The sequence below is a fragment of the Talpa occidentalis genome, unplaced genomic scaffold (genome assembly GCF_014898055.3).
Source record: "Talpa occidentalis isolate TD23 unplaced genomic scaffold, MPIMG_talOcc4v2.1 talOcc4.16, whole genome shotgun sequence".
NCBI classification, from domain to species: Eukaryota; Metazoa; Chordata; class Mammalia; order Eulipotyphla; family Talpidae; genus Talpa; species Talpa occidentalis.
Genome location: NW_023601653.1, coordinates 54,233,840 through 54,305,928, shown reverse-complemented (window position 1 = coordinate 54,305,928; position 72,089 = coordinate 54,233,840). Strand labels below are relative to the sequence as shown.

The following is a 72,089-nucleotide window of genomic DNA, read 5'->3' as shown; positions in this document are numbered from 1 at the left end:
TATGACGTGGCTACAAACTGAGAGGTAAGTCACATAGTTGCATACCAAGGGCGAGTGAAGGGTTAGTAGTCATGGGACCCCCCAGGTCCATCCTGCCTCATGGCAGTATATGGTCTAAGATTCATATCAGGGACTAAGTTACATACCAGGAACTGAGCAAAAGGTTGTTACTAAGGTCCCCTGGCTGCTTATCCCACATCTCCATGCTTTACAACAACAAAAGTCTTCTCTGACACATTTAAAATATACATACTACTACTTTATCCCATAGTAGAGGACTTAAAACACGCTCGTTCCTTTGTTTCTTCTCTTTAGTTACCACCACTCCTGTTGCTTGCCCTGGTTCTTTGAAGATTCTTTTTGATCCAACAGTCTTTTTCTTTTGGAATCCTCCCAAGCTTATTTTCCATCAAGTGAATCAACAAGAGAGCAGTAGTGTGAAGGAGAAAGGAGTTAAAAGGCTAATTCCCAGACTGAGGCACCACAGCAAGAGGATAGAAGGTGGGGAAGAACAAGTTAAGAATTTTCAGAGCAGATTTCCAAGGAGTAGCTGTATTTTTCACTTGTGACAACCAGCGTAAGTTGGGGTTATTTTTAAGTGCAAATGTCAGCACGTATTGAATCTGATATCATATGCATCTGTTTTTTTCATGCTTGAACATTTAGGAAATTTTCAGCTATCAGAAACTCTCCAGACTGTTCTGAGTAAACAAAGGTATAACATAAAAATCTTCATCAGTAGACTATGAAACTTTATTCTCAAAAGCTAAGAGCTTGCAATTACCTTCAATGTAACTACTGATTTTAATCTATGATGAAAAATTTCAAACGTTCACAAAAGTGGAAATACTAGTACAGTGAATAACAACGCCCCAATTTTAAAATTATCAGTATGTTGCCGTACTGTCTTAATCTACCCTGCCCCCTTTTCTTTTCTTTTGTAGTTAAAGTATTTTAAAGCAAATCCAGAGTCTCATGAGACTTCATCCCACTTACTTATAACTCTGCTGATTTTTTAATTGAATTATTAAGTAAGTCATTAACAGAAAACAGGATATGACAGGAAGTACCTAGCAAGGTGCAAAGTGCAGCAATTAATCTTTTCTCATTTAATCAAAGAGAGCAGCGGGGCTCTAGTAATATCAATTATGTTTAGAAATGGAAATTTTTTAAAAATCAAAAACAAGGAAGCAATTTTAAGTATTTTTAAGCTCTTCTGTTTTCCTCCCTCTTGACATATTCTTTATTAATAACTGGCTACTTTTCAACACTCTGGCCTCTCCATGTAACTAGGATATATGCAAATCATTCTTGTTTATCAGAGCAAGGACATGGCAGGATCCCAGCAAATAGTTCCAACAAAAGTTTTCATTTTTAGAGCAAAATCCTGGCCTTTGTGTCTGGAGAAACTTTCTAGACCTTTACATTTTAGCACTTCCATCTATGTTAGTATTATTGTTACTGTGTGTTTATTAGTATTTAAAACAATTTTTCATAATTTCACAAGAAAACAGAAATGAATAAATAAAATACCCAACATTGATGAAGGTGTGGGTGATAGATTTTGGTAGGAGTATGGTTAAGTTAATACATTTAAACAAAAGCCAGTTTGATAATTATACTTAAATACCAACTTTCAGTTTTTGGTATCTTAGATTCCGTGAGCCTGTTCATAATTGCACAGGATAAAAAAAATTTTTTTTAAAGATTTATTTATGCATACAAGAACTGGGGTACAAGCCAGAGGTGTGTGTGGTGGGGGGTGGGGTGAGAGGATTCACCAGAGACAGAGTGGGGAACAGAACAGGCAGATGTACTGAAATACACTGCTGAGGGGAGCAGCAGCCGAGTTAGAAGTGGTCTGCTGCACCGTGTTCATGCTGCAGTGGCTGCAGATAGCTTTGTAGGTTGCATCTTAACCCCTTGCACTACCAGGGAGGTCCCAGGATAAAAAATTCTTAAAGTCGAAATGACCCCTCCCTCTACCAAGAAAGGGAATGTTAACTTTGGTTTTTCTCTGTCCAGCCACCCACCCTTTTCCTATAGAGAAAAGGTCACTCAGCCAGACTGGATTAATGGACTTTTGAGATGCAGAATTCCAGATTGGAAAGGAGTGGGAAAAATTTAATGTATAAAGTAAGTGACAAAAAAGGAGTGAAGAGAAAGGAAAATAATTGAGAAAAGGGGAGATATTATGGCTCTTTGAATTATATGTTTTGAGAGTTATCAACAAATATTTTTCCACATGAATACTTACAACTTGAAACATAACAGCATAAAGTGCTACTCAATGAATGCATTGTGGCCAATGTAGCTCTATTGATATAATTTATCAATATATTATTTCCAACTTTCTGCTATTCAAAAACCACTGTGATGAATGTATTTGTACTCACAGTTTTAATATTATTTTGCTAGGATAGAGAGAGGCACAGAAGTAGAATTATAGGATGAAGTTTTTAAATGTTTTACATTTTCAGATTTATTTTTTGCTTAAAAATTTCTGCCACCAGAAATATATGCAAATACTTCATATGCAATATGTGAGAATAGCTTCATCAAGATATGGGTGGGGGTTTTTTTAGTGTTTTTGTGTGATTATTTTTCTTATTTTTTATATGCTTGACAAATCATAGATTGGACACAGTTTGCTGTTCTCATAAGAAAATACATGACTACTGGAGTAGGAGGTAGAAGTAAAAAAAGGAAAGAAAATAGTGATTTTTTTTTAAGATTTATTTATTTATACAAGAGCTGGGGTACAGGCCAGAGGCGTAGGAAGGTGAGAGGATTCACAAGACACAGAGCAGGGAACAGAACAGGCAGATGGACTGAAAACACTGCTGAGGGGAGCAGCGGGCGAGACAAGGAGAGGTCTGCTGTGCCATGTGGGTATCTCCCGGGCCAACGAGGAATTGAAGCCGTGCTGCAGAAGCTGCGGACAGCTTCACAGCGCTGCCGTTAACCTGCTGCGCCACCACCAGGGAAGCCCGTGATCATTATCTTAAATCACTTTGCATTTACCTCTTAAAGTATCTTGGATAGATCATCCCTCACATCCATCCTTCTTCCTTCCCTTTCTTCAATCTTCCCCTTCTCCCTCCCTCCCTCCCTCCCTCTTTCCTTCTTTTCTTGCCTCTCATTTTTCAGTACAGCTGTTTTTTATTTATTTTGGAATATATCTAAGAAGAACAAAGACCTCTCTACTCTGATAATGTTAATCTTGAGTACTTTTAGTAACAAGAAAGGAAATCACAAAATATCCCTGTACCATTTCATTGACCTTTTCTGTGCTTTGAAGCGATGCAAAAATAAAATCTAATCTGTACTGTATAAAATGCCCTTCATCCCTCCAAAGACAGCTGTCTAAGTATTCTCTTCTGTGTGCTAAGGAGCCTCAGTGCCTTTAGCCTCCCCACAAACAACAGTATTTGGAAATGATTCAGTGCCTGCTCACTATTCTCTGGGCAATTCTTCACTCTTTCCCAGATCATACTGAAGCATGGTAACCTGGGATAAGTAGCCAGGGGACCTTAATAACAACCTTTTTCTCAGTTCCTGGTATGCAACTTAGTCCCTGATATGAATCTTAGATCATGTGCTGCCATGAGGCAGAATGGGGGGCGGGGGGGGTCCCATGACTACTGACCCTTCACTCATCCTTGGTACGCAGCTGCACAACTTACCTCTCAGTTTGTAGCCACGACATATTTGACCATGTATAGGTGCCAAAACAAACCCACCCGGAACCTTGTAGAAACTGACAGTGTATATAAACCCCTGACTTCTTAAAGAAGGGGCTCAGCTTTGGGATATGAATCTGCTGAGTCAGCACTGGTGCATTAAACCTGTTTCTTGTTAGCCTTGGTGTCCATGTTTCCTTTGTGCCATATAATATTTCATCAGATTTTCATATGTGACATTATATTTCATTTGTAACACTCCATTTTAAAATAATAATCCCTTGTGTTGAAAATCTTCAGATTTAGACTCATTTGCTAAAACATATTGCTAAGTTTAGTAAAGTTTTCTTTTCTTTAAAGAGAACTATGTATACCTCATTATGCTTCCCTTTAGTAGTGTTTGTGAAAATGAATGATGTTCATAAAGTGTGCAGTGCACTGGCTAGCATAGAATGGTAGTTGTACATTAGTAACTACAGTAGCACTTTAGGGGGGCCTCCCTGGTGGTGCAAGGGGTTAAGATACAACCTTCCAAGATGTCTGCAGCCACCGTATCACAAGTTCCATCCCCGGCCAGGGAGCTACCCCCATGGCTCAGCAGACCTCTCCTGACTCACCCACTGCTCCCCTCAACAGTGTATTTTAGTCCATCTGCCTGTTCTGTTCCCCACTCTGTCTCTAGTGAATCCTCTCATCCCCCACACCTTTGGCCTGTACCCCGGTTCTTACATGAATAAATAAATCTTTAAAAAAAAAATAAAGTAGCATGTTAGCTCAGCCTAGATTTTCTGGTTATGAGCATTCACATCCACATCAAGAGTATTATTCTTTTGTCTTTATTTTAATGAACTGTGTTGGGTGGAGCTCTTACCTTCCTTGATAGAGATATTCATCTATGTGTGGAAAACATAATTTTGTATCAAAAGGAAAAATTATGTAATTGAAGCTCAGTTTAATTTCTCTTAAAGCATAAAATAATTAGTTCTTTTTGCCAGGAAACAAAAGATGAACAAGGTAGACATAAATTTCTGGGTTTTCATTTAGTACTACTTCTGAAATACATCTTTTTAAAAATTTTGTTTTGTTATTACTTTTCAGCACTCTTGCTGAAGCCCAGGTGATAGAATAGGGTGCCTTGCTTGCCTTTCGCAAGGATGTTAAGCTCAAGTGTAACACCAAAGCTTGCATTCTAGCAAATTTGGGTATTAGTGACATTATCTGTTTTCCTATTTTCAAATATTTGTTTAGTTTTTTTCTTTCAAAGATTCTTATTATGAGGGCAGTGGTGAGAGGATTCACCAGAGACAGAGTGGGGAGCAGAACAAGCCGACAGAATGAAAACACTGCTGAAGGGAGCAGCGGGCGAGACAGGAGAGGTCTGCTGCACCATGTAGGTTAGCATCCTGGCCAGGGCTCAAACTTGTGCTGCAGTGGCTTCAGATAGCTTCATAGTGCTGCAACTTAACCCCTTGCACCACCAGGGAGGCCCCAACAAAAGTAATATTTACCCCACCAAAAATGTATAAGCATGTAAAATAATGCAAGTCAAAATTCAAAAATTTCAAAGAAGTAATTTAAGGCATGTGTTTGGAATTATTGCAGTCACCTAATGATAAATGATATCTTTTTACTGGCTGTAGGGTAAAGAAAATATCAGGCTTTTCTGCCCTTCCGCCATCAGGATAGATGATGGATCCTTGTCCTGAATGCATGCCTGATGGCGGGCACCTGGAATAGGGTGTGGGCATAGGTAGATGGGATTCAGCTGAGCTAAGACTGTGCTTTTAAGGGCGGCGTCACGGGGGGGACGCCAGTAGCAGCAGCAGCAGCACCAGCAGCAGCAGAACCTGAAGGAGAAGCCGAAGCAGAAGCAGAGAACGCCAGAGAGCCCAGATAGAATGAAGACTTGCTGGGGGCTGGGAGGTCTGCCAGCCCCCCAGCCAGCACCCCTGCCTGCCATATACCCGCTGAACCCCAATAAAAGACCTACAAAACCACTGAGGACTCTGACTCCTCCTTTACCTGGTCTGCATGGGATCAGAAAACCTGCACTGTGCCCAGTCCTGCCTTACACTGGCTTAGTGTTGATAAATTTATGGATACATCATTATTGAAAAGAATACTTATTTTTGAAGTAAAAGAGAGCTGAACTAAAAACCTGATTCTGTCAAAAACAAGTCATGTCAATACTATAACTCCCAGTAAGTCACAATCTCCTGATACGCCCTGGTTCCTCCATCTTTAAAAATTGTTCAAAGAACTCTCCCTGGCTACATTATATAAATAAGATGAATTCCATGAAACTGTTAGGTAAATTTTGATACCTTGTATAAAAAGCATGTATCTCTTATCTAATTTAAAGGTAACTTTAAAAATGTTGACAGTCAGTTGACAAATTCAATTTTGTACAAGTGGCATGACACTTGCCACTCTATTTAGTGAACATATTTCTGCATTTGGCAACCATTTTTTCTTAGGTGGTATGTGTCTTCATTCATGTTTAACCCAGAGCCTTTTTTTAAAAAAATAAAATGTTATTTCTTTATAAAGATTAATTCATATTTTACTTTGTTCTAGGAAGGGAATAAAACAAAAGGGGCAAATGGCCCAGCCTTTGTTTACCTTGGTGTAGTGCTCACAGACTGGCGTAAGTCCTACGCTCCAGTGCAGCATCTGTGACCTCAGCAGGTGAGTAAACCCATCAGGTCTCATTAAAGGGAGAACGCTCCCAGCCTGCTGGGGCTGTTGCGAAAAGGTATTAGACACTCCATGGGCCGTTTCGTGCTCAACAAAAACTTGCCTTTCCTCCTACATCCTTTTGGCTTCTTAGAGGATCAACACAGAAACACTAAAATAATACAAATAAGACCTGAAAATATTTAACCTGTAAATGATGCAAACACACATATCGGTGCCCAGATGCCTCCTGGCTACCCCTGCGGGGGCGCCTGCCTCCTTCCTCTCCTGCTCCCTGGCTCCTCTCAAGAAGACCTCCTTCCACCTCTCCCTGCTGGTCACTGCTCTTGTGCCAGACGCCTCAATCATAGCAGGGTCCTTATGGCAACATTCCCTGAAGGCTTAAAGCAGGAGCTTCTCAAGAGCCAGAATCAGTTCTTCTTTGAGTTCTGGGGGCAGCACTGTCAGGTGGTTCCCCTGAATGTGGAGTTCCTTAAGCTGAGTAAGCTCCTCGATTTCCTTAGGCAGTGAGACCAAGTCGTTATTCCTGAGGCTGAGTGTAAAGGCAGGACTGGGCACAGTGCAGGTTTTCTGGGATCCCATGCAGACCGGGTAAAGGAGGAGTCAGAGTCCTCAGTGGATTTTTGCAGGTCTTTTATTGGGGTTCACCAGGCATATGGCAGGCTGGGGGGCTGGCAGGCCTCCCAGCCCCCAGCAAGTCTTCACTCTATCTGGGTTCTCTAGCGTTCGTTCTGCTGCTTCTCGGCTTCTCTTTTGGCTTCTGCTTCGGCTTCTACTGCTGCTGCTGGCGTCCCGCGTGACGCCACCCTTAAAAGCACAGTGTTAGCTCAGCTGAATCCCATCTACCTATGCCCACACCCTATTCCAGGTGCCCGCCATCAGGCATGCATTCAGGACAAGGATCCATCATCTATCCTGATGGCGGAAGGGCAGAAAAGCCTGACATTTTCTTTACCCTACACTGAGTATCGGCAACTTAGTGGGTTAACCAATATCTGGCGATAGGATTTCAAAATCATTGTCACTTAGCATGCACGCAGGGTGGTAAGGTAGAAGTTTCCAGAAAGACAATTTTCATGCAAGTTGTTTTAAGTCAAGGACCTCCAGAGCTGATAGGGAGCCAAATCCACCAGGCAAGGTGTTTGATCTGTTCACGTCAAGGCTCAGGTGTTTGAGTTTCCGAAAACTGTTAAATCTGTGTAGGCAGATCCTCCATCTGTTATTTAAAAAGTTAAGCACTTCCAAATTCTTCAATTCTGTGATGTTTGCTGGCACAGTTGTCAGCTTGTTGTGGCTAAGGACCAGTTGCGTGACGTAGGACAAATAGAACAAGCCGGTGACAATAGCACGTTGGAGCTGCCTTGTCACTCATGTCCATTTCCTGCTGGTTCTTTTCCTGGCTCACCTCCACCAACTTTTTCAGATACTTAGCTATGATAGCGGGGGCAGCACCTAGCAGGTTGGAGTGAGAACGTCAGGCTTCGTCAGAACCCACTTGGGAACCGGATTTGCGCTGGCTCAGGTGCTGGCCCTGGCCTAGCACTCAGCGCAGGCGTACTAGGTGCCACCAGCTGCAGCCCGCCCCACCCACTCCCACCCTTCCCCAAATAGGAAAGCAGCATACTAGATTGAAATACTTCATCTTTATTTTTTTTAAGACTTATTTTTATTTATTTATACATGGAAAAACTGGGGTATAGGTCAGAGGTGCAGGGAGTAAGAGGATTCACCAGAGACAGAGTTGGGGGCAGAACAGGCCGATCTACTGAAATACACTGCTGAGGGGAGCAACTGGTGGGATAGGAGAGGTCTGACTGCTGATAGCTTCATAGTGCTGAGACTTAACCCCTTGCACCACCAGGGACACCCTTCATCTTTATTTGAGGAAATTTTAATCTTCAATGGGACACTTTACATAAGACAACAGATATGAAGGTACCTGTAGCCAGACCTGCAAAACTGAGATATGATACCAATATTACATTAGTGACATTCTAAAAGGTTTTCTGTGGGGGAGCAGAATGTGTCACCCCAAATTATGCCAGTTTGGCTTGTGGATTATTTTGAACTGAGGTCGAGTAGACTGCAGAAGAGGTTTCTGCTGCTGCTCTGTGGTTGTTTCAGAGTCTAGCTTCTTGTTGAATATGTACAAAAGAGATATATTCAGAAAGACCAAAGCCCAAGTCATCATCAGACTCCCCAGATCCTTCTTTCTTCGCTTGCACTGTCTTCTTCTCAGCTAGTGCAGCAGCAGTGCAGGGGGCAGGCCTCCAGCCCCTACATGGTAGCAGAGGCTTGGGATGTTAATATCAGCCTTGGCCTTTGCAAACAAGTTGGTTAAAAAGGGCCGATGTTTACAGTGACTGTTTTAACGATGGCATTGATCTTATCCTCTGGGACTGTGAACTTGTGATCATACAGAATGAGGACTGAGTAGCTGAAGGGGTGCATTGAGTGGAGGCCATGCTGAGCTAGGGCTGGGGGTGTGAGCAGAGTTGCTGGTAGAAGTGAGGGCCTCACCCCAACTCGACCTTAGCTTTTCGGGAAGGAACAAGCACCTTAGCAGCAGCTGAGGAAGGGGGCAGGAGTTGTTTTTTTTTTTTTTTTTTTTCAATCTCTCTCTTAATTGATTAAAATTATTTAGGGAAATGGTCTATACCTATACCAGAAGCAGAGGTATTACCTAGAGGTAACATTTTATTACCAGAAGACTTAAGTGCATGGTAAAGCAAACATTTGTTTACTAAGTATCTGTTCTTCTCATTTTCCTATGATTTGTCTTCCTCCCCTTTGAGACTCCACACCCCTACCCCTTTCTCTTTAGCTCAGGAGGGTATAGAGGCCTTTGCCTGACATGAAAGTGGAAGCCTGTCATGCTTTGTGAGACTTCTGAAGGTAGAACATTAAATGCTTTACTCTTGTTAATATGTTTTATGTCAACTTGATTATTAGACCAGCCAAAGAACTGGGAAAAAAGGAAAAGTTTTCTGCTCCCCACAATGCTGTTCATACTGTTACATGTAAGAATCTGAACAAAACAATAACTGAATTTGTTTTTTTTAATCAACTTTCAAAAATTCATCATGGTTTACTTCCTTGAAGAATATTTCCATGCACATATTTGAGTATGCGCCAAGTTGGAAGTTCCATTGTTAAATGAATCACAAAACAAAGTTCAAATGGAGGTTTTACAACCCTAAACTGCAGTCCATGGGAAGCTGTAATAATTATGCACAACGGAAAAATTTGAGAGACCCTTTCAGTAAATGTAAGACAAATTACCATCAGCAGAGCAGTTTGACAGCATAAAAGCATGAAGAGTCCCCCATTTCCAAAAATGTTTATTAGTTTATCAGTCTACTTAGTTATTTCAGAATCATCATGCACTTTACATTACCAATACAAATAGTTAATGAGTTACTTGAAGAAGTAAAACACTGGTGTAGAATTGCAAGCCTTGGGTCATATTCTACCCTCCTGCTCATGATCATGTTACTGGGAAATGTAGATCTCTCAGAACTGTTCATTGACTTCACAGAAATGAATTCATCCCTGCCTACAGTAAACAGACTGGTCTTTAACAAGCCAACAGGATTTAGATGTTTTTCATAATTTTAACAGTTATGTTAGTGTCAGCAATTTGATGAGCAATAAAGTCAATTATCAGCTCTGTTAGGTAAATCTCCTGTAACCACATGAAAAAAGGTCTTAATACCTAACACATTCAAGGATTTCATGCTCAGGAACATCGATCATTTTTCCAAATGTGCTACTTATCCAAAACTTAACTTTAACTTTTCAATAATGAGAAATACATGTGACTTACTTAATTTGTTCATTAGCTTAGTCATCTCTTAAGTCTTGTTACATTTCAGGTCAGGCATTGTGCTATGAAGGGGATACAAAAACAATTAAGATGAATTTCCTAACCTTAACACACATTCAGTTAGATAAAAAAGAAACATGACCAGATTATAATATATGGAGATTTATTATTTATAACTTCACTAGAGATGACATTTGTACTGGTCTTTTTTTCCCTTCCTTTTTTAGTATCATGAAATTGACAGACATAAAATCATGTAATCATTTTATAGTGAACGATTCAGAGGTATTTAGTACATTCACAGTGTTATGTAACCATCACCTCTATCTACTGATAGTTTCAAAACATTTTCTTTTCATCCTCAGATATAATTGACATATAACATTATTTAAGTTTAAGGTGTACAAAGTGATGATTTGCTATACATATATATTGTGAAATGATTATCACAATAATGTTAGTCAACGCATCTATCATCTCACACAGTTTACCTTTGTGTGTGTGTATCAGTGTTTGACTGTTTTTGTTACAAATTACTAATCACAATTCAGGAATATTTCTAGCATAATACTAACTAAGTGAAACAAATAAGGTAACATTTTAATGTGTTATTTGTTACCTGTGTTAATATCAGGTGATTAATATACATATTTTCTTCTGAAATGTCTTATGGGTTCTTATAAATCTTTAAGGGCTCTAAAAGATTTCCAAAGTCCATTTGCCATAAAAATATACCTAACAAGTTTAATAACTTTTCAGTAGGGTATAAGTATAAAACATATTTTTCAACAGCCCTTCTCTCAAATCCCCAGCTCATCTCTTAATGACATCTCTGTGAGTTCCCAATATTTCCAGTCAGACTGAGGTATTTTAAACTCAGCCTAGTGTAACCCACTTCTGCTCATCCCACTCCCATTGTTAGCTGGTTTGTGGTGTGAGATATTTGATTTGGGAAGGAAGTTCTGGGGTTTTTTTATTAGACATCTTCTCAGATATGTATGGCAGATTTTTTTTTTAGCACAACTCTAATGAAATATAGACCTTGGACTCTACTATTTGCTTACAGGGAGTCAAGGAGCTCATTAACTTTTCATTATCTACTATTATCAATCAAGACTTCTAGTGATATATAACTCATGTGGATTCAAAATCAACTTTCACAATTTGAAGCAAGTGGTGGCCTCTTTATGACTTTACAACAATTTTCATTCCAAGAAACATTTATTATTTGTGTCCAACACCATGTTATATTGGTGAAACCATAGCACAAGAAAAAAATGGAGTTCTTTTGGATTTATTGTGTATTTTTACAGGTATGAACATGGTCTTGGTCTTAGGTAACAACTCTTTTCTTTTTATTCATGCAAAATCTCAGTTGCTTTTAAGTATTTCAAGGTTCCCCATTAGGAATAACTGTCCAGTTTGACTGATGTTATTAACAGTAGCAAACATATAGTTAGCAGGTGTTATGTGTCACTGTGGCAAGTGATTTACATGTTGCCATTAATCTAGCTAGTAATCTGATGAGGTAGTTAAAAATATCATTCTCACTTTACAATGAGATAACTAAGTGTAAGTGGTCATTAAACTTGTCCAGTTTTACCATTAAAGTAAGCCTAAAGCTGATTCAAAAGCTTGCTACACTAGTCCAGCTATTTGATTGGAATCAGGATAATCAGGATAATTGCTGGCTCTGCCTCTTTTTTTGCAAGTTATTTTGCCCACCTTTCTGTGTCAATTTCCTCAGTTGTAAAATGGAAGTAACCAATGTACCTTATATATTTTGTGAGATGAATTAAGTTAAAATAAATAAAACATTTAGAACTTAGTCTGGCACAGAGTACACATTAAAAAATCTTAGTTACCACAATTCCATAGCCACTAAAATTCATATGGAACCATAAAAGACCGTGTAGACCCTGTGTAGTCAAACAGATTTGAAAAAGAATAAAGCTGAAATCCCTATACTTCCTGACTGCCAAATAAATGACAAAGCAACAATAATCAAAAGAGTATGGTGAGGGCATAAAACATGTATATCGAGACCAATGGAATAGAAAAGACATATAGACCAGAAATAACCCCACACATGTATGTTAAAATGATCTTTGGCAGGAGTGCCAAGACTATGCAATGGGGAAAGGATAGACTTATTAACAAGGGGGTTGGGAAAACTGCATAACCACATGAAAAGCATGAAAGTGGACACTTATTTTACACCATACACAAAAATCAACTCAAAATTAATTAAAGACAAACATGAGACCTGAGATGATAAAATTCCTAAAAGAAAGCTTAGAAAGAAAGCTTCAGAACATTAGTCTTAGCAGTCATTTGTCAGGAATTGCACCAAAAACATAGGCAATGAAAACAAAAATATCTAGTGGGACTACATCAAACTAAAAAACCTCTTTTCAGGAGGCAATTAACAGAGTGAAAATACATCCTATGGAAAGGGAGAAAATATTTGCAAACCATATTTCAAAAAAAGGGGTAAATACTCAAAGTATATGAGGAACTCTACAACTCAAAAGCAAAAAAAGCACATAATCTACTTGAAATAGGCAAAATGCTTTCCTATGCTTACAAGCTGATAATCAGAAAAAAAAGACAAGAAAAAAAATGGTTTCTGTTAGAGTAATGATGTCTATTCTACAGATCTCTCTCTCTCTCTCTCCACATTTTTTTTTAAATAAATTTTATTTTTATATTCCCCATACAATTGCAGCCCCCCCATTCTGACCCCAATCCCTCCCCTCCCACCCCCGCCCCCCTAAAAGTGTCTCTGGTTCGTAGTTTTTTGTTGATTTTGATTTTCACTTTCTTATAGTTATTCGTTTTCCTGGTCCCTTATTTAAGTTTTCTAGATTCCTGCTATGAGTGAGACCATCCGGTATTTTTCTTTTTCTTTTTGGCTTATTTCGCTGAGCATGATCCCTTCCAGCGCCATCCATGTTGCTGCAAATTGCATGTGTTTATCTTTTTTGAATGCTGAGTAATATTCCATGGTATATATGTACCACATCTTCTTGATCCAGTCATCTATTTTTGGGCATTTGGGTTGTTTCCAAAGCTTAGCTATTGTAAACAGTGCTGCTATAAACATAGGGGTGCAGGTGTTCTTTGGAATGGATGTTTCTGTGTCCTTGGGGTAAATACCTAGGAGTGGAATTGCTGGATCATATGGAAGCTCTATGTTTAGTAGGTCCAGAAATCTCCACACAGCTCTCCACAGTGGTTGGACCAGTTTGCACTCCCACCAACAATGCAGAAGAGTTCCTTTTTCTCCACACCCTCGCCAACATTTGTTGTTGCTAGTTTTTTTAATATGTGCCATTCTCACTGGTGTAAGATGGTATCTCATGGTAGTTTTGATTTGCATTTCCCTGATGACAAGTGATGTTGAACATTTTTTCATATGCCTATTGGCCATTTGCATTTCCTCTTCAGAGAAGTTTCTTTTTAGCTCTTCTGCCCAATTTTTGACTGGATTCTTTTCTTTGTTGTTGTTAAGTCTCATCAGCTCTTTGCAGATTTTTGTGATCAGTCCTTTATCATTAGTGTTGGGTGCAAAAATGTTCTCCCAGTTGGTGGGGTTTCTCTTTGTTTTTGTTATTGTCTCTTTTGCTGTGCAGAAGCTCTTTAATTTGATGTAGTCCCAGCTGTTTATCTTCGCCTTCACTATCACTGCTTTGGGTGATGTGTCTGTAAAGATGTCTTTGATGTGCAAATCACGTAGTGTTTCGCCTATATTTCCTTCTATATATTTTATGGTTTCAGGTCTTATGTCTAGTTCTTTAATCCATTTTGAGTTGATTTTTGTGTATGGTGTGAGGTAGTGGTCAAGCTTCATTCTTTTGCATGTAGCGACCCAGTTTTCCCAGCACCATTTATTGAACAAACTTTCTTTGCTCCAATGCATAGTCTTTGCTCCTTTGTCAAAGATTAGTTGACCATAAATCTGTGGGTTTATTTCTGGATTTTCTATTCGATTCCATTGGTCTGTATGTCTGTTCTTGTTCCAATACCATGCAGTTTTGATGATTATGGCTTTGTAGTAGAGTTTGAAGTCTGGGAGTGTGATGCCTCCATTCCCTTCTTTTTTTTTCAGGAGAGCTTTGGCTATTCGGGGTTTTTTGTGATTCCATATGAATTTCATCAATAATTGTTCTATTTCTTTGAAGAATGACATTGAAATTTTGATTGGAATAGCATTGAATCTGTATATTGCTTTTGGAAGGATGGCCATTTTAATAATGTTTATTCTTCCAATCCATGAGCAGGGGATGTCTTTCCATTTCTTTGTGTCTTCTTCTATTTCTTTTAACAGTGTTTTATAGTTTTCTTTGTATAGGTCCTTTACCTCTTTTGTTAGATTTATTCCCAAATATTTGATTTTTTTTGTTTCAATAATAAAAGGGGTGGTTTTTTTGATTTCTTCTTCTTCAGATTTATTGTTTGTGTATAGGAAGGCTACTGACTTTTGCGTGTTGATTTTGTATCCTGCCACTTTACTGAACTGATTGATGAGTTGAATTAGTTTTTCTGTGGACTTTTTGGGGTTCTCTATGTATATTATCATATCATCTGCAAATAGTGATAGTTTGACTTCTTCTTTTCCTATTTGGATTCCTTGGATGTCTTTCTCTTGTCTTATTGCTCTGGCTAGGACTTCCAGTATTATATTGAAAAGCAGTGGTGAGAGTGGACATCCTTGTCTTGTTCCAGATCTTAATGGAATTGCTTTCAGCTTTTCACCATTGAGAATGATACTGGCTGTTGGCTTGTCATAGATGGCCTTTATGATGTTGAGGTATGTTCCTTGTATCCCAAGAATTTCAAGGGCTTTTATCATGAATGGGTGTTGCACTTTGTCGAAAGCTTTCTCAGCATCTATTGATATTATCATATGGTTTTTATATTTCTTTTTGTTGATGTGTTGGATAACGTTGATTGATTTTCGGATGTTAAACCATCCTTGTGTCCCTGGAATGAATCCTACTTGGTCGTGGTGAATTATCTTATGGATGCATTGTTGGATTCTGATAGCTAAAATTTTATTGAGGATTTTTGCATCAGTGTTCATTAGGGAGATTGGCCTGTAGTTTTCCTTTTTTGTGTTGTCCTTGTTTGGTTTTGGTATTAGTGTAATGTTGGCTTCATAGAACGTGTTTGGTATTGTCCCTTCCTTCTCAATTTTTTGGAAGAGTTTGTGAAGGATAGGCACTAATTCGTCTCTGAATGTTTGGTAGAATTCATTTGTAAATCCATCAGGTCCTGGGCTTTTGTTTTTGGGGAGGTTTTTGATTACCATTTCAATTTCGCTGCTTGTAATTGGTCTGTTTAGGTGTTCTATTTCTTCTTTATCTAGCTTTGGGTGATTGTAGAGTTGTAGGAATTTGTCCATCTCCTCTAGATTGTTAAACTTGTTTCCATATAACTGTTCATAGTAGTTACTGATTATTCTTTTGATTTCTGCTGTGTCCATTGTGATTTCTCCTCTTTCATTGATGATCCTGTTTATTTGTGCTTTCTCCCTTTTTTCCTTTGTGAGCCTGGCTAGGGGTTTGTCTATTTTATTGATTTTTTCAAAGAACCAGCTCTTGGTTTCATTGATCTTTTGGATTTTTTTTTAGTTTCAATTTCATTTATTTCTGCTTTTGTTTTTATTATTTCTTTTCTTCTACTGGTTTTGGGGTTTTTTTGTTGTTCTTTTTCTAGATCTTTGAGCTTCGAGATTAGGTTGTTTCTTTGAGTTTTTTCTTGTTTCTTGATGTGAGCTTCTATTGCTATATATTTTCCTCTTATTACTGCTTTTGCTGCATCCCATACATTTAGGATATTGGTGTCCTCCTTGTCGTTCAATTCAAAGAATTTTTTAATTTCTTCTTTGATCTCCTCATTAGTCCAGTGGTCTTCCAGTAGTGTGGTTTTTAATCTCCATGAGGTAGGAAAGTTCCTTGCCTTCTTTTTATGGTTTATTTCTAGTTTGATGCCTTCATGGTCAGAAAAGATGGTTGATATGATTTCAATCTTGGTGTATCTGTTGATGTTTGTCTTGTGCCCCAGTATGTGATCGATCCTGGAGAATGATCCGTGTGCGCTTGAGAAAAATGTGTACTCCGTTTTTTTGGGGTTTAATGTTCTATAGATGTCTGTTAAGCCCAATTGCTCTAGGTCCTTATTTAGAGCTTTGGTTTCTTTACTTATTTTTTGTCTTGTTGATCTATCCATTGTTGATAGTGGTGTGTTGAAGTCTCCCACTACGTATGTGTTTTCTCTGATGTCTGTTTTCAGAGAGGATAACAGTAGTCTGATATATTTTGGTGCTCCTTCGTTTGGTGAGTATATGTTAATGAGTGTTATTTCTTCTTGAAGTATTGTCCCCTTGATCATAATGTAGTGACCATTGGGGTCTCTTTTTATCTTTTTGAGTTTGAAATCTGTTTTATCTGATATAAGTATAGCTGTTCCTGCTTTCTTTTTTGGTCCATTTGCTTGTAGGATTGTTTTCCATCCTTTAACTTTGAGCCTATTTTTATCTTTTGTAGCTAAATGTGTTTCCTGGAGACAGCAAAAGGTTGGGTTTTGTTTCTTAATCCAGGCTGCAACTCTGTGTCTTTTTATTGAAGAGTTTAGTCCATTTACATTTAGAGTTAATATTGATATGTTAGCATCTGTATTTGCCATTGTGTTTGTCTTTCCTTTGATTTTATTTATTTATTCTTTTAATAACTTTTTTTTTTTTTGGCCTTCTTTCATTGTTATTCGTCCCTCTGAGGTTCTGGCTTTAGGACTCCTTGTAGTATTTTTTGGAGTGGGGGTTTAGTTGCAATGAAATTCCGGAGTTTCTGTTTGTCTGGGAAGGTCCATATTCTTTCTTCAAAGAGAAAGGAGAGCTTTGCGGGATAGAGAATTCTTGGTTGGCATCTGTTTTCTTGGAGTCTGTTGACTATGTCCCTCCATTCTCTCCTTGCCCGTAGTGTTTCTTCGGAGAAGTCTGATGTCAGCCTGATTGGCTTTCCTTTGAATGTTATCTGTTTCTTCCCTCTTGCCAGCTTCATTATTTTTTCCTTGTCCTGGATTCTTGGGAGCTTTACTATTATGTGTCTTGCTGTATTTTTCCTTTCATCGTGGAAGTTTGGTGTTCTTCTTGCTTCTTGTATATCAATTTTCAGTTCCTTCTTCACATTTGGGAAGTTCTCTTCAATTATCTCTTTGAATATTTTCTCTGTTCCTACATCTCTCTCCTCTCCTTCTGGTATTCCTATAACTCTTATATTTCCTTTCCTCATGGAGTCAGATAGTTCCCGAAGTCTTTCTTCGTTCTTTTTCCTTCGTACTTCTCTTTCCTTTTCTGTTTTGGTTCTTTTTATTTCTGTGTCTTCAAGATTACTTATTCGTTCTTCCATTTCATCTATTCTGCTTTCATTGCTTTTCCCAGAATTCTTTAGTTCTTCCATTAATTCTTTGATCTCCTGCATTTCTTTTACTTCCCTCTTTAGGGACTCAATTTCATTCTTCTGACCATTGTTTTCCCTCTCTAGGGACTCAATTGCATTCATCTGATGGTTGATTATTTTTCCCTTATCATTGTTTTCCTTTATGACTTCTGTCAGTTTTTTAATCACGGCAATTTTAAATTCTCTTTCTGGAAGGCTCAGAAGTTCTTCCAAGTTACTGTCGTTGCAATCTGGGGGCTGCTTTTCTTTTTGTGGTGTGCTTTTTCCCTGGGGAGTTGCTAGGTTGCGTGTGGTTCTTCTCCTCCCTACTGTCTGTTTTCTAATTTGCCGTATGCGTTGGGACACTGTGTAGTTGGGACTGGCCGGCATCTTGGGTGAGCTTCTCTGCTCTCCTCTGGTTCCTCCAGGAGTCATCTGTCAGTTTCAAGCAGTCTTTACTGGAGAAAGGTCCCTGTTCTAAAATGCCGATGTGGGGACACACTCCCCTGTGCACCTGGTCTGCGTTGGCGGTGGGTTCCTGCTCCCCCTCTGGGCTTGGACTGCAGGCCAGAGGGGGTCTGGCATGGGCGAACTTCCCCCGCTCACCTCTGGCTCCTGAGGAAGCCTTCTGCAGGTAGTCTTTACTGAAGAAATGTCCCTGTTCTAAGATGGTGATGTGGGACACACTCCCTGTGCGTTCGGTCTCAGGCACACTCTTCTGCGCGCCTGGTCTGCCCCGGCTGTGGGTGCTCGCTCCCCCTGTGGGCTCAGACTACTGGTCGGAAGGGGCCCGGCGTGGGCTAACTCCCCAGCTGGCCACTGGCTCCTCTAGGTGCCTCTGCTGGCTTCAAGTCGCTAGGTGGCGCCAGAGATCTCTCCTGGAGCCCTTGGGGAGCTGATTTTCCACCCCGTGGGACAGGGAATAGAGTGGGAATGGTAGGGTAAACCTCAACGGCTTTGGGGTGCTGTGTCTGCCTTGTGCCCCACCATCGTGGGGAACCCACGCCCCTAGTTTCGTGCCCCGGGTGTCAGTTCCAAAGCCCTCAGTTCCAGGACTCAGGCTGTAGCCCAGTTCAGTGGCGCGGGAATGGCGCCTTTTGAGTCCCGCTCCCGTGCCTGGGCGCCTGGGCCTGCTCACTCAGTGAGGGCCTCTGCGCGTCTCCCCGCAAGCCTAGGTCGCAGGCGCAGGGACCTGGGCAGCTGCGATCTGGATCCGCGTTTGCTTTTCAACTGCACTGCTTTTCCGTGCGCGATCCCGATCCGCCCTTGGTTTTCCAGCGCGCTGCTGTTCCGCGCAATCCTGACCGCAATCCGCGCCTGTTTTTCCAGCGCGCCACCTTTCTGCACAGGCTTACCGGGCAGCCCGGGGCTGTGTGCTGGTGCTGGTCTCCTCCCCGGGGGCGGGGTCTCTCTTCAATGGCGCCCGGAGCCATTCGCTCACGGGGTGTGGTGGCTGCAATAGTTCCTTTCCACTCACAGTCCCGCTTGCTGCGTCGTTTCTTCTTGTTGGTCGTTTTAGTGTGTTTTCCTCCTCTCTGCCGGTCGGAGAGTGCCGCCTCTGTGGGCGGGGGAGGGGAGCAGTTTCTGCGCTTCCCTCCCTTCTGGTCCTCTTTTATGGCCACTTTCTTCTTCGGGCAGTTCGCTGGCGTCACCCGTTTATCTTCCGTGTCCCAGTTCTCACTGGGACCTGCCGCTTTTCCTCCCTATTCACTTTTTTTAATGGGAGATCTTACTCGCAGCGTCTCCTCGCCGCCATGTTGCTCCGCCCCCCTCTCTCCACATTTTTAAACCTAAAAACACATCACATACATTTTCTCAATACAGTAAATACAATTTGTAAGTGAATGTTAATTGAATGCACAAATTTATGCTATATGGGCACATCACAAATTACTTATGTTTTGAGTAACTATATTACTTTTAAATTTCACTATTTTGAATAGCTCAAAGCAATGTGCTTAACTGAAAATACATCAGAAGAAAAGCAGAAATTTTTGAAAAATGCCTTAACAGTCAAAACATTTTAAAGATGTGTAAAGATTAAAAATTGCTAAATGTGGATCCAAGTGTGAATATTAAAGTTATTGGGAATGTGGTTTGACTATTTAGTTATTTCGCCTAATAGTTATTTTGCATTAAATTATTTTAACTGAATCATATGGAGCTAAGGTTATTGATAATTATTGCTGAGTATAAACAAATATAAGATATTATTTGTACATGCATGTTCCCATTTTATAGTTTAAAAAATGAAGATGTATCAAGGAAAAAGTTCTCATACATCTTTATTTCTAGGTAGTTTATTCTTTTCACTGCAATTTGAATATGATCCTCCCCCTCGGCCCCTGCCCCAAGTATTTATTGGTGGCACATAAGAATACTAATTACATTTGTTGTTCCGTTTTAGCTTAGCAGTCTTGAAAGAACTGCGAGATTGATTTTATGAGGCTCTGCTTCCCCCTCCCCCACTTCTCCTCCCTGGAATATTTTAAACATGAGAAACACAGTTTTGATGATAAAACACTGGAAATTCATCACTTCACCAGTAAGTATATGTTTCTATTCAGTAGCAGCTCATCTTAGGATATCTTGTAGACATTGTCACTGAGTCAGGATGTCACTCTCATTCTTTGCTTTTGTGCCTTCTTTCAAGGTCATGTTACTCAGGGCAGCTCTAAAATAGACAATGGGAAGAAAGGGAGAGTAACATGAGCAGACGGAGTGGATTACAAAGAACCAGAGAAAGTAGGTCCTTGATAGTCTCCTTACCCTGCCTGTGGACTACTCTCCTCTAGACTGATTAATCTATCTCAAAAGAGAAGAGAGAAGCACCTTAGGTTAGGTGTACTCCAGAGCCATAACTCAGTTCTGGATTTTGAAGTCCCTTTACTGAACTAAGGTTTAAGCCTTGAAACAATTCACTTGAATTAAGTTAAAACTGTTTTTTTTTGCCTTCTCGTATCTAATATCTAATAATAATAGCACCACCTCATTTAATAATGGCTATTATGTAGCATTTGGCTTACTCCAGATAAAAGGCTAATAATCAGATAATAAGGCATTATGGGGAAGTTTTGGCAATCATCTATTTAAATCTTCTCAGCATCTCCCTATCATTGTTTTGCAGGTGAGGAAACTGAGGTTAAAGAGATCAAAATAATTGTTCAAATTTTAGAGCAAGACAATCTAAGCTCATATTTAAGCTACAAAGCTCAAATCCTTTTGGCTCTATAACTGTACTTAGAGGGCAAGAAGGCAACATTTCATCCTTTGGAGCAAGAGTAGAAGGTGTAGCTGGAGCAAGTGATCCTGGCTTTATGTGTGTTTTTGATATGCTTTAGCACACAAATAGTGAACATTAGCCCACAGCGCACACAATTGCTCTGAAATCCTTCCACATTTTAATGTTTCAAAGACATCTTATGGAGGACAAAGTAGGCATAAGAATAGAGCTACTAAACATTTCACTTCGGAATTGAATTAGTGTTAAAATAATTGTGTTTGAAGAAAAGTGGCAATGATAGTGAAAAAACATACATTCACCTCAGGTTACTTTAGGAGTCTGAAACATTGTTTTAAAGTATTATGCAGGTGCCTTCCTGGTGGTGCAAGGGGTTAAGAACTGCACTATGAAGCAACCTGCAGCCTCTGCAACACGGAGTTTGATCCCTGGCCTGCCAGGGAGCAACCCAGACCTCTCCTGTCTCACCTGCTGCTCCCCTCAACAGTGTATTTCAGTCAGTCTGCCTGTTCTGTTCCCCACGCTGTCTCTGGTGAATCCTCTCACCCCCTGCATCTCTGGCCTGTACCCCAGCTCTTGTATGCATAAATAAATAAATCTTTAAAAAAATAAAGTATTACGTAGAACATTTTCAACATGTCACTCATTTTAGCATTCAAATAATTAGTAAGTACCTACTGAATGCCAATCACTAACTAAGCCCTGGGCAAAAACAGATTAAAAAAAAAGAAAAGCACTGAATCTGATATTTTTGCTATTGATTTATATATAACTAAGATGAAATTTTGATTAGAAATTGTGAGATTTTTATTAATACCAATTAAATAATAATGACTACTAACTCAGCTTTATCAAATTCTGTGAAAAATCTTTTATCACATTATTTTCAATAAATCTGCTTTACACCACTGATTTAAAATGTTATTTTGTTACATGCACATGCCCATATATAATAGGATGTTTCTTATGTTGATCAGTTTCTTCCTGTGCCATCTAACAATATGCGGCTTTATGTTATGATTTAACATATGGCAACGTGCATCCTCTTCTATTACTCACATAAGAATTTTAGTTTTTTCCTCCTTACATATTTTAAATGGTTATAATTTGATATGTTTCTCTGCTCAATTAAATCCATAATTGTAATTTGCAAGACACTATCTTGAGAGCATAAAGGATATAAAGAGGAAAATAGTTGAATTCTTGCTCTCAAGGAGTTAATCCATTGCTTGAATTAGTGTTATAAGTTGATTCAAGGGATATGAAAAGGAGGCAAGCTAGAATAAGCACCAATAGACACATTTTATAGAGTTAAATATCCATTAAATTCGTTGAACTGACTCGGGATATGTGTAAGCAGCATAGTCTTTGTTAGATGTTTTACTTACTCACTGCTGTCCTTTTACAGACAGCTCCTTTGGGCTACCTTAACTTTGGATCCGCAGCCTTGTCCTTAGGCAGAATCTCTGAAAATTGAAGTACTTAGAGACTCTTTGTTTTATTTTTTGGAGGGGCTCAGAGAGGATGAGGACAGCACAGACACATCATTCATGTCCTTGAATATCATCTATCACAGATGTTTTGCATTTTTGAATTTCAGTTCACTCTACAGTGACATTAGCAAACTGATGTGCAAGAATGATTTCACCTTAAATGATGCTTTTGATTTGCTGGATGATCTAGCTACTAGGTGTACCCACATAATCTCACAGAGTATTTTCTTCTGCAAATTCTTTATGTTGTTACTCTGGTAATGAACATTAATTCCATTGTAATTAAAACATTTATGACCAGAGCCTCTGGGTTTATATTCAGGGTTCCTTTCATTCCCTTATATAAAATGCTCATTATTTAACAATTTATAAACAGTTTTATTAGTCTTTTATATGTGGCACAATCTTTATGACTTAAATCCACAATGTGGGTGGTATGAGGCAGAATTTGTTACGCATTCTAACAATGCATAAAAGGGAGAAGTAAATTTGTACCGGGAAAATCCAGATAGACTCCATGAAGATTACTGTTGGGGAGTTAAGCTCTGAAGAATGAGTGGGCTTTCAAGAAGCAGATATGGGAGGCAGGTCATTCCCAGTGCTGGAGGCTACAGTGTCATGCTTAAGTACAGGAAGAGAACTAAAATGTGTTGAACACTGTATAATGATATCTTCAGACCTATCTCATATCCTCTAGACATGTGTTGCAAGGTGCTGGACAATTTTACTGACATCCTGTAGTTAAGGCTTTGTTCCAAAGCCAAAGATAATTTATGGGCTGGCCAGCTGCCTAGGAAGCAGTCCTTGCTTGATGTGTGTTTTTCTCAGCTTAATCAGAGAACTCTCTGGTGATCTGTGAATACCACTCCTGTCTGAGGGCTGTTCTTATGGGAAACTGGCAACAGTTTCAGGAGCTAACTAGGTGGGCATTCTTTACCCCCTACCAATTTCAATTCCTGGTATGGAAAATCCACACATACACACAAGAAAGTGTATACAAGACTGTACACTGCACTATTGTTCATAATAGCTAAAAACTAGCAACAATCTAGCTCCCCTCAATAGGAAAATGACTGGGATTCTAGGGAGGACTCTAGCAATTATTTACTCTAGCAATTATTTACTTTTTATTTTCTAGGAATTATTCTAGGCAGTGGAAAAGTGGCAAGACACAAGACAAATCACAGCTTTGCTCTCTTGGGGCTAACATGGTAGTCAAAAAGAGACAATAAAAAAGTAAGTACATCAATTTCAAGATGATTAACATAGTGACAAGTGATATTTTCAAAATAAAACTGGTTGTGGTGGTAAAAGAAGCAATGGAAAGGTCTCCTTGGGAACAACTTTTGAGTAATATATGACTGATAGGGAGACCCAGGAAGAGAAACTAGTAGGCAGAAATCACAAGGAAGCAAAAACAGACAAGTAGAAGTAGAATAGAGATAAAAATAGGTGCAGAAAAAAAGAGATGTCAACTGTTTGCAGTCTAACCAGAGGTGCTGTTTGGTCCTCAGAGCTACTGCTTGATTTCTGACTTCTCTCACCTGAGAATGTACATAACTAGATGCATAAATTCCATCTGCCATCTTCCTTCTCTTGTAGGATATTCCTGAGTATGTATGCATGTATGTCTGCCTACCTACGTATAGATCCATTGATTGATCAATCTATCCATTCGTCCAATCATTTCTCCATTGACAGACAGCTAGGTTGTTGCCAGTTATTGCAAATGATACTGCAGTGTGCATTGTTCTAACACTTTTTCATGTACATTTGAGGGACATTTTAGCATTTACCTGGAACTAAAGTTGGTCGATGGGAAAGAATGCCTCTACAAAATTATTTTTCCAAGTTGTTTTTCTTCAAGTAAGTTTACCTTCCTCCTGATAGTGTACACTTGACATTGTCAAAATTTAAAAAAAGTTCCAAACTGATGGAGACTATTTTTTTTTTTTATCTTGGTTAGAGGAGCATATTTTCACAAGTTTATTATCTGTTTGGATTTCCTCTTTTGAGCTGATCACCTTTGTCCATTTTCCATTTGGTTTTATTACTTGGTGGTATTCTGAATTCTTGTTTAATCACATATATCTTTGTTATCTTTTTATTTATACTTTTTCATTTAATTTCATGAAGTTTTAAATGTTAGTATTTTCAAATTTTTCAGTCCTTGCCTTCATGATGAGTGCTTTATAAGTCTTGTTTAGCAAATCCATCCTTAATTTGTAATCATAGGGTTCTGATCCTATATTATACTTTTCTTCATTCATTCATTTGCACTAACTATAGCAAGGCAGTATGCTGGTGGCCAAAACCAATGAACTGTCAACTAAAGTTCATAGTTTACATTAGGGTTCACTTTTTTGTGTTGTGCAATTCTTATGAGTTCTGACAAATCCCTAATATTCTGTATGGACCGTAACAGTATCATACTTTAAATAGTTTAAAACTCCCCTGTGCCCCACCTATTCTTCCTTCCTTCCTGCTGCCCAAACCCCTGGAAAGCACTCATCTTTGTACTGTCTCAACAGTTTTGGCTTTTGCAGAGGGCCGTGGTGTTGGAATCATACAGCATATACAGCCTTTTCAGATTGGCTGCCTTTTCAGATTTGGCAATTTTGAATAAAGGTGCTAAAAACATTTGTGTGCAGATTTTCATGTGGGTGTAAGTGTTCAGTTCATTTGGGTAAATATCAAGAAGCAAGATCACTAGGTCATAAGATTGTTTAATTCTATAAGAATTTGCCAGACTATCTTCCAAAGTGGCTATCCCATTTTGCATCTCACCAGTGATGACTATTCCTATTTCTCCAAATCTTTGTCGGCATTTGGTGCTATATTTGGGATTTTAGCCATTCTAATAGGCTCATTGTTGTTTTAAGTTGCAATTATCTCATGACATGATGTTGAACATGTTTTCATATGCTTGCTTGCTCTCTATATCTTCTTGATGAGATATGTCTCGATTCTTTGCCCATTTTTTTATTGGTCTTATTTTTGTTTTAATTTACATTTTTGCTCTTTCATATGTGCACATGTTCCATTTCTCTATTCTTTTACCAATATCACATAGTCTTGGTTACTGTAGTTGTAATAAACCTCATAGTTGGGTGGTGACTTCTGATTTTGTGGTTCCTCAGAATCATTAGTTATTCTGCTTCTTTTGCATCTCTATATGAACTTTGGAATCATTTTGTCAATATTCATAAAATAATTTGCTGGCATTAGGATTGGAATTGCATAAAATCGATAGATCTAATTGATAACTGGTATTTCTTAGATATTTTTAAAGCTCTGCTTTTTAAAATTTAGGTTTTTAATCTCCTAGAATTCATTTTTTACACAAAGGATAAAAATGTTCCTATATGGCTTTAATACCATGTATTGAGTCACCCATCCTTCCTGAATACTTAATGCTACCTTTGTCATATATACTATTCTTGAATATGTGTTGGTCTTTTCTGGAAATTCTTGTTCTAGTCTGTTTGCTCATTCCTAAATCATTATATAATAAACCCATCCTGTGGCATGGGTTCTCCCAACTTGTTCTCCGACCCTCCCTCAGCTCACAAAAAAAATCATAGCAATTTGCCTTGGACCTTATGTTTTGATAAGAACTTTATTTTTTTAAAAGATTTACTTATTTATGCATACAAGAACTGGGGTACAGGCCTGAAGTGTGTGTGGGGGGGCAAGAGGATTCATCAGACTCAGAGTGGGGAACAGAACAGGCGGAATGACTGAAACACACTGCAATACACTGAGGGGAGCAGCGGACCAGTCAGGAGAGGTCTGCTGTGCCATATGGGTTGCTCCCTGGTTGGGGATGCAACTCATGCTGCAGTGGCTGGGGGTAGCTTCATAGTTTGCATCTTTAACTTTAATGTCACTTTAACAAGTTTTATGAAAACCTTGAGATTTTGGTTTTAATTGGATTCTATTTATTGATTCAGTGAAAACTGAGGTCTTTATAGCACTTTTTGGTATGAGGCTATGGTTCATTTTTCTTTTAAATGAATTATCCACCCTTTTTTAGTTTTATTCTTAGGTACCTAGTGGTTGTTTTTTTCCCCTTTCTAATTACTAGTGGACACGTCTTTAAAATTACAAATTGTACAGTTCCTGAAATAATTTTTTATCATTTGATATTAAATCCTATCACAATTCAAAAATATATCTAAGTTCTCAAAGTGTGAACTCTTTAGTAAAAAAAAATATAAAATTTATATGAAGGCACGAGATACTATCTAAAAATGTGAAAAATGTCTACCCCAAATTGGAAGGAATGCATAATCTAGCTTTTTTTGATAATACATTTAAAAAAAGGCTAAATCTGGAAAATGTTCAGTTTTCTCGTTGTATTATAAAAGTATTTTCTTTTTCCTCTTTTTAGTTAACTGATAACTCACGGCGAACTATTTGTGATTTACGAAGGTAAGTAGGTTCTTTCGGAATAATCAGAATGAAAAGTCATGATAATGAGGTAATAAAGCATTTTCAATGTTAACCTGAATCCCTCAGTGACTTAATTTATCATTCACAAATGTATTCACCCTGTAGTGAGTGCTGTAAGGAAGACAGATTAAGAGGTCAAATCTCAGCTCATTTTCTCAATCATAAAGAAAATTAGGGGGTTCTAATAAATTACTTGTGACTAACTCAACTTCCAGTAATCCCTTAACAGGGGAAACAGCTGCTTTAAAACACACACTAAAGCTTGAAGGCAGCAGTTTCAAGGCCCATTTAGGGATATCCTAAAACAGGCAGAACCATGCTAGCGCTGAGCTTCAAGACTATATTCCTTCCTTTTCCTGGCTCTCTGTAACTCTTAGTGTGGGCAAACATCTGACCTTAAAAATAACTTATGCAGTCGGTACTGTCTCCACCAGGTATCTCAGCTAAGTTTATCCAAAACACCATGACGACGTCACTGGGGTGCTAATGGGGCATCAGTCGCCCGCCCAACCCGCGATGTGGTCCGCAGCACGGAGTAGCTCCGCGATCAAGGCGACGCGGTGAATCCAGTTCGTCTAGACTCTGCCCAAGTTCAGACGACGATCCCGGGTGTATTTCAGGCCGCGCCTCGCTTCCCAGAAAAACTTTGCTCTCATTCAAACCTCGATCCCGGGGCCCTGCGGATCGGGTGAGCTGAAGCTTCAAGGCCTTTCCGGGCTCCGCAGGACTCAGGAGCCCGAGGGAGGGGGCCGGAGGGGGAGGCCCGGGGGCGGCAGAGGCGGGGAACCAGCGGGACGCCGCGCCGAGCGGGCCGGCGGGCCCGGGAACCAGCGCGACGGCCGCCCCATTGTGCCGGCGCTGAAGCCGTCCGCGCTCGCGACGCCGGCGGAGGCCCCGCCCCAGCGTGACGCGAGCGTCAGGCCAGTCCCGGCGTGCTCTGCGGCCGCCGGCGGGGGAGCGCAGACGAGAGGCTTCGTCCCTGCGAACGGCCCCGGCTCAGTTCAGCTGCTGCCCAGCCCCGGGTCGGCGCCCGCGCCGCCTCCCGCCGGTCTCCCGCCGCTCGCCCGTCAGTCTAAGCGCCCCCAGCCCTCCCGCGAGGGCGCCCCGGGACGGAAGGAGCCACCAGCCTGTCGGCGCCCGCAGCTCTCGTGGTCGCCGTCGCCGTCGTCGTGGTGGTAGTCTCCGCCGTCGCCTGGGCCATGGCCAACTACATCCACGTCCCGCCCGGCTCCCCGGAGGTGCCCAAGCTGGACGTCACGGTGCAGGATCAAGAAGAGCAGCGCTGCCGGGAGGGGGCCCTGAGCCTCCTGCAACACCTGCGGCCGCACTGGGACCCCCAGGAGGTGACCCTGCAGGTAACGCCCACCCGCCGCCCGGGGTCGCCGGGTCCGGACGCGGCCCCCGGCCCGGTCGCCGGCCCTCCCTCCCCTCCCCACCCGCCGTGGCCCGCCGGACCTGCGGGGGCGCCTGCTCTCCCCGTCCTTCGGGGGGTGACCCTGGGTTTCCTCCGTCACGCCTCCGAAGGTCACTCCCCCTTCCTCCACAATTGCTAATTGAGCTTGAGCCTAGGGAAGATTTTCTCTTTCCCAAAGCCGCTGCGTTAGTGACGCACCCGTTTCCACGTCGGGAAGATTCCTGTTCAGAGTTGCCCCTCCTCCCACCCCTTGGTCCTTTCTAACCGCAGGACCCACTTTTCCCACTCCCCGGGCGCGGGGCTCCGCCGGCTCGGCCGGAGCCTCCTCCTTCCCTTCCACAAGTAATGCAGTAATTAATCCTCTCTGATCTTCCTCTTTCCTTCCCTCCCCGCTCTCCTCCCCTGCCTACCGATTTGCTCCCATTGATACCTCACCCTGCGTTGTATCGTCTCCAGTCGTGGGATTGGCGAGAGCACCCGATGCATTGCTAGATGGGGTTCTTAGGTAGCAGTGCACAGAATATTCAGAATATTCTTATAAGTCGTATTAATAAAATGAACAATATCTGATGTTAGTATGACCAGTGGCTCAAACATATTTCTTTTTTTTGAGTCACTGTATTCACTGAAATAGTACTTAAGCATCTAGTTGTTTTCTAATAAATAATTTCTATTAAGTTATGATTTAGAATACATGATATTTTGATTAGTTTGTTTTTAACTTCTGGAGTTTCAGAAACTATGGGAAAGTGCACCCTTTTTCTGTTGCTAAAACAAAACAAAGCCAATAATTTTAAAGGCTGGGATGTTTGGGATTTGCCTCAAATCTGAACACTAACATCAGAACATTCACTTGAAGTGGCCAAATCATCTACCTTATTTTGTTGACTAATTTTAGTTTATTTAGCAATGTTAGTGACTTAACAGTGTTCAGAATATTTACTCAAGTAGCCACCTATACATAAACATAGCTGAATATTCTGTACATAGATGAATAAAATATGAACAGTGCCCCAGGACCTAGAACTCTTCTTGACACTGGACTTTCTGGAGTGTTAGTTTCACTTTTTGTCTAGAGGAAATTTGAGCACATTAAGACGCCCGGTATGTTTTGGGAAAAAAGTTGTTTGATCATAGTTTTGTGATAGGATTCCTACCTACTGAATCCATAGTGAAGCCAAAGTGATTTTCCATGTGTAATTAAAAATATATGTATATTTCTTATTTAAGGAAAATTAAATTAATTGAAACTCCAGACTTAGTTTATAATTCATTAACTAATTTGTTGCTTATTATAGAATATCCTTATACTTATTAAAGTCATTTGTAGTCTGGCTAACAATTTTAAGTTAAACAGATACTAATTAAAGGCAGTGTTACTTCCTGATAATTCAGTTCTGGCTAACTATGCTACTTTTTAAGCAGCTTTAAAGTTGGAGGGTAGGGTCTCCCTGGTGGCGCAAGGGGTTATAAGACACAACCTATGAAGCAATCCATAGCCACTGCACGAGTTGGATCCCTGGCCGGCCAGGGAGCTACCCACATGGCGCAGCAGACCTCTCCTGACTCGCCCACTGCTCCCCTCGGCAGTGTATTTCAGTCATTCTGCCTATTCTGTTCCCCACTCTGTCTCTGGTGAATCCCCTCAACCCTGCCATCTCTGGCCTGTACCCCAGCTCTTGTATGCATAAATACATAAAGCTTTAAAAAAAATAAAGTTGGAAACTAGAGTTTCAGTTGATACATTGGTAGACAGTAATGATAGCTGACCTGAGGTGCTGTTTACCAGGTTTTGGGCTAGGTGATTTTGTTTTTTATCATTTAATATCCCAAACAATCAAAGTAGGTAGGCTTTTTTTTTTTTTTTTTTTTTTTGGTGAAACTCAGTAAAGTCAGGATATAGATAAAAAAGGACAAAATGTGATAACATTAAACTTTTTGATTGCTGGAAATTACTTGGAATCGAATATTCTGTCTAGCGCTGTAGGATTTGAACTCATAATCCAAATATATAATAAATTTATTTGTAAATCAAGGTAAATATTACAATTTATTTTGTCCTAAGGATGTATTAGTTAGAAATACATGCCCAGAAGCTAAGACAACTACTAAGTTGAATTAATGGTTATTCATCTTTGAACTTAGTAGATCTCACTCTCATATTCCAGGTCATTACAAACTCTGCTTTTATGATGCATATGGATTTCTCTAGTAAATCTCAGTGGGAATATTTTCTTTTGAGATTTGTTTTCTTTTATGTATAAAGGTAAAATTCATACTTCACATTTCAGAGGAGATATATGTATTATATAGTTAATAGATTAAAACAATTGGATATCAGTAATGTAGCTCATTTTGGGGGAAGATTTTTTTCCTCAGTTTTTCATGTAATTTAAAATATGCTTTACACATACCTCATAAGCTTGCTCTAGTAATGCTTATGTTACCTGGTAGTTACTCTGCCATCTGAACTATCTAGAACATATTGGAAAATCTAGAAATGAACAAAAAAGACTGTGATACAGTCAGAATGATACAGGACCATCTTTGCTTAAAATTTATGTAAATATGGAGTAATGTGCCTCATTTAGATAGGGTTTTAACAAATGTAATTGTTTGGTTTTTCTATATGTTCATGAATAAAGGAATTAAATTATGGGGGGATGGAGGTGAGCTTTTTGGAATGTAATTTCATAAAATAGGCACATACCTAAATTAATACCAGTTACCGTGCTTTTCATGTAATAATACTTGACTGTTTATGAAGTACTTTGACATAATATTTTTTTTTTTAAAGAAGATTTATTCACGCATACAAGAACGGGGCACAGGCCAGATGTGCGGGAGGGTGAGAGGACATAATATTCTTTCAACAGTAATCTAGTGGGGCAGATGTATACTGTTAATATATATTTTAGTGAAATGTATATTGGCATTTCTGTTAGTGGATTTGAATTTGCAGTTTGTAAATGCAGATTTAGAGTGAGAACCTACTTTATGAATTATTCTTTTACCAAGAAGTTTGTTTGTGTATTATGATTAAGGCAAGGGGAGCCATTTCTCTGTAAAACTAATTTAAGAATAAAAACCTTAGCCCATTTAAAAAACCCTTGGTTTAAGTTTCCTGAAAGATAACTTTGCATTACATTCTCCACAAGTGACATTAATTTTTAAAAGGGATTCACTTCAGTTTTCCTTTAATAACAACTGCCTCCATGTTCTATTTAAAGATCTGGATTTTCAACTTAGCTATTTTTCTTTGGTTGGTCGTTCTATAAAGGAATTAAGAATCCAGTAATATTGCTATGCCCAACAGAATAGTTCTCAGGACTCTTAAAATTGTTTTCCTTTTGAAAGACTTGATGAAATCAGTGCTTGGCATATTTGAGGATGTTGTGTCCAAATCTTCCCCTCTGCAGAGTTGGACCTTTACATTACCTTACCTGTCACCATGTGAATTTTTCTTTAACTTGGACTATAGTTAGATGGCAAAGGTTTGATAGGTAGGATAATAAGATCATAATTACTAAGTGCCATTTTAAAGCTAATCTTTTTTTTTTTGCTAACATCCTTTTTTTAAAAAAAGACTTCTTTATGCAATCAAGAACTGGGGTGATTAGGGAGACAGAATGGGGGGCAGAACAGGCAGATCTACTGAAATACAGTGCTGAGGGGAGCAGCAGGCCAGAGAGGAGAGGTCTGTTGCGCCTTGTGGGTTAGCTCCCGGGCTGGGGATTGAACTCACTCTGCAGAAGCTGGCGATAGCTTGATAGTGCTGAGACTTAAACCCCTGCGCCACCGGGGAGGCCCCTACCTTAGTTATTCTTATTAGAATAGATAATCTCAATGAGTTCATTTGCTACAAAGTACCTTATATTAACTTGTATTAATTTTTCCTTAAGTAATAAATTATGCTTGTCAAGAGCATTGGGTTTGAACATAGTGCGGGTTTTGAGTCCAGGCACTGTGTTTTGTTAAGTTTATTACCCTGGCTATTAATTCCTAAGCATCAGTATCCTGGGCTGATCAGTGGATCCAGTTGTTCCTACATCAAAGGGCTGTTCTCAGAATGAAATAAACACTGTCTTACATGATAATTATTGCTGCTCCTGAGCACCTACTCTGAATTGGATGCCCAAATCAAAAAACGTCACTTCTGGCTTTTAGAATCTCCAGTCTGCACTATCTTGGAAGCCAATCTTTGTGAAAAGTAACAGTTTTCACATTTCAAATTCCTCCTCTTTAACATTGTTGAAGGCAGGAACCAAGATAACCTATTAAAAATGTATAACCCCTTTTATTTTAACATTTGATATTTTATTATAAGTGTACTGAAACCCAGATAGTTACTCTAACTTGTGTTCTCTTTAGTGTTCTAATTTAATAACTTTCTTAATTTAAAAAATGAGTTCGGTCCTTTAAGTGATAGGAGTTTTTGAGTTCTATCGCCAGCCAGGGAACTAACCCACATGGTGCAGCAGACCTCTCTAGTCTCTCCTGCTACTCCCCTTAGCAGTGTGTTTCAGTGGATCCACCTGTTCTGCTTCCCACTTTGTCTCTGGTGGATACTCTTAACTCCCCCACTCCCCTCCCGCCCCTCCACCACTGGCCTACACCCCAGTTCTTCTATGCAAAATAAATAAAAATCCTAAAATAAAGGAATAGTTCTTTAAAAAAAAAAAACTTTTTAAAACAAGATTTATTTCATTTATTTATTTATTTTTAAAGATTGATTTATTTATGCTGCAGATGGCTTCACAGTGCTGTGCTTAACCCCTTGTGCCACCAGAGAGGCCCTATTATTTATTTTAATTTATTCATGCACACAAGAACTGGGGTACAGGCCAGGGGCACCGGGGCTGAGAGGATTCACCAGAGGCAGAGTGGGTAACAGAACAGGCAGACTGACCCAAATACACTGCTGAGGGGAGCAGCAGGCAAGACAGGAGAGGTCCACTGTGCCATGTGGGTAGCTCTTTGGCAGGCCTGGGATCGAACTTGAGCTGCAGAGGGTGTGGATAGCTTCACAATGCTGTGCTCAATCCCTTGCACCACCAAGGAGGCCCCTGATTTAGTTATTTATGCATACAAGAACTGGGATGCAGGCCAGAGGTGCGGGAGAGGGGTTGATTAGATTCATCAGAGACAGAGTGGGGAGCAGAATAGGTAGATTGACTGAAATACACTACTGAGGGGAGCAGCGGTGAGATAGGAGAGGTCTGCTGTACCATGTGGATTAGTTCCCTGGCTGGGGATTGGACTCATGCAGGCAGTGGCTGGCAATGGCTTTATAGTGCTGAGACTTAATCCTTGTGCCTCCAGGGAGGCCCCAAGAAAGAAAATTTTAAGATAAATTTAAGTAATATATTTTCAGTGTTTTGGAAGGATATGATTTAGGGATCTTGAGTCTCACAGATACATGTGGGGTTATCATTTTCATTCAGCATAGCTTTCAATATCAATGGTTAGATCCATTTTTCTATATTCCTTCTCACTTGTTTTCAGTGTTTGTAATAGAATATTCAAGTAAGTAATTTTAGGTGATAGCGCCTAAAATATTTATTATCAAAGATATATAATGTTTGATAGGCTCCCATGTATCTTATTAGGATGTGACTATAAAGTCAGGAACCTAATGTGCTCATTCATTTTCAGGTATTAACAACTGTGGGATTTGTACTAAGAGAACCACTTCACCTTATGGTTTTTGAATACTGACCCAGCCATTTCTAACCCTTGGCAAGTTTTAAAATCTCCATAAAATGGAATTACTCTCTACCCTGGAAGATAGAATGAGAATTAAATGAAATATATAAAATTATTCATAGCATGTTTTAGGGCTTTTGTGTGTCTATTTCTGATCTCCAACCCCTCCTCCCTCCAGCCTGCCTATTTGTCAGTTGAAAAATTATTCTCAAAGAATCATAAGCTTTGATCTTCAGTGATTCTGACATGTATTTTATTTTTTTGTACAAGGTTCAATGCTAATTTCCATCGCTGTTCCTTTGTACAACTAATTGTAGAAGATAGGCAGAGGGGCTTCATAGAGGAGGGTATATTTAAGGGCAGCATGGAAGGAAAGACCTGATCAGATGGAATGAGGAAGCATTTCTGGGCAGAGAAGACTACTTTGAAAAAGCTAGACTATCAGAATTTTGGGTAGAATAGAGCATGAATAAGAAAGGAAGTGGGAGTAATTTTTGAAAAAGGGAATGAATACATAAGCGTTTGCACCTTTTTAAGAAGGTGATATTTTGTTATATGGGACATAATGGGAAACGTGAATGTTTTTCACTAGGTGAGTTATGTCACTTATTTTTTAGGTGGCAGGCTACATACATGCAGGCAGTATTAGTTGAGGGAAATGTTTGAATTGGTGAATGATCACTTAGGACATGGGTTTTGAAACTGGTGTAACCACACTTTGATAGGATGCTAAATCAATACAGTGGGTTGAGACCACAACAGTTTAAGAAGATGAGGTGTAAGATAAGATGTGATAGATCAGAGAGCCCGGAAAGTAATAAGGTAAGTATTGTTCTGTGGAGGTTGTTTTCATTTTATATAAACATCTGTGTACTGAATTAGATTATGAATACATTTCTGTGTATTGCATTAAAAAATCTTTGAGAAACCTTGGAGAGATAATGATGTTAGTCCAGACAAGAGGTATTGCAGCCCAAATTAGTACTGTGGCCTTGGAGAATGAAAATAAGGGACAAATTTGACGTTTTAGAAACTTAATGTGCAGGCCTTGTTCATTAGTTGGGGTTGATGGAAGAAGGAGAGCTTAAGGGTTTTTTGTTTTGTAACCAAGATGCGAAAGTAATAGAGGACCTATGTTTAAGATTATGTTTCTGAGATTTTTGTCTTATGAGGAGTTATTTTACTTTCTATATCACATGGGCTATAAATAAATTTATATCAGTCTTGAAAATTGTGAGATATAGCAAACACACAGAGCAAGCAAGAGACATAAATTGTTTCAAAACGAATGCTGTATAGCCCCAACACTGGGAAAGAAAGGTGACCAGCAGTCCAGAGTAACTCTGTTTTTCCCTTCTTAGTCCTAACCTCTGCTTCCCTCTAGTGACAATCACAGTAGCAAGAGGTTAAGTGTCAGCACTATGAAGCTATCCTCAGCCACTGAAGCACAAGTTCGATCCCTGGCCAGGTTGCTGACCCACATGGTGCAGCAGACCTCTCTTGTCTCCCCACTGTTCCCCTGAGCAGTGTATTTCAGTCAGTCTGCCTGTTCTGCTCCCCACTCTGCCTCTGGTGAATCCACTCAGCCGCCCCTGCACCTCTGGCCTGTACCCCAGTTCTTGTATGCATAAATAAATAAAAATCTTTAAAAAATTACATAAACAAGAACAAATTTTTTTTAAATATTTATTTATGCATACAAGAACTGGGGTACAGGCCAGAGGTGTAGGGGGGAACGGTGAGAGGATTCACCAGAAACAGAGTGGGGAACAGAACAGGTAGATTGATTGAAATACACTGCTGAGGGGAGCAGCAGGTGAATCAGGAGAGGTCTGCTGCACCATGTGGGTAGCTCCCTGGCTGGGGATGGAACTCGTGCTGCAGTGGCTGCGGAGAGCTTAGAGCTTAACCCCTTGCACCACCAGGGAGGCCCAAGAATGAATATTTTGAATCAGAATTTCTGTAAGTCAGTACTACTCTGAGAAAATAATATACCAAGTACACAAATTTTCTTTTACAAGGGACTGTAAGAATGTGAAATAATTGTTTCACTAAAAAGATGTATCATATTATTAGACATTGAGTAGCAAGAAAAAAACCCATTTCCTCTCCATATTATATTTAAAAAACAACTTTTTTTCTTGCCTTCTACTTTACCCATACATATTTTACATAGTTGTAGCCATACCATATGTACAGTTTTGTATCTTTTTTTTTCCACATGGTCTTTCATAAATATCTTTCCATGTTTGTGGGGCATATAATTTGATAACTGCAAAATAATCATGTTAAAATTGACTTAATTATTTAAAAAATGAATTTTAAGGATTCTGAATTGTATAAAGAAGAAAATTAGTCTCTTTAAGTCAGTTGATTTTGTCTAAAAATATGAATATATGTCCTTAATAAAGCCATGAAAAGGTGCTCCATGAGATTTGTATTAGTTTTGTCCACCTTATGTTGAGGTGGAATTTTGTGTATTTAGTACAGTATACATACCTACCACATTGAATTATTTGTAGGCTTCAATATGAGGTGTGAACCATCTGAGGGCAAAAAGCATTATTTATGTATCTTTAATCATTGTTCTCCATTGAGAGACCATCAGGAACATAACTGTAGGTGATGAGGTTGGGTTTGTTATTTTCTGATGTAAGGGAGAACTTACACCATGGGGAATGGTGGAGGTCTTAGTGAGTGGTTGTGAGAAAAGCTTTATATGGAGTTTGGGTTTGTCTGCTGATTTGGGGGAAGGTTCAAGGAAATAAAATTTTCCTCTGGGTTGAGAGCTGCCAGGAAGTAAGGGGGGCTGCTAGTCTGTGGCTGTCAGTATCTTTATCTTACCTGCAGGGTAGAGGAATGAAGCAGGGTCAAAGCTGTCAGTGGAAAAGGAACAGCACTTACTAATGTTAGGCAGATTAGGGGCATTTGATCATTTTTGTGGCTTGGAAAAATGACAATTTTGTCTATAAGCAGACATGATTGCAGAGTGTTTTGTTTGTTTGTTTTTTTTTTTTTTTTTTTTTGCCATCCCAGTGGTCACAGAGTGGCCTCATCTAGTGGTGGTCTGTGAAACTATGTTCAGCAGAATCTTAAGGCTTTGCTTCATGTGCTGTGTTAGCTCCTTGCTGTTATGCTCCTTATCTCTTTATCACGAATGTAGTTTTTTCACAAGTAAACTCGTTCATTGTGGAAAAAAGAAATGTAAAGCCATGTAAGCCAAAAGAAAAGTACAAAGTACTTAGAAACAAGAAAACAGATCTATTTATTTTTTTTTAAGTTTTTTTTTTAAAGATAGATTTATTTATACAAGATTGATTGATTGATTTATATAAGCACTGGGTACAGTCAGAAGCATGGGAGGGTGAGAGAATTCACCAGAGCCAGAGCGGGGAGCAGAGCAGGCAGAAGGACTGAAGTACACTGCTGAGAGGAGCAGTGGGCGGCAGGAGAGGTCTGCGCGCCATGTGGGACCCTCCTCTAGTGGCCGGGGAGCAGCCGGGGATCGAACCGGCGCTGCAGAGGCTGCGGGCAGCTTCGCAACCCAGCGCTCAACCGCTGCGCCACGGGGGAGGCCCAAGAAAGCAGATTTAAATTACCTAATATTTTGTTGAATATGTTACCTTTATACAAAAAAATATTTTTATAGGTATGAAGTTATATTATTTGTAAATGATTTTTTTACACTAGGGGTTTATGATGATTATCAATTCATTGTGGTTAGTGTCACTGGGGTTGTGATCTTGTGTCATCCTTATAAATGTCTATGTAGCCTCAGTAATAAGTGCTTAGTAATCTTACACATCTCTAACCCTTTTCTCTATATATATCTTCAGCTCTATGTTTCTGTATGTACATATAAATGTACAATGTAGTATGCACAACTATGGAACTAAATTATTATAGGCAAGGATGAGAGAATGCATTTGTTATAAACTACATCAAGAAGACATGAATGGTATTTGATTTCTAGTGTAAGAATTACGTACCTACTATTTGTTATGAGGATGTAGAAAACAAAGATTACGAGTCTTGGCATTTGAGGAATGTAGAGTGTTACTAATTATAAGCATTTCAGGATGTTAGTTTCACAGTCTTTATCACAGTAATGGAAATGTTTGATCTCTGTATGTCTTAGGAAGAAGTTAGGGAATAGCGTGTGTATTGATACGGCATTGTAACAACAGCATGCTTTTCACCACATTAATAAAGTGACGATTGGCATTTAGTTTAATAAGTGGTGTTTTTTTGGTCAGTGCCTTCCTACATATAATCTTTTTAAAATCTAGGTGGAAAGCAGCCAAGTATTTAGAAAAGCATACCTAAAAATCATAAATATTCAAAATAAATCTTTTGTTTGTACTTCCCTAATAATGATAAAGTTATTGTGTACCTGTGAGAATGACCTATTTCAAACAGATAAACAAATGTTGACTAGGATGTGGTAAAAAAGGGACACTTTCTGTATTGGTGGGAATGTAGATTAGTGCAGCCATTATGGAAACAGTAATTAGATTTTTCAGCAAGAATTACCATATGATTTTATAAGTCATAATTCAAAATTCAGCTATTCCACTTCTGGGTATTAGTCTAAGAATATGTAAACAGCAATTTGTTGTCTTTTGTTTTTATTTTTAAATGGAGCTTCCTTTTTTTTAAAAATTGAGGTAGTATTGGTCTACAACACTGTATGTGATAAAGGAGAATAGGTTTATACTTCCTCAGTAAACAGCAGTACGAAAATATACCGGCACTCCTATGTTCACTGCAACATTATTTACAATAGCCAGGCTATGGAAATAACCTTAATGCCCATTGCCAGAGTAGTGGGGATAAAGAGGATATTGTGTACACAGTGGAATAATACTACTCAGCTATAAAAAAAAGATGAGATCTTGCCTTTGTAACAACATGCATGGACTTTGAAGGGGTTATGATGCGTGAAGTAAGTCACTTGTTTCACTTATGTGGAAGATAAACAAAGGTAAGGGGGAAAAATCCTCTAGATTCTGACAACAGAATGATACCAGAGGGAGACAGGGCTGGGAAGGAGGTCAATTATATGATGGTGGGTGGAAATTGGGATTTAGTGGTGATCACAATGCAGTCTATAGAGAAGTCAAGCAAAAAGCTTATATCTAAAACTTAAACAGTATTGTAAACTATTGATAAAGCAATAAAAAAAACCAAACCAAAATAAGTCTTCATCTTAGCTCATATTGGGTAAATAAAGACAACAGTCAAGTCTTGAGAGACATGTAAAAACTTATTAGATTAATTTAATATTTTCAGATTTTCATCTGAAGATCTAAAGGCTTTTCAGATGTCATTTATTGTTATAACAGTTCTACCGAAATAGAACAATTTACCCTCATTCTCAGGCATTAGGTCAATGTATACACATTTAAAATTTATCATTTATCCTCTTTTTTTCCCAGTTGTCTTGGAAACAAGGTCCTTAGCTCTTGCTTTCACCTTTTTCTCATTTCTTTATTCATCTCTGAGCTTCCAAAAGCTCTGAAATATAATTGGATAAACAGAAAATTTACTTCTAGTGCCAATATAGTAGAAAGTGAGTTTTTGAATAGAAACTTACAGAACTAATGATGCTCATTATCTGCATGCTTTTTAAGTATACCATTTATGCTCAGATCTGAAAGATGACTGAAATACTTGATTTTTAAAGATCTTGTAAACTCCCAAAAGGCCTTTTCAGGAAATATGCTCTAAATCTCTATATTTGTTTTCCTCTAAGGTTTTACTTCCTTTTTTGGCTGTAGTATTCTAGTTTAAATTTTATAACCCAATTTAATGCATATTATGTTATGTGACTTTTAGAATTAACATTTAAATTCAGGGTTTTTTAAATAACTTGGGCATTTATCATAATGTAAATTAGAGTAGATTATATTTGTATATTTAAACTATGTCATATACAATACTAGGAAGAGAAAGTCCTTACCTTCAGATACTTCATATATATTAGACATAGAAGAAATCATGTTTGTATATACACTTAGGAACATTTGCAATGATTGTAGTACAAGGCAATAGATACCAAGAAAAATATATTTAACTCTTGTCTTTAACAAGGAAGACATGTAATAGAGTAATAAATAGTACCCTTCCTTTTTGCTTAAATCAATAATTAAAAGTATAGACATGTGAGGCAACATTATATTGAAAAGTTTTTTCATCTAAAAATCTAGATTATTTTAATTAGTATTTACTTACTATCTGGTTATTCTGTATCATAGAAGTATATAATTGTAACTGCTCTCCTCCCCACCCTCCAATTTTTTCTTTTTGGCAGCTTTTCACAGATGGAATCACAAATAAACTTATTGGCTGTTATGTTGGTAATGCAATGGAGGATGTAGTCCTGGTGCGAATTTATGGCAATAAAACTGAATTGTTAGTGGACCGAGATGAGGAAGTGAAGAGTTTCCGAGTGTTGCAGGCTCATGGCTGTGCACCTCAGCTCTACTGCACCTTCAACAATGGACTGTGCTATGAATTTATACAGGGAGAAGCATTGGATACAAAGCATGTCTGCAACCCTGCTATTTTCAAGTATGTATCTGTTTTTCTAAATAATTTTTCTTTTTTAAGTGCACTGAAGAAATATTTTTAGAATGGTCCTTTCTTTGAACATTTACTTGGTTAACTTAGAAATGTTTTTTAGTTAGTATTTTGTTTTGTGTTGGTTTTCTAAAGGAAAAAGAAATTCCTTTTTTTTTTTTTTTTGGTAAAGATTTATTTATTCATGCATATAAGAACCGGGGTATAGGCCAGAGGTGCGGGAGAGTGAGAGGATTCACCAGAGACAGAGCAGGGAACAGAACAGGCAGACTGACTGAAATACACTGTTGAGAGGAGCACCGGGCAAGACAGGAGAGGTCTGCCGCGCCATGTGGGATTCTCCCCACCCATGCTGTAGAGGCTGCAGACAGCTTCACAGCGCTGCGCTCAACCGCCTATGCCACCAGGGGAGGCCCAGGAAAAGAAATTTCTATGTGATATTTTGATTTGTGACTCTTTGCAAAAGAATGGAGTTCAAGAGGTTTTGGATTATCCTTTTGCATGGGATTGGGGCTTCCCTTTATTTATTTATTTATTTTAAAGATTTATTTATACAAGCACTGGGTACAGTCAGAAGCACGGGAGGGTGAGAGAATTCACCAGAGCCAGAGCGGGGAGCAGAGCAGGCAGAAGGACCGAAGTACACTGCTGAGGGGAGCAGTGGGCAGCAGGAGAGGTCTGTGTGCCATGTGGGACCCTCCTCTGGTGGCCGAGGGGGTGGGGGGGTAGGGAGGGTGGGGGGGATCGATCGAACCAGCGCTGCAGAGGCTGCGGGCAGCTTTGCAACCCAGCGCTCAACCTCTGTGCCGCCGGAGAGGCCCCCCTTTAATTTTTTAAAGTAGTACCTAAATCAAAATGTTATACAGTTCTTATTTCCAAGTTTTGTTATTAGTTGCTTATATTTATAGTTCTTTCTTACTAAGGTTCTATTAATTCTGTTATGCTTCCTTTTATTTAATTCCAGTGCATTACATTTTTTATAGGAAAAATACCTTGTTTATGCTTGATCAATTTTCTGTAATGCTATCTTTTAAAATTATCTTAAAAACTCTTGCAAATGGGTAGATTTGATTTGAAAACAGAAAGTTCATTCTTAGTTTAAACCAGAACTTCTCAAATACTTTGGTCTCAAGACCCCTTTACTCTTAAAGGCTGTTGAGGACCTTTTCATTTATGTGAGTATACAATATTTACTATCTTAGAAATTAAAACACATTTTTTAAGAAGAGATATTTTTGCAAGCTGTCAGTGTAATGATATTATCACATATCTTCATGTGGCTTCTCAAAAACTTATACTATATATTTGTGAGAGAATGATAATGAATGAGGTATGGAACAGGATATGAAACAGTTTTTTAACCTTATAAACCACCTGAAAGTGTCTTGGGTCTCCAGGGTCCTTGATCATATTTTAAGAATTAGTTAACACGTGGTAAAGAGTGGAATGGACCAGTATCATAGAGATATATGGAAATCTTACATTCCAACTACCAGATAGATTCTTTCTCTTTTCTTTTTTTAAATAAACTGCTTAGAATGTGTTGAAGGATCCTGTTTGTGTCTGCTCGTTGATGTCAAATTTTTGTGGTGTTTAGCCTTGCATATATATTTTTCCCTTTATTTATAAATCTTCAATATCATTCACAGAGGTTGAGAGAGAGGTCTATGCTAGGATTAAAAATAAATAAATGAATAATTTTAGGCCAAAGGGAAAGCTAGAGTTAGAATCAGATACAAAAATATATTCTATAAGGTATTAGAAAAGCATCATATACACTTCCTAATAGCTGTAGTGGGAGGAAAAGACTAGTTTTAGGAGTTGGTATCCATAAGGTTTAAGAAAAAAATTGCTTAAAGCTAATGCCACTTTTACTGGTATAGCGGTCTTAACTGTCTTTCGTAAAGTCTATACTTAAAATATATTTCACATTCATAATTCTCAGTTGTCTTAATACTATAAAATTTCAGTTGAGCTGCTGGCAAAATTATCATTAAGTTTAATGTAGAATTTTTGGTTTAGGGAAAGCTCATAATTGATATTTTCAAGTAATTTGAAGTAGAAAGATAGCATAATTAAAGTTTTTTTCCAAGAACACTGAAGTTTTGTCAAAGCTTGCTTTGGTATTTGATACAGTCACAAACATGATAATGTTAAATCAATTATAACAAGGAAAAAACAATACTATGGAGATAGTAAAAAGGTCAGTGATTGCCAAGGGTTAGGAGGAAGAGAGAAATGAATACATCAGAGCATTTTTAGGGAAATGAAAATGTCTGTATGATTTGAATGGTACATATGACATGATTTTGCTCAGACCCACAGAATGTACAACACTAATGTAAACTATGGACTTTGGGTGATAGTCATGTGTCAATGTGGGTTTCTCATAACAAACGTACTACTTTGGTAGGGGCATTCACTTCCTCTGTATGGGAAACCTCTGCACCTTCCCCTAAATTTGCTGTAAACCTAAAACTGCTCTTGATCTTTTGTCTTTTTTGGTACTTAATTAGATCTGCTTATTTAGAAGTGTCTTGAGTGTGTGTCTGTGTTACTAATGTAGGCCTATAACATAGAAAGTTAGAATGTATACTGTTAGAAATCAAATAGCAGTACATTCAGTTCTATGACAATTGGCTTGTAATAAGTGATATATTGTGCTGACCCACAATTTGAAAAAAAGCAGAAGAATGGAGTTTGAGAAAGGAAACAAAAGATAACTGTAAGGAACTCTGTCATAGGATATGATTAGTAGGCCTTAAGAGTACTTGCTATTTACCTTATTTTCCTATTTAGTTAAGATTATGTTGTAATTCTCTTACAGCATATTTAAGTGCTTAGCAGTTTTTTGCTAATGACTAAAAACAGAAAATACGAAAAGAAAAGCCAATTGAGGAAAGGCACTTTTGAACTAATAAAAGCTGAATTATATATAACTTTAAGAAGGAATGTGGTTTTATTGTTTTCAGTTTGTACAGTGAAAAATCAGGTATGCAACTGAATAAATGATGGTTATGGAGCCCTTGAGATTAAGGGTGTAAATTTAGGATGATGTGCTTAGTTAGCTTTTCTTCTTTAAAAAAAAGAATTTTTTATATTTATGGTGAAAAAAGATCTTTGATTTATTAATAAGTGCTTCCTACCAATTTGAGGTTAGTTTAGATGTCACATTTTGAGCCATTATTACTAAGTCATCCCTTTATTTATAAATCTTCATTATTGTTCACAGAGATCGAGAGAAATAGGTCTCTCAGTCTGGGCCAATTAATTACAATTTCAGTAAATATTGATTAGAGATCACAGAACTCTCTTGCTTTGGCTTATTTAGACAAAGTTGTTTGCCTGTGTTATGGTTATGATAAAGAGTATTTACTTTTTTTTTTTACGTTGAATATAAAAGACATTGGAATATCTGTTTTAGTCTAAGAGGAAAAATAATTAGTTCCTGCTGTACTACTAGTAAGTTATAGTCTGTGACAGACAGTAATCTTGGGGGGAAAGTGAGATAAATAAAGTTACACAGGAGAACAGAAAAGGTTTTCAGAAAAAGTAAGTTTACTGTGTATATTAGGAAATTAGGCCGTGTTACACAGATCACCTTTGACCTGGACTTTAAAGGATGAGGCAGAGTATAGATGAGGCTGAGGGAATGGATAGGAAGACCACTTGCACCAAGTTACTTGCTAACTAAGTAAGTCAATTTAGGGGAAATTCATCAAGGTCTTTTTTTTTAAAGATTTGTTTTTTTTATTTATGCATACAAGAACTGGGGTGTATGGTGGGCGGGTGGTAAGAGGATTTACCAGAGACAGAGTGGGGAGCAGAATAGGAGGATCTACTGAAATCCACTGCTGAAGGGAGCATCCAGCTAGACAGGAGAGGTCTGTTGCGCCTGTGGGTTAGCTCCTAGGCCCTCATGGTCTTTTTTTATTTGAACTATTTTTTGTAGTAATCATGTATTGCTCAGACCTTCAGAATAATTTTTTTTAAAGATTTATTTATTTATTTATGCAAGCACTGGGTACAGTCAGAAGCGCGGGAGGGTGAGAGAATTCGCCAGAGCCAGAGCTGGGGGAGCAGAGCAGGCAGACTGATGAAATGCACTGCTGAGGGGAGCAGCAGGCGCAGCAGGAGAGGTCTGCACGCCATGTGGGACCCTTTCCCGGTGGCTGGAGATTGAACTGGCGTTGCAGAGGCTGCTGGCAGCTTTGCAACCCAGCGCTCAACCGCTGCGCCACCGGGGAGGCCCACCTTCAGAATAATTTTTTAAATTTTATTAGGAATTTTCTCATCAGGTGTTTCTCAAAAACCACCTCTTGCTCTGGGAATCCTGACAGCAACAGACATAAATGTGGAAATTGCAGTTTAATTGAACTATTGCACATTTATCAAAAAGCATAACCAGAAATCACCAACTTCCAATGTTGAGGGTATTACTGTGGTACTGGTATTTGTGGATTATAAGTAAAGTTGATAATGTTCTCTCTTGGAAATCAAAGGTAGTAAGTACATAGTCAAGAAAGAGATGATGCTGTGTTCTGTAATGACAACTCTTAGATACAACTAAGGTACATCAACACAGATAAGTATTATCTTGCAAAATGATAAAAGCATGTCTAAAGCATGCAAAATGGCTGATGCAGGGCTAAGAGGAAAAAAAGCAGCCTTACAGCTGAACTGTAGCTACAATCAGGCAATGATTTGCTTATGTGAAAACTCAAAGGGTGTAGTAAAAATGAACCTATTGGGATGGTAGGAGTCTCTGTTTTTCAGTTTCAGAAACTTCCTATTACAATGCTCTTAATTTATTAGAAGCTTTTAAGAGGGGGAGCAATTAGTATTAGTGGATATTTGAGGAAGTTCCCTGAAACCTTGAGATTTTCAAACATTTGTCTTAATATTAGTGCAGTAAAATCTTTCCTACTGAGATTTGGTAGAAGCACCATTCTATGGTAGTGAGAATCAGAAATCTTTAATTTTTTTATTATCTTATATATAAAAAACAATGATTTATTAAATAATGCTAATTTACCTTAGTGAAGAGTTTTATAGTTTTTTTTGTATATGGAATTTACTATTAGAAAAACAATTGAAGTACTCTAATCTAAAGTCTTTTTAAGAATTACATTTTTTTTTTTAAAGATTTATTTATTGATGCATTCAAGAACTGGGGTATGGGCCAGAGATGCTGGAGGTGAGAGGTTTCACCAGAGACAGAGTGGGGTATGGAACAGGCAGATTGACTGAAATACACTGCTGAGGGGAGAAGTGGGCAAGACAGTGGAGGTCTGCTGTGCCATGTGGGTAGCTCCCTGGACGGGGTTCGAACTTGTGCTGCAGTGGCTGCCGATAGCTTCATAGGTTGTGTCTTAACCCCTTGCGCCACCAGGGATGCCCAAGAATTATATTTTTTAAATAAAGATTTATTTTATTTATGTATGCATACAAGAACTGGGATGTAGGCCAGAGGTGTGGTGGTTGAGAGAATTCACCAGAGACAGAGTGAGGAGCAGAACAGGTGAATCTATTGAAATACCATGCTTAGAGGAGCAGTGGGTGAAAAGGGAGAGGTCTGCTGTACTCCGTGGGTAAGCTCCTTGGCTGGGGATCAAATTCATGCTGCACTGGCTGGCTATAGCTTATAGTGCTGAGACTTTAACCCCTGCGCCACCAGGGATGCCCAGGAATTACATTTTTATGACCATTTTATCTTATTAATTTAAAATGTTTTTTAAAATTTATTTATGCATATAAGAACTGGGGTGTAGGCCAGAGGTGCTGGGTGGTGAGACCATTCACCAGAGACAGGGTGGGGAGCAAAAAAGGTAGATCTACTGAAATACACTGCTGAGAGGAGCGGAGAGGAGCAGTGGGTGAGAAGGGAGAGGTCTGCTGTGCCATGTGGGTAGCTTCCTGGCCAACATCTAACTCTTGCCACATTGCTGGTCCCAAACATTGTATGATCAAAATAGGCCACCTTTCTTTCTACTGATGCTTTTGAACACTTGTTTGCTTTCTGAGTGTTTACTTGCAGAATAATTTTGAATCTTACATAAGGAAAAATGAAATATGTTATAAAATAAATGCACACTGGGTTTTTTAGTTTACTTGGGGATACATATGAATTTTATAATGCTTAATTTTTTTCTCATCATTTTGTTTCAAATAGGCTAATAGCACGTCAGCTTGCTAAAATTCATGCTATCCATGCACATAATGGCTGGATTCCCAAATCTAACCTATGGCTGAAGATGGGAAAATATTTCTCTCTTATTCCCACAGGATTTACAGATGAAGCCACCAATAAAAGGTAAAATTATTTAAACATTTGAAATTATGTTTTACATTGCTTTGTTAGATAATAGACTTCAAAGATAACTATTGGGTTTCTGGGTATGAAATCTCTTTGTACTTAATTAAAATAAGCATTAATTCACTCTCTACAGAAATAGCTTCCTCTCTTTCCCAGCCAGCAACAACAGCTAAAAGTAACCCAAAAAAACACAACCCTGCAAAAGTGGAGGTTGGGGGTCGAGTAGAGGTGAAGGGACAAGAAACAGATAAAAAACATTTTTTAAAAAGTAAATGTAAGATTACTATGAATAGATACATTTTTGCATAGTATGAGTTGGCAGTGGGGACCTTTAAAAATATTTCTTTTTATTTTAGACTATTTTTAAGCTTTACTTTGGTATAAATGTAGACCTAGAGTTTTACATTGGTGCAGTCTATTAATATTGGAGTAAAAGATTTTGGGTTGTCTGGTTCACTGTGACTATGTCCAGTAAAGAGGTTGAAGACTCATTCATTGGGGTGTTAACTTTTAATACTGGCTCCTCAGGTTCACACTGACTAAGGTATTTAATAATTTTCTGTATAAAAACTTTGTAAATTACCATTTATTATTAATTTATATTGACATTTTTATGTACTGTGATTAGTACTAGTACACAATTGGAAATTTTATTTCGTTCTTTGTTTCTAAAGCTTACTTGAATATTTCAGGCTTTGTATTAACTTGAATATTTCAGGTTTTGTTTTCAGAAAGTCTTTAAGAACAACATAGACAAACAGGGACCTATACATTTTTCTTATTTTTAAACAGTTTTTAATAAATATTTGGGGAAAAGCTGGACTGTTCTGTTTAGTTTGATTATTTCAAAGATTAGTTTGTTTTGGTCTGTGTATGTTTTTATTTCAGGTAATTTATCAGACCTTAAATTTGATAGGTATATTACACCCCTTAACTGAAATAGGCAAATTTTTGGAAGTGTGTCTAGTCTGCTAGATATTCAGGAAATGACAAATCTTATTTTAGCTGTTTATTGAAAGATTTTGGGAAAACCACTTAAAAATAATGACATAGGTAGCAGTAGAGAATGCACGCATTTCTTGACTTTTTAGGGTAACGTGAAGTTATGGTTAAGGGCAGAGGATTCTGAAGGTAGAATGCCTGAGATCAAATTTAGTTCTGCTTTGTAACCTTGGGCAATAACTTGTTTCCTCATTTGTAAAACTGAAATAATTAAGAATAGTATATTTACCTTTTAGGGTTTTTGTGAGGATTGAGTTTGTATATACAAAGTGCTTAGAGCAGTGCTTAGATTTAGAATGAGTGCTAAATAAATGTCAACTGCTATATTAAAATGATAATTATTACTCAAAGAATGTTATTTAGTTACATTTCCTAGATTATCCAAGGTATACTTTAAATTCTTGAGATTAGTGATACTTTGGAAAAGCTGGAGATTTACTATAATAACAGGGCAAAAGCACTCTACCCAATAGAAGATATTCAACTAGAACATTAGAAACAAGTATTTTTCTTATTTTCTATCATTCCTATTTGTTTTTTAAGGATTTTTATTTATTTATGCATAAAAGAACTGGGTTACAGGCCAGAGGTGCAGGGGCGAGAGGATTTACCAGAGAATGGGGAGCAGGACAGGCATATCCCCTGAAATACACTGCTAAGAAGAGCAGTGGGCTAGAAGGAGTTTCTGCTACCCCCTGTGGGTTAGCTCCTGGCCAGGGGGTGGCTGGCAATACCTTGATAGTACTGAAACTTAACCCCCTCCTCACCAGGGAGGCCCACATTCCTATTTGTTTTATAAGAAGATTGTAATTGCCATGTTCATAATCCCTTGACTCATACTATTTCCATTCAACTCTACCTTTTTAATAGATTCTTGAACAGTTAACACCATTTTGAAAAGAACTAATAAGGAGTACTTTTGGAAGCTCAGTTTAGAAAAGAATGCAGTGGTTAGGAAAATACAGGTAGCAACCACCTGAATAGAAACAATTTATTAAATTTAGTAGTACAGTATCTTTATTATATTGTAAAGTTGAAAAACAAAGTTTAATTTGAGAGACCACAGAGAAAAATGAGAACCTGGGTTAATGTTTTTAAGAAGAGAAAGTGACAACAGCAATTTTTGAGCCTGATGCTACTGAAGAAATTAGCAGCCTATTTTTAGTTGAGTTGATTTTAATCAAATTAATACAAATATAACATAAATACAGAAAAGCATAGAATGAAAAGCTGTGATCTCTAGTCCTGCTTCCTAGTACCTCCCACCCTTTGCAGCCTCACCACTTCCAGGCAGATTGTATAATGGATAATATTAATGTTATATGATATGTCTGTCATGATTATGTGATCATGTAATAATGAATTACCAGTAGTAGAAATATCTTTTGACTTTGAAAGTGAATTTCACTGAGAGATTAGCTGATTTATACAGCATTCACCTTTTCCTTTCCAAGCTTGAAATAGATCTACTGAAATACACTGCTGAGGGGGATAGCGAGGGAGACAGGAAAGGTCTGCTGTGTCATGTGGGTTTAGCTCCCTGGCCAGGTATTGAACTCATGCTGCAGTGACTGGTGATAACTTGATAGCACTGAGACTTAACCCCTGTGCCATCAGGGACGCCCAATATTTCAGTTCTTTTATGTATTGTTGCAATTTTAAAATGTACTTAAACACTCTTTTTGTTAAACTCTGTGTTGGTTTTTCTACATATAAAGGGGAGATGAGTAGAAAATGATAGAAAATACCAAACACATTTGGAATAGTGCTTGGTAAATGTTTATATTATTACCTCTTCGAATTTACAGTGATAGATTTTTTCTTTTTCACCCTACATTTTATCTGTTGCTCAGTTTCCTTTTAACTGTGTTCAAGCTCATGGTTAAGGTTATTCACTCTTTTTGGAATAATTGGCCTGTTGTTTTAGTTAATGAGTATGTGCAATTAAGCTTAACAAACTTATTAAAAATAGATTTTAATCTTTAGTCAAACTAAGAAAAATGTCATTAATACAACAAGCTATAACTCTTCTTTTAAAACTAAAAGGTTTCTAAGTGATATCCCAAGCTCTCAGATTCTTCAGGAAGAGATGACTTGGATGAAGGAGAGTCTTTCCAACCTGGGCTCACCTGTTGTGCTTTGCCATAATGACCTATTGTGTAAGAATATAATCTACAATGAGAAACAAGGTAGGTATTTGACTTTACCAGTAAGTAAAGTTGATTTCTGTTCTTAATGGTCCTTTGATCTTTGTATCAATAAGTTTAATTCAAATGGAAGATTAAAAACATGCATGAAGTCTCCTAAGGTTTTCTTTTGGGTTATAAAGTGATGGTAACTGTGCTAAATGAGGAATATATTCTTTATATAAAATGATTTTTAGTTTGGTTTCTTAGGATAATTTGTTGTTCCTGGTCGAGTTTTAAATGAAAAATAATAAAGTGACTATAAACTTAACTGTAAAATCTTTTTGGTAATTCATGGTTTGAAAATGCACATGCTTGTAATGGGGGTTATTGACAAAACTGACATTTCACTGCTTCATAAACAGAAATTTTCTCAATCTTGGGAAGGACAACAGTTTTAGAAACAAAATTACCTGTTTATTATGTTGATATGTTAGATACTGTGATGCTAAGAAGAGAGCCCAGCTGGAGGAAATGTTATTTGTAGTTGGTGAAATTTATATCTACTAGAGTAATAATCAAGAAGCTCTAATAAATAGTGTTAACATTTTTTTAGGTAGACAGTGATATTTTTCATGAATTTTTTTGGTGATTGTTTATATCTTGCTGTATTCAAATTTTCTTTTCATAGTTAAAAAACACTTGGTTGTATTATATTATTGGATAAAGTGGTTTGGGGTTTGGTTGCTAAATGATAGGTACCCTTCAATACTAAATTGAAATATGAAAATACAATTTTGGCTGAAGGATTAGTATTAATTCAAATGTCTATTTGAAAACTATGAAAATGTTGCATTTTATAGGAAACCAGTCTTGAAGAGATTACTTATAGCTGGAAGATTATTTTGAATCAAAAGTGTGCTGTTGTGAAGATAACTAAAGCCAAAGAATTCTAACTAATTGATCATCATTATATTACATTATTTGTGATCCTTCTTAGATTTTAAGTTGACACTATACTAATGCAAATGTTGTTGATATTTGTAACTACCTTAACTTGAAGAAAACCAAACAAAGAACACTGTCAAGGGTGGTAGAATGAAACATATATTCAAAACCACATTTGAGTACCTTTTATATCTGATAGTTTAATGTGGATCAGAGATTTTATTTTTAAAAATATACTGATATGCCATCTTAATTTTGAATGTCTTAAATCTTTGTGTGGAATCATTTAAAAGATTTTCAGGTGTACCGTAAAACTAAGTACTTGACAGTGTCCTTTAATTTTTTATTATCTATTTATTATGTATAATTATTACAATATATATGTACTTTATTATATACTAGTAACCAAATCTCAATGCCATTTGTGAGACAAAAGTATTAGTTATGCACTAAAGCAATGTATTAGCTTTTAATATTAAGTTCAGTGCAAGACCTAATGAACATTTATATAATAGAATTTCAAGTGAGGGGCTTCATCTTACATTTGAAGTGGACACTCAGCTTTATTTTTAACTGCAAGCTAATCAAAGAGAATCTGTTGTTTCCTTTGAAATATAATTTTAACTTCCATATCTTTATTTTCTAAGTTTTTTTTGCATATTCATTTCACAGAGCAAACTTGTTTATAAGCTCAAAAGGGACCAAAAAAATCAGATTACTTTGTTTTAGGTATTAATAAGAAATGCATTTTTACTTTTTTATTTAACCAATTGCCTATCTAAACTTGATCAGTGATATGAAAACCTCATATTTTCAAATAAAATCTTTATGCTTCAATTTGGCTTTAAGAGTTGAAAGGTTGTCTTTAGTTTGTTTTACCAAATGTTACCTCATTCATACTTTCACATCTAATTTTTCTGTCCTACACAGAAGAACACATTTCACTTACCATGTATATTATTTTCATATATTTTTTAAGGTTTGCCCACTTTTATAGAAGTCTATTATGTACCATTTCTTCTTTTCTTATCTTTGTGGTTATGTTTATGTGTTACCTATAGTGACATTCTCTTTTTTTTTTTCCTAAACAATGTTTTTATTGTGTCTGTTAGGGCTTCTAATTTATACCCTGTGACACCTATTAAAAAATGAATTCTTATGTGATTAGTTGATATATAAGCATGAAGAAATATAGCTAGAGTGCTATTCAAGCAAAAATCTAAAACCCTCAAAAGTATAGCAAGAAGTCCATTTTGTTGATCATTTGTCCATTCTATTTTAAATTAGGAGTTAATGGTTTTGAAGTAATGTAACTGTATGACATATTTGTCTTTGTTTATATGAAAAAGATACTATGTCTCCTACTTTAAAAAAAAAGGAAATTCTATAAATTTAGCAAGCGAAAAAATGTTTAAGACTGGCATTACTGCTTTACTAATGGTAAATATTCTAAGAAGGATAATTAACTTTAGAAATATGGACTGCAAGGTGATATTTACCTTCTTAACAGGTTAGTTACCTTGTTAATAGCATCTAAAAGCCAAGTTGAGTCTTGTGGGATTAGAAGAATTTCTACATAGAGCTTCATATTATATACACAGAAGTGTTTGATTTGTTAACCACTTTTTGAGTATTTCTTGTGCTTTGATCTCAGGATTTCACCTTTTTATACCAATCTATGAGATATAAATCTATAAAAAAGATGAAAGCTGGTGGACAGGCCTTGGCACCATCAAGCTCAGTATCTCTCTGTAGTATATCTGTCAGATCTGTAATTTCTCAAGTGCAGATTTAAAATTTTATGACTGTATGTATATATGCTGGATCATCTTGAGGTTTCCACATGTGATTTTTCAATCACAATAACTTAGATTTTATATATTGTAACATAGTAAAAATACAGCTCTTGAAAGCATATAGATTGAAGCCTATTTACAATCATGAGAAGTCAAAAAGAGTACAGTGTACTCTTTGAACCAGAAACATTTGGGTCCAGATGCCCCCTTCATCACATTTGGAAGGAAGTAGTGTTGGACAAGCCATTTTATCTCTGTATTAAGTTGTTTATGTTAACGGCTTGAATATCAGCACAAAAATCACCCAGGATTCTTGGGGGAAAATACAAGTTTATGGCCCAATGCAAGACCAGCTGAACAAGAGTTTTTCTAAGTGAGTCTAGGAATCTGCGTGTCTAACAGATTTATACTGTTGATAATGAAGAATTTTAGTTTGGTTAATTTGTAACTTAAAGATAATATCTACTTATGATGGTCTGACAAGAATTTAAACAATGCATTTAAAGTGTAGAAGACAAGGAACTTAACAGTTTATATTGCACCTATTATACTAGGATAGGGGTCGGCAAACTTTTTCCGTAAGGGACTCGATAGTCATATTAAAGACTCTCTATATCATATATATATTCTCTGTTGTAGCACAAACACAACCATAGGTAATATATAAATTAATGTGTGTTTGTGTTCTAGCAAAACTTCATTTACAAAAACAGACAATGGGGCTGCATTTGTCCTGAGGTTAAATGGTTTGCCAACACCTGTATTATGTTTATAGGATGCATTTTTTCCAAATTTATCTAATTCTGAAGATGGTTGCTGTAAGTCAGCAGAGTAACTGTCCTATAACTAGAGGAATCATGGCTCATAGGTTTGACAGTTCACTTTGTCTTTAAATGCAGCTTAACATATTCTACTTTAACTAGAAATATAAAAATGTATATGTGTGTGTGTGTGTGTGGATATATATATGTGGATGTGTGTATATATATCCATACACACATACACATGAAAACTATGAATTCCTTGTAGTTTATGGGCTTTATGTGACTGCTACAGGAACTGGTAGGCATTGCAGGAAGAAATACTGCTTCTACCTGTTCTCACCATGTCAGTTGACAGGCCTCAGGAATATGGCAGAAGAGTGAGCTTCCTTTCTGAAGTTGATGGTAGCTGTCAAGATTTTTGAAAAGTTAGTCAGTGCCAGGAATTAGGTGGTTGGTAAACAGCGGCCCATTCCTTGCCTTCAGTGAAATGACATCTTAAAAAGGTAAGAAAAGAATGCTTAATGATATGATAGACTTTGTTATATAATAAGGAAATCAAAGCCGTGGCTTTTGTTCCACAACCGTAATAAGAATTGCCAGTCATCTTTTAAATTAATAATAAAGAACAAATTGTACTATTGCTTATTGACTGACTTCAAATCTAGTATTTTAAATTCAACTAGTTCTTTTACTGCTGACATATTAACAGTAATTGCTAAAGCTTTTGAGTTTGTTGTTTTATGTCTTGATGCTGTCCAGATGTTTATTAGTGGCTGTTTTGTTTCTCTCCCTTGCCCCCATTTCTTCATAAAGTTTCATATAAAGATCTGATATATAATAATAAATTTCAGTAATGGCAATCGTTATTTTCTCTGTCAGCATAATTCAGTAAACTGTTTTACAGCTATTAATACATACTACATGATATACAGCTATTAGGAAAATATAAATGAGTGGTTTTTAAGAGTGCTTTTTCTGGGAATTCTAGAGTAAATCAAATTTTTCTTTAAATAATATAAATAATTGGCTTTAAATCTTACCCACTCTATTCATGAAAAGGCATTATTGAAATTGTGGTTGTTTTACTGATATTCTAATTATTTAAGAGTCTTTTGGTTTTTTTTTTTAATGTAAGAAAATACAAATTTTTGTATTTGTACATGTATTTTCCAGGATGTTTTTATGAAGGATAATCTAACATAAAATATCCCTCAGTTAATAAAAACCTTACGTTGTACTGTAAAAACCTGAACTGCCAGGAACAGTTACTTAAAATAGTAATTTAGTTTTTCATTTTTCTAACTCATACATTCAGTCCTATTCTATGTTCATATATGTGGCTATGAATGTCAGAAATGCTACTTTTTCTTTAGCATTTCACACACCCCTGCCCCAGACATGGGAGTTATCATTGTATATCAATATTCTGTACAGAAATTCCATTTATTCTGTCAGCATTTGAAGACTTGCTGCATGGCAGGGATTTCTCTGTGGACTGCATGATGAGATAAAGTGTCCTATTGCCCTTCCAGAAAGCTATACGCCATGTAGTGGAGGAGAAAGATTTACAAACAGATGTGCCTAGAATGATGAGTAGTACTGTGGTGAAGGTGGATGCTGAGAGAGGGATGAAGGGAAAGTTTCCCAGAGCAGAATGTACCCTTTTTCTGTATAAGAGAAAGTATTTGCTAACATTAGTGTAGTCATGGATACATTTTCTGTCTCTTCTCTTTCTGCCTTAACACTATGAAACAAGTAGAGAGAGTTGGAGAGATTTTTAGATTGTCATATTAGTTATATTGCTTTTTATTTTTATCCCTTTCTCAACAACAACAAAATAAAGGAATCCAAATAAAAATGTCATGTGTATTATACAACCTTAGTTACAATAAAGCAATAATAAAAATTATTAATTTAATAAAGTACTTAAAAAATTCAAAGACTATTTTCAGTTCAGATTTGAACAGTTTTTTTTTTTGTTAGTGAAGTGTGGATTCCATTATTGTGAAGGTATGCAAGAAATATAGTAATAAAAATTAGCTTTTGAAAATTCAAATTATAGTCTTATTCATTAATCTTATGACTTACCCTTATGTCATAGTGCTAATTACCTAAAGATTAATAATATGGAGTCTTAGCTCTTAAAGCAGTGTTCCTTCTACTTTTTTAGAGGTCAGAGATCCCTTGATGATCTAGAAAATTGAGAGTACTCTCCTTAGGAAATTTTAGGAATTATTCTTACTCTCTTCCCACTCATGAAACCCCAATTAGAAACTTATGTCTTAAAGAATTTATGACAGAGTCATGCTTATGTGAACTATTGATTATTAATGGTAGGTAATGTGTTTGTTCCTCCCCAATAATTGGGAATTTTAGAAATCAGAAATTAAATTTGTAGAAGTAAAAAAGGTCAGTATACTTTCTGTTCGTAGGAAAACATTTACAGTAATTTGATTTTTCTGGCACCTGATTAAGAGTAGGCCTCTTTAATTTTACTTTGTTGCAAAAGATTAAATTTAAGGTTGAGTTCCACTTTGTTTGCAATAGTTTTGACAAAGAATAGTTAATGCAGATTTTTTTTTAATTTTTTCCTTTTAAGCTTTGTGTCTTGTAAAATGTGAGTTTGCCAAATTTTCTTCATCTGCTACAGATTAGGTATGCCATTGTTGCTGCCATGTGGCGGCGCACCCCGTGCTTCTTAAACGCACTGACTGGAGATTTATCGCATCACTTGTTCACATGCACGGAGCCTGGTAACAGCCTCATCTGTATCTTGTTAGCTTCATTTTCTTGTTTTTTTAAATTTCATTATTTATAAACTCAACATAGCATTTAAAGATAAAGGCTAGTTTTAATGAATTAATGCTACTACAAAAAGCCTTGCTAAAATTTTTATACTGAAACATTTTAACTTTTGTTAAAATAACCTATGCTTTATTTAAATTGTGTTTATTATGCAAGCAGGCATGTTTTACCTGCCATTTTAACTATATTTGCCAAATTCTAAATATAATTTTGAAAATTGGAATCGAAGCTTTTGTTAATGTGGCAAAAGTACGCTTCAGGACTGGGCTGTGTATTTTTATTGGCATATAACAGTTAATATGAGCTCTACAAGAATTTGTGCTTAAAGAGCTATAGCAATCAACAGCTGCAATTTTTTAAATAATATATTAAAATTGTTTGGTTGGCTCAATTGTGCAGTTTGGTAAGTCGTCTGAATCCTGATTTCTTAAAGGAAGGCCAGGTGGATAGATATGTCCCACATCATCATGCTTATTAGTCTCTTATCTCTTGACAGTTGTATTTAGAGGATTCATCTTTTTAACTCTTTTTTTCCTCCTAAAAGTAATATTTATTGTAAAGAATTTTAAAAATCTAAGGCTATATTCCTTATATCAGAATATAAGGAAAAAAGGGCACTTGTCTATCACCTGTAATGAAAACAATTGAAACATTTTGTTTTAGTTTATTTCTACTCATCTTTCCCCACTTCCCCATGTGTTATATATGTATATATATATTTTTTCACCCTCTGAAAATATGTTAAATTGGATCACTGTATTTATTATTTTGTGTCTTTTTTCATATAACACAATTTCCCTGGTCATTAAACACTTTTTGGGAATGAAATTTTGTTTTCATGACTGCAAAGTGTTTATCATGAGGTGGTCTTCACTCTCATTTCAAACAGTACGTAGAAAAAACATTTTATTTAAAACATGTCTGATTTCCCATTCTGTGCTTTAATAATTTGGTTAAAACGTATTTTGTCTTCCCACTCTACAGTTTAATAATGTGATTTGGGGTTAACTTTAGACTTTCTGTGAGATAGATTTTTGTGAATTTGAGTATATAATACTTGTGGTGTGGTGGTTGAATTGTAATTTTAATTATAGTAGCAGTATTTTAAAACCTTACATTTATTATGTCAACATGCATACAGATTTTGATAACTGGGTTTTGATGATTTTTATTTTACTCTAGACTTGAATATTTTTATAGAAGTTTAGAACAATTATTAAGTGAAAGTTCATTAAAATTTTTTTGCTTTTATGTAAAATACTCCATTTGCCATCACATCATTGCATTTGTTACATACTGCATTTTTTTCTCAGTTTGAATATGGTCTACATCCATCCCCAAATTAAACATGTAATCTATATCAAGACATTATAGTCCAAAAGCTCTTTTATTTAGGAAATGCCATGTGTATAGACCAGGAGTTTGTTTTTTTACCTCAGCTTCATGTTTAAAACATGATGTAATTAAGCATATGCTATGCATTTTCTCAATATAAGCAGCTTAGAAGCAATTCTTACAGCCATCTCTGCTTTGTATCCATTTTACTGCTTGCCTCTGTAAGCCTTTGAGTTTGTGATCCCTGGTGTTGACAGTGACCCACTTAAAATTTTTTTAAAACATTTCTAACTGTCTCATCTTTCTTTCTCTCTTTTCTCTTTTTAAAGTACTAGGAGCTCTCTTTGTGGAGCCAAATGCACTCTAATACTCATTATTCAAAAATGAAGAGTTCCTAACAGTAGTATGTCCCTTGAACAGCATTGTCTTCAGAGAATTGTACTGAAACATGCATATATATTAACAGTAGTTTAGAATAGCTTATATAAAAAAATTTCAAATGCTTAAAAATAAATATACCTTGCTCTTTTTAAAAGATAAAACCACTGCCTAAGTGCTGCTTAGGTCTGCTACTGGAAACTTAGTGGCATAGCATGCCAGGGAAGTGTAGCAGACTCTTAAATTAGGGGTATTATTAAGTTGATGGGCATATATTGTTATAGATAACTGTAGAGTTCACAGAATTAAAGGCTTTCAAAGTTTACATTTGATTTCCATATGTAGATTAGGTTGTCAGTTCTTTGTTGAAGTATCATAGATTAATTTTTTGTTAAAAATGCTTAGATTGTTAACAGTTTCCAAGGGTGAGTTTTCACTTCTAATTAAACTTGAAATTTTAAGTAACTGATGCCCCCATGTGGTGAAAAACATATTTTATTTTTGTTTGAAGTTGGAGAATGACTATTTTTTGACTTTTAATATAGTTGACATTAGTGTTCACAAAGAAGCTGTTGACCAAGATACATAATTTGAATTTTGTAAAGCTCATTGCCATAAAATTCACAGCCTTACCCTGCATTGTCTCAGAAGTGCATGTAACCAAGCACGTACAATGAGACGAAATATTGGAAGCTATTTACAAATAGCATAGGGATTTTCTAATCTTATATATGATTTCTTATGTCTTTGTTTTTGTGTCTCACATAGGTGATGTACAGTTCATTGATTATGAATATTCTGGATACAACTACCTGGCATATGATATTGGAAATCATTTCAATGAATTTGCAGGTAAGATGTAGGGGCAGAATAGCATATATGACTTTGAAATACTTTTAGAATTGCTTTTTTCTTTAAAAATGATCATTATTTTTATTTTTATTATTTTAAAATATTTATTTATTTATTTATACGAGCACTGGGTACAGTCAGAAGTGCAGGAGGGTGACAGTATTCACCAGAGACAGAGCGGGGGACAGAACAGGCAGACCAACGAAATACACTGCTGAGGGGAGCAGTGGGCAAGACAGAAGAGGTCTGCCGTGCCATGTGGTACCCTTGCCGGCGGCCGGGGATTGAACTGGCACTGCAGAGGCTGTGGGCAGCTTCGTAGCCCAGCACTCAACCGCTGTGCCACCAGGGAAGGCCTAAAAAAGATCATTATTTTTAAACTTAACCATTTGAAGTTTTTTTTTAAACTTTAAAAAAATTACTGTAGGAAAGAGATGACTTCATTCTTAGTTTCTTAAGGCAAAATAATGACTGTAGCTTCTATTAAGACTTGACACAGTACTAGGTAGTTTATAAATCTTAATTCATTTTCTTCCCCTATAACTGTGATGTAGGGCAGGTCATATTTCCATTTTACAGAGGAGGACAGTAGCTCACAAAGGACCCAGAAAACTAAAGAGAACTAAGATTTGAAACCATTTGTTATTATTTAAAAGCCTTTGCTGTTTCCATTGTGTAACTTGGGCTTTGAGTTAAATTAGAAAAATTCAAGAATTCCCCCACTCTCCCTTTGGCTATTAATAATTGAAAAGCTTAGGGGCCTCCCTGGTGGCGCAGGCAGTTGAGCGCCTCACTGTAAAGCTGTCTGCAGCCTCTGCAGCGCGGGTTCGATCCCAGCCGGTGAGCGAGAATCCCACATGGCGCAGCAGACCTCTCCTGTCTCACCCACTGCTCCCCTCAGAAGTGTATTTTGGTAGATCTGCCTGTTCTGCTCCCTGCTCTGTCTCTGGTGAATCCTCTCACCCTCCCGCACATCTGGCCTGTACCCTGGTTTTTGTATAAATAAATAAGTCTTAAAAAAAAAAAAGATGGTCCATTTAAAAAAAAAAAAAAGGAAAGCAAAGCTGGTTACTTTTGTCCTTGAAAATGAATCTAATATCACTATCAAATTATAAAAGTTTTAGTTTTATATAACATAAGTAGAATTAAATTAAAAATCTATCTGTTGATTATATTTAGAAACATGAGATGCTCTAAAGTAAAGGTTAGAAATTCACTGGATGAGTTATACCTAGTAGGAATTTTTCATTGCTGAATTTGTATTTGTACACATTCATGCATTTTTATATATTTTGGATTACTAGATTTGGGGGGAAAAACTTAGGAAAGATTTTAATTTATGTATTTCCGGTTATTTCCCTTCACGAAATTTATCATAAACATACCCTGTCCCCATATATGTGCTATACAGATTTTCACATATTACTAGGAAGGGAAAGCAGCTAAACATGTAATGAGTTATTACCATAGTAGTAATCTGGATTGTTAACTGCTTTTTTCCCCCAAAGATTTATTTATGCATGCATGCAAGAACTGAGATATAAGTCAAAGGTGTGGGGTCGGGGGTGGGGGTGTGAGGGGATTCACCAGAGACTGGGGAACAGAGAACAGGCAGATCTACAGAAATACCCTGCTGAGGGAAGCAGTGGGCGAGGCAGGAGAGGTCTGCTGCACCATGTGGGTTAGCTCCCTGGCTTATAATAGGGGATTGAACTCATGCTGCAGTGACTGGTGATAGTTTGATAGCACTGTGTCTTTAACCCCTGCACCACCAGGGAGGCACCCTGGATTGTCACTGCTTTTGGTATGAAAGAGGAAGAAGCTCCAGTGATCTTTTTTTTTTTTTTTTTTTTTTTTTTTTAAAGATTTTTTTTTTTTTTTTTTAAATAGAGGCATGTTTTTATTTATTTATTTGTTTGTTTGTTTTGTTTATACATGCACTGGGTACAGTCAAAAGCGCGGGAGGGTGAAAGAATTCACCAGAGCCAGAGTAGGGAGCAGACCAGGCAGAAGGACTGAAGTACACTGCTGAGGGGAGCAGCGGGCGGCAGGAGAGGTCTGCGCGCCATGTGGGACCCTCCTCCAGTGGCCGGGGAGCAGCCGGGGATCGAACCGGCGCCACAGAGGCCGCGGGCAGCTTCGCAACCCAGCGCTCTTCCGCTGCGCCACCTGGGAGGCCCTCCAGTGATCTTAATTTGACTTTGTGGAGAAAAAATTGAGCTAAAACTTAAGTCAGGTAGAATTTAGATGTGCAGATTAAAGAGAAGGGAGGGCACTGCAGGATGGGGTAAGAAAACTTCAAGGTGAGTATACTTTTTGCAGGGTATAAAATTTATGTAGGATAGAGGTTTATAACACCAGAGAAATAGGCTTGTGTCAACTTGTGAAGAACCCTAAATGGTGGGCAAAATAATATAAACTTATCCTTTGGGTTAAATTCTCAAGCTGTATGCTATTAAATCAAGTTTATTGGGTAATTATTTTAAAGCAAGGAATGAAAAAGAATTTATCAGAGTTGGAAGGTGTATTGGGGGTAAAGATTGTTTTGTGAGACTTATTACCAATTCTGTGTATGAGGTTTCGGCATAAAATACACTGCATGCCATTGAATAGTGTCAGAAAAGCTTTAGAGCCACAGTTCTAGGAAATGCTCTATACATCAGTGTGTCAGAAACTCCTAGATGCTTATTAAAAAGAAGATTTGGAACTTCTGATGGTGATGGCTCAAGCGTCACATTTAAATTGAAGCAATGAAAATTGATTATGGTTATCAGCAGTATTTTAGAGTAGTTTTTAAGTTGGAATATATTATGATTGGTTTATTGGTTTAATAAATGTTATTTACTTAACATCCAGTATTTCAGCCAAAAATAGAAACATTTTATTTTATTTTTTTTTTTTTTGGAAAAAATAAGGTGGTAAGCTGTATTAAAGTTGGCAGAAGAGTGTGTGTTTTTTAAATCTTTGATGCATTTTCCCACTCTAGGTGTGAGTGATGTAGACTACAGTCTCTATCCAGATAGAGTGCTACAGGGCCAGTGGCTGCGTTCTTACCTTGAAGCTTACAAAGAATATAAGGGCTTTGGAAATGAAGTTTCTGAAAAGGAGGTAGAAGTACTCTTCATTCAAGTCAACCAGTTTGCATTGGTAAGTTGATAGTAAATCTTTAATATAATTTTACAAGTTTCTAAATTTTCATCATCTTTTAAAACTTTCCCGTTTTGAATTTTGTGAATTCTTTTTCAAGATAATGAAAAAAACATGATTGTTTATAATTCCCCTATTTTTTTTTCTTTAAAGATTTATTTATTTATGTGTACAAGAGCTGGGGTATAGGCCAGAGGGGTGAGAGGATTCACCAGAGACAGAGTGGGGAGCAGAACAGGCAGATTGACTGAAATACACTGCTGAGGGGAGCAGTGGGCGAGACAGGAGAGGTCTGCTACACCATGTGGGTAGCTCCCTGGCCGGGGATCAAACTTGTGCTGCAGTGGCTGCAGATAGCTTCATAGGTTGCGTCTTAACCCCTTGTGCCACCAGGGAGGCTCTGTAATTCCCCTATTATATTATTATACTTTTTGAGTACAAAGGTTTTGTTTCATTGATTATTCCATCCCCAATCTCCACAACAGTGATGGCCACATGGTGTTCAGTAATTATTCAGTGAATGGATTCTAATTCAAGTTAGGATTAATGTGTGAAGCAGTTGTTTTTAATATCTGTTGTCTTTACATTAAGAAAAATATAATCAGTGACAGATTTATTGGAAATGAGATTTTCCACAAGATTTAATTGCCAGATCTTTTTTGTTTAAAAAAAGATTTATTTATGCATACAAGAACAGGGATACAGGCCAGAGGTGTGTGTGTGTGTGGGGGGGTGTGGGGGTGTGAGAGGATTCACCAGAGACAGATTAGGGAACAGAATAGGTGGATCTACTGAAATACACTGCTGAGGGGAGCAGCGGGAGAGTCAGGAGAGGTCTGCTGTGACATGTGGGTTGTTCCCTGGCCAGCGATCTAACTCGTGCTGCAGTGGCTGCAGGAAGCTTCATAGGTTGTGTCTTAACCCCTTGTGCCACCAGGGAGGCCCTAATCACCAGATCTTAATGTTAACCCGTTAAAAATACATTGGAAGAATCACTAGAATTATGTTTTCATGATTACCCAGTATTTTTGTCTTTTTTTTAAAAAGATTTATTTATGCATACAAGAGCTGGGATGTAGACCAAAGGTATGGGGGTAGGGATGGGTGGCTGAGAGAATTCACCAGAGACAGAGTGAGGAGCAGAACAGGTGGATTGACTGAAATACACTGCTGAGGGGAGCAGCAGACAAGACAGGCGAGGTTTGCTTCACTGCGTGTGTTAACTCCCTGGCCAGGTATCGAACTTGTGCTGCAGTGGCTGACTATAGCTTCATAGTGCTAAGACTTAACCTTGCACCAGGAGGAAGGCCCAGTATTTTGTCTTCTTAACCTTCTTTTGATAAAGTTACTTTCAGTGTCTCTGACCTTTCAATACCTCATTTTTAAGACCTATTTACTCTAAGTTCATTTATTTATTAATTTTTTAAAATGCATTGAATTTACCTCTTGAAAATAAGCTTTCAGCTAAGGTTAAATGCCAGGTTGAAGTTATTTTAACTATTTCTTTTTAGTTTTAATTCTGTAATTCAGTGGACATGAGTAATATTTGCTATACAGTCCTGACAAAAAGACTGCATTAGTGGCTGATAGGTATACTTTTTCCATAATCTTAAGAGCATTATTTCCCCAGGGCCATTCAGAGCACATCTCAAGTAGGAGGGTAGGCTAAAATGTGACTTAACCTGCTGTTCTGATACCTATTTTCAGTAGAACTGTTGGTTAAATTAGTGGCATGCTCTCCAGCTGGTCCTAAGATGCCTGCTGTTTCTATTTATTTTTCTTAAGCATAATCTTTAAGCAGAGAATGGAGGTATTTTTCCCCATGAGGTCATTAATAAAGTTCAGAATCAACCTAATGCTTCTGTTTAGCCAACTCCTGCATTAATGTGAGGAATATTATGGTTGTTTCAATTTGCGAGTTTGTGAGTTTTCCATATACCCATTTAAGAAATTAAATTATTTTCAATGCATTGAATTGATTAGTTTCCACATAATGTTCACTTAGCTTATAAATTCTTAGACAACAATCCCATTATTTACTATTCAAGAGCTAACTTGGGCTCCCTAGAAAATTTTTGCTGTTTAACACCTTTGTTTTGGGATACTGTGGTTGTATATGTATTGAAAAACACAATTGTGACTTGATCACCAAATTGTTTAAAAATATTAATGAGATATCAGAAACTTAGTGTTACACTAGTCATTTAGATTGGAGAATTCAAGCTGGAATTAAACATAGTACATTTCTTCAAAGTACTTACAGTTTAGGAGGGCAAATAAAGTGTACAAAATAACTATAAATAATTTTAACAGCCATCCTGTTTAAATTTTTTAGCAAATTAGAATTAGGAGGAAACTTACTAACCTGATCTGTAAAAGAAAGATATTTAACTTGATTAAAATAGCAGTGAAATGGACAGCATACAGAAAAAGGATAAAGAATAGACATAAAACTTGGAAGTAACTTTTTCCTCACTTAATATGTCCCTCAGAATTTACAAATTCATTTTTACATTATTACTAAATGTTAAGTTTTTTATACTTTAAGATTCTGATACTATTACATTAGAAACTATTAGACTATATTATCAGGCTAAGTTGGACTTGAATTCCTTTTACTTTATCTAAATTCTGCTCATGTCTGTTTTGTATTTTTCTTGTCCTTTTTCTTCTGAGGTGTGGGTTACTTTCTTACGTTATTGCTATCTTCATAAGAAAGGATGTAATACATTTAGCTGAACTCTCACACTTGGCTTCACCAGTCCTAGTCACTAACATTACCAACCACTCCTGATGTACCTTACTTTTAAGACTTTTTATAGTTTCTTTTTTTTAGCTTATAAGTTTATCTGGTATTTTTCTGTTAAAGATTTCAAGTTGAGTTTCTTCTCTGTGTTGAGCCCCAGATCAGTACTGACTCTGGGATCCCATTAGTCTTTGATCACATTATGTCCAAACTTGAATTTTATTTTGTGCATCCTGCCAATTATCACATAATTTATTTTTTATCCTGTTGTATTGATTTGATTAAAGCACTATGCATTTTGTTGGTATATTTTGAAACCAGAATTTTCTGTGTTCCCCTTCTTCATTCTCATGTTTATTTCCTATTTTTAAATTCTCTTACTCTTGGTTCCTAAAATTCTTTTAATTCCAACCTCTACTCCTTAATTTTATGACTCTTTGATTAAGACCTTAATCTCTCACCTTTCCTGGTCTCTGCTGCCATATTTTTAATGTCTTTAATTCATACATTTTAAAAATGATCTTTGTAATAACTGGAATCTAATTTGTGAATCTGGTTGTGTCACTTTCCTACTTTATGGCGCCCTGTGACCTGCAGAATGAAATGCAAATGATAGTGTCTATAAATTCTGTCTTATTTCTCACTTCTGCTCCAGCAGATCATATTGTTTTCTGTGCACTCCAAGTGTCAGCCTGTTTTGCACAGGTTACTCCTTTCTGCCTATTAACACCTTCTTGTGTACATCCTCTGGTAGTTTCTCCTCTTGTTTCTTATGCACATGTCTTAAATACAGTTTTCTTCTGTGGCACTTCTGTGGTCACTTGTATGAAGAAGACAGCCCACACATATATTATCAAGGTATTTTGGTGACTAGTCTCATCTTTTAAGTGTATAACACTAAAAAAAGGGAGTCATTAAAAGATGTGAAGGGAATTAGTGGCATAGCCCATACTTGAACTCCCAAAACTCCTAATTCAGATAAGAAATTCTTGTATACTGTTTTGGTTTACCTAGCATTTTTTTTTTTTTTTTAACCCAAGATCATAGAAGTTGAGTCTTTTTTTTTTTTTAAAGATTTATTTATTTATTTATTTATATTTATATAAGCACTTGGAAGGTGAGAAGCGCGGGAGGGTGAGAGAATTCACCAGAGCCAGAGCGGGGAGCAGAGCAGGCAGAAGGACTGAAGTACACTGCTGAGGGGAGCAGTGGGCGGCAGGAGAGGTCTGTGCACCATGTGGGACCCTCCTCTGGTGGCTGGGGAGCAGCTGGGGATTGAACCAGCAGCGCAGCAGAAGCTGCAGGGGGCGAGTCATTTTTTTTTTTTAGAGACCTTTTGTTGTTGTCATTATGGTAAATTGAGTTGACCCAAAAACCTTGTCTTGAAGATACTAAGATATTTTTCCTAGTTATAATATTTCTTGTTAAACTTTTGCTTGGGAAGTAAAGTCTTATTAATGGATCTAAATCTCAAAACATTATATATGTAACTGAAAATAGATTATCATGTGCAGACACACAATTCTTTTGCAGCTCCTAACATTCATCTTTATCCCTTTAAGTCGTTAAGACCCATTTTTTCTCGGACATAAGAAAGTCCTGTTACAGAATTGGGTCCACAAAAATGGTTTTCAGAGGTTTGTCACTACTTGAGCATTTTTTACCTTTTTTAAGATTTGGATTTTCCTTCTTGCCTATATTTTTATATCAAGAAACAGGATGTTGATAATATCTAGGAAAGCCTGTGATGGCTTTGATTATTAAAAATACAAAACCAAAATTTATCAATGTTGCTGAACTCTGCCTGCACAAAACAGGTTTCAGGAATTGCTCTACTTTATAAGCAGTTAGCATTTATTAACTCTTTTGGTGTGATCTATAGTCATTTAGATCATAACTAACTTCAGTTACAGTAAGTATAACTACATGTATCTTCAGATTTTTTATTTAAGATTTATTTTTACTTCTTTATGCATATAAGAACTGGGGTGTAGGTCAGAGGTATGGGGGGGTAAAAGGATTCATCAGAGACAGAGTGGGGAGCAGAACAGGCAGACTGACTGAAATACACTGCTGAGGGGAGCGGCTGGTGAGACAGGAGAGGTCTGCTGTGCCATGTGGGTTAGCTCCCTGGCTGGGCAGTGGCTGGCAATAGCTTGATAGCGCTGAGACTTTCACCCCTGTGTTAAAGTCTGTGTTAAACACCCCTGTGTGAAAGGAGGCCCTCTTCAGATATATTAATAAAAGCATCAAGTGCAGTGCATGGAATTAATGAAGAAGGAAATAAATATGTACAATTCGATATTTGTTTTATAAAGTCATGCGTTATCATAATTCTTGATTGTTCTTCCCTTCTTAGGCTTCTCATTTCTTTTGGGGATTGTGGGCTTTGATTCAAGCCAAATACTCCACTATTGAGTTTGATTTCCTTGGGTAAGTTTAATTTTACCTTATTTGTTACGTTTGTCTGTACTTTCTTTGGGTTAAGATTTAGAACTCAGGGGACACTGAAGTTACTATTTTCAGTCAAATATAATAAAAGTTGGATACATTTACTAATTGGTCTGTGAAGAAATTTGATATAATCTGTTAAAAGCTCTAAGTGTTAGAAAAGTGTCCAGTAGGTGGTGCAATAAACTAAAAATATGTCCTTTGAAACCTTAAACTTAAAAAAATTCAGCTTAGAGGGTGAGTGGAAATAAATGAAGGATTAAGTTTTTCAGCTTTGACTAATTCTGTTGTTACTCTCTTTCTCACTAGGTATGCAATTGTTCGTTTTAACCAATACTTTAAAATGAAGCCTGAGGTTACTGCATTAAAAGTGCCTGAGTAAAGAAGAGATTTAATTATTCTCAAGTAGCTGAACAATGCTTGTAAATCTTTTCTTAAGAAATCCAAAAAGCCAATATTTGTTAAAATTCTGTTATTTAATTTGGTTATCTTGCTTTACGAATTATGCCTCTAAACAATCTATTTTTTAAATAGGCTGAATGATGTCAAGAATATACCTACAGCTATCAGTATGTGGTGGATTAGAAATTTGTTAAATCTGCAAAAAGGTATAAGGATGCCAGTTTAATCCTTTCTTTGATAATTTAATCTGTGTTATATGTGAATTATTTATTATGAATTTAACATGTTCCTGTGAATGCGTTCATCTGTTTTCATTAGTCTGTTGAGTGTAAACAATGAGAATATTGCAGAGAAAGTTTGTTTCACTTTAATAAGATTAATTTTAGTAAAATTCTAGATACAGTGTAACCTTTTTATTTTCATGCACTGTAAGTAAAATGAATCATTTACTCTTGAAATGCCAGGCACTGGTATAGATAACTTAGGATATTCATAGAAAAATACCTGTTTAGGAGGGTGAAATACGTTCACCATTTATGCTAGTGGTACATCTTTTTGAACTGAGTATTGAAAAGGTTTCTTTTTAGGGAATATACTTAGAATTAAAATCCCCCTCCCTACATAGTCTGGCATATAAATATTAATATTTACCATATAATCCTGGAATAGATATGATTTCATGTTACCAACATTTGCATTAAATAATATTTTCATATACTAAATATGGTCATTTAAGTTACTAGTTTGATTTAAAATTTTCATTACATCAAATTGTTCCTAACTAAAAATTTTGTTTCATTTGTTGAGATTTTCTGTGTTTCATGTGTTATTAAATGGTAGCTAGTAGATAAATTGCTGATTTTTGAAGCAAAGATGTTTATCATACTTGGGAACAAGAGAATGTCATTTAGACGAACTCCTTACCTCTCCAGGTTCATTCCTTTCGTTTTGGTTTCATGGTTTAGTTAGGTTTCATATCTTTAGAATAACAACAGATTAGTTGACACACGTAGAGTCAGAGAAATATGTTGATGTGGTTAAAAGAAATAAGGAACATTTAGGGCATTGATCTTGTACATTTAAAAGCTGATACAAAAAATGTGAATTAAGCAGAAATATGTAGGAGGGCTTCTGTTTTGGTTTCTTTTGATTTTGCCTTACCTTGAATTTTAATTTTATTTAGGTGTGAGTGTGGGGCAATTATATGGAAGGGCGTTTAGATCTTTGGGATAGATAAGTAGGCTTCAAATTTTGAAAACTGCTATATGGAGCTGAGCAGTCATGGTGAACTTTACTTAGAAAATTAGTCTGACAAGCTTTGCACTTTGGTCACATAAGTGCCCATGTACAAAGTTGGCTTAATGGATCTGCATATTCCAAATATGCAACTACAAATTTATCCTCTGAACTCTTCTGGGGAGCCTGATGTATTATTCCAAATGACTTAATTCTCAGATAAGTGCTTTAAAATACTTGGATTATTTCAAGATGTTTAAAGCTAATAAAGTAGGTAGAAACACTTAAAGGCCATTTTAAATGGTAAATTCTAGTTACATAAATATTAAAATCTGTCTGTGTCTGTAATAGTGTTAGACTAAGACTGGGATTTGTGTTCTACCTCCCCAGTGTTACAGATACTCACTTCTGTCTTTATAAACCATAGTACTGTAGAGCAGTAGGATTTTACATTATTGCCTAAATGAATGGAACCAATTAAACATTATAACTTTTTATATAATGTTAGAGTGAACTTGAAAAAACTGGTCTTAGTGGAATTTTCGTCTGTGTTTGGAAAATTTTCTTAGAGCGATGAAGAAATGTAATATTCCTTCTTCTTTTCCTTTCTTTTTTGTTTTGCTCTCTGACTTCTAAAGTGAAACAGTGTATATCGTGGAGAACTAGAGAGGAGAAAAGATCATTTTTCTACTTTACTCCCTATTCAAACTATTTTGAATAGCAATTCACTGAGCCATTGCTGGTAGACTGCTTGCTGCTAGCTGTGATACAGTTGTAAGAGTTCCAGAGAGATTAGAGAGATTCAGGTAAAGGGGCATGTAAAAGGGTTAGTAAAGGCTTTCTCTCAGCCGTAGGAGGATGCAGTGGATCTTGGGAACAAAATAAGAAATTTAAGATATTTCTCCCACTCTTTGGCTAGATGTTGGAGGCTGCGATGCTCTGCTTCCTGTGTAGGTTTTTGGGATCACGCTGCAGACTGATGCTTCCTTTTTAATTGACCATTTAAGGGATTCTGAAGGAAAAACATCCCTCTAAAATTGTGCTGTGGCTTGCTGTCTGTCGCCTTTTTATGTTAAGCTAAGGAAATTGAATGCCTTACCTAATAACTCAACTGGTTGGGAGTAAACTCATTTTGTAAATATGAAAATGGTTGTTAGAGAAGTGGCATTCATGTGTACTCACTGTTAGTCAATAGACCATAGTGGCCTGGATGCTTTAACAAGCAAAATCCCATAACTTTTTTTTTTTCTCTTTATTCCTTACTCATGTATGATCTTACCTGCCAGTAACATTTGATTTACCCCCCTCTTACCCATGCTACCACCATTTTCTGGAAATCAAAGAGATGTGGTAGTAATTTATATTGTTCACATGATCATTTGAGATCATTATGAGCACAAAACTCATCAACTAGGTCTGCCTGGAATGTATATAAAACAGTGTAAATAAAAATTTGTAAATTAGTGTGAATTGTATCTTGCATATGAGATCGTGTATTGTTTGCATTCTGTTCCCTTTTGTAGAACTTTTTCTGTAATAAAGCAATCCAGCTCTTTGGCTTTAGACTGGAAATAGCCAACATACCTGGCTGCACAGTGGGATAACAAGAGGAACTGGAAATAGGGCTTATCTGGTTTTGTTAATGTCACTAATTTATTTAGCCTCTCAGTGCCTAATATGACTTTTCTCCATTCTTTCGTTGGTCATTAGTTTTTGTGAAGGTATTTCTTGCAAGCAGTAAATTAATACACTGTTAGAGCTCCGTTTCTTGAGTCATTATTCCCAGCTAAAGCAAATGAAAAATACACTGATCACAAACTTCTGAAGTATTAATCCTTTGCTATTTTCAAGGTTGTTAAACCTTTTTCTACAAAAATAACCCTTGAAATTTTATAGACCTCAATGTGAATCTAAGTCTCATATTTTCAAAGAATATGAAAAATAATAGCTTTTAGCTTATACTTAGATATGCTTGTAACTTAAGCATATCTCAGTTGGTTTCCCTAAAGTTGTTCACTATGGGATTGTAAAAGACAAAAAGCATAAGTAATCTTTTAATGACTCGTATTTCCATTTTTACTGAACTAAAAATATTTACTTTAACTTAATAAATGTTAAAGCTTCAAATTTAAAGAAAAAAGTTCTCCCTAAAAAGCTCAAGTCGTTAAATACCTCTACTTTTACAATTATATAGACTTTTTTTTAATATTACACAAAGCCTACTGTACCATTTCTTAATTCTTTCATAATGAGAATACTGTCAGTTTGCATTTCTGCTTTAAATTGCTTTTAATAAGCATTTTATACTGCATTCCAAAGTGATATAGACTTAAGCTCTTTATTAATCACTCATTCAATTGATAGACAAAGTCAACAGTGCTTTATGCTAGAAGGAGAGTTTTGTTATTGGCAGCAACTTGCACTACTTTATACAAAAGGCAAGTGGTAGTAATTATTATGCATAAAGGAATATTATAAAAATGTGGTAAAGCCGCTTTATCTTTATTTCAAAATTGATTTGCTCTGATTTTTCTTTAGTTCATTAGATTTTAGAATGTCCTTTGGAAAGTTAGTTGCATATTAAGGCAATCTTTTTTAAAAGAAAGATGTTGTATTGAGCCACCTTTTTTTCTCTCTCTTACATACCACTTGTGTGGTTAGTTTTGTGTTGGGTTTGATGTCTTTGGATAGGAAAGTGTATCAGTTACTTTAAATAAATTTTTTCCCATCTTTGAAACTTAGTCTGTAAATGTGTTGATCTGAAAGAAAATGCTTGGGTTTGCATTAGTAGAAAACTGAAATTATATAATTAGGTTTTTTCTGAACATAGTTCTTAACCTAAAAATGTTCATTTTTGGATCATTATTTGAAATGCACAGAAAATTTCAACTACTTGAATGGAGAAAAATGATAGTGCTTATAGAAAATACCTTTTTGTATTTGATGCATCTTAAATTCAAGTTTTTAGGTAGGTTTCTGTCCTGAAATCTGCTTTCACTTTTTTTCTATACTGAATTCACTTACTATGCTACTGATGTTATCAAATAGCAGGTTAAAATAAAATCTGTGTTCAGTATGAATTCTATAGCATAACAAGTTATGAAAAACTTGTTCTGTAAAATGTTCCTAGTCACTAAACAGACATTTTTATTTATATCTTCTCCATTAATGATATATAGGTATCATTAATCATCTTAACAAAAACACTTAATAGGTATTTATAAGAAAACAATACATACTGGATTT

General features: G+C 37.0%; 1 protein-coding gene, 1 long non-coding RNA gene and 1 pseudogene across 3 annotated transcripts; 2 read left to right on the top strand and 1 right to left on the bottom strand.

Annotated features, from left to right (window-relative positions):
• Positions 1 to 6,761: 6,761 nt before the first annotated feature.
• Positions 6,762 to 9,530, bottom strand: LOC119246964 (ras suppressor protein 1-like; annotated as a pseudogene).
• Positions 9,531 to 20,057: 10,527 nt separating this feature from the next.
• LOC129145979 (uncharacterized) lies at positions 20,058 to 26,830 on the top strand. Of its 2 annotated transcripts, none has more exons than XR_008552247.1 (3): positions 20,058 to 20,193; positions 23,521 to 23,618; positions 26,776 to 26,830. It is a non-coding gene; the product is annotated as an uncharacterized LOC129145979 (long non-coding RNA). The 2 variants fall into 2 exon arrangements; XR_008552248.1 differs by lacking the exon at positions 20,058 to 20,193 and adding an exon at positions 20,269 to 20,393.
• Positions 26,831 to 27,823: 993 nt separating this feature from the next.
• On the top strand, positions 27,824 to 68,329 carry ETNK1 (ethanolamine kinase 1). Its single transcript, XM_037514227.1, has 8 exons — positions 27,824 to 28,192; positions 40,271 to 40,530; positions 46,712 to 46,852; positions 49,904 to 50,046; positions 58,778 to 58,861; positions 61,848 to 62,008; positions 67,114 to 67,187; positions 67,515 to 68,329. Exons 1-8 carry the CDS (start codon positions 28,037 to 28,039, stop codon positions 67,585 to 67,587), a joined length of 1,092 nt encoding a protein of 363 aa, XP_037370124.1. The 5' UTR covers positions 27,824 to 28,036; the 3' UTR covers positions 67,588 to 68,329.
• The last annotated feature ends 3,760 nt before the right edge of the window (positions 68,330 to 72,089 follow it).

What these genes read in the sequence shown, in the direction of transcription:
- ETNK1 (XM_037514227.1), top strand. Translation starts at nt 28,037, where the DNA reads ATGGCCAACTACATCCACGTCCCGCCCGGCTCCCCGGAGGTGCCCAAG. An exon ending in CCCAGGAGGTGACCCTGCAG is followed by an intron (nt 28,193 to 40,270) that starts GTAACGCCCACC and finishes TCTTTTTGGCAG; the next exon opens with CTTTTCACAGATGGAATCAC. An exon ending in TGCAACCCTGCTATTTTCAA is followed by an intron (nt 40,531 to 46,711) that starts GTATGTATCTGT and finishes TGTTTCAAATAG; the next exon opens with GCTAATAGCACGTCAGCTTG.